This window comes from Xyrauchen texanus, chromosome 4 (genome assembly GCF_025860055.1).
Source record: "Xyrauchen texanus isolate HMW12.3.18 chromosome 4, RBS_HiC_50CHRs, whole genome shotgun sequence".
In the NCBI taxonomy this organism is placed as follows: domain Eukaryota; kingdom Metazoa; phylum Chordata; class Actinopteri; order Cypriniformes; family Catostomidae; genus Xyrauchen; species Xyrauchen texanus.
In genome coordinates this window covers 15,197,833-15,261,704 of record NC_068279.1, presented here as the reverse complement: position 1 = coordinate 15,261,704, position 63,872 = coordinate 15,197,833, and the positions used below count along the sequence as shown (strand labels likewise).

The window sequence follows — 63,872 nt, the reverse complement described above, 5'->3', positions numbered from 1 at the left end:
GGTTGGGAGATGTGCTTTCCTCAGCCTTCGAAGAAAGTAGAGACGCTGCTGGGCTTTCTTGGTGATAGAGCTGGTGTTGAGGGACCAGGTGAGGTTCTCCGCCAGGTGAACACCAAGGAATTTGGTGCTCTTGACGATCTCCACAGAGGAGCCGTCGATGTTCAGCGGAGTGTGTTCACCTTGTGCTCTCCTAAAGTCAACAACCATCTCTTTTGTTTTGTCGACATTCAGGGACAGGTTGTTGGCTCTACACCAGTTCGTCAGCCGCTGCACCTCCTCTCTGTATGCTGACTCGTCGTTCTTGCTGATGAGACCCACCACGGTCGTGTCATCGGCGAACTTGACGATGTGATTCGAGCTGTGCATTGCTGCACAGTCATGAGTCAGCAGAGTGAACAGCAGTGGACTGAGCACACAGCCCTGGGGGGCCCCAGTGCTCAGTGTGGTGGTGGTGGAGATGCTGTTCCCGATCCGGACTGACTGAGGTCTCCCAGTCAGGAAGTCCACTAGGGAGGGTAGAGTCACATGGGGTAACCTCCTCGTGGTCGCGATGTCTCCGCAGTGTCATGCACATTGAGCCATGTGTGGATTGAGTAACCGCACCAGCACTAGGACCTACTAAGTAGTGGGAATTGGGCATTCCAAATTGGGAGAAAAGGGGGAAAAAAAATCAAATAAAAATAGCTGCTCTATGTAAGATTTTTTCCCTTTCACTGATTCACAAAAGTAAGCCTATAAAAATTATTAGCATTTTGAGCTGTCGGATTGGAATTGGTGCAAATTGCTGGCTTATGTCGTATGTTGTTCATCCTTGCGTCATTAAATCATGTCCATTAACACAAAAGAAGTACTGGCAGTATGTTTTCTGGTAGGGTTGTTGAAGCTTATATTGGTTGTCGTGCTTTTATAAATCGAACATTACTCATGCACTGTAATAAATGTCCTTAATTTTAACGGTAAAAGACTGTAAAAATGCTACAGTAAAAAAAACATTAATTGGTTAACGTGTAGTTACTGTAAAATATTGTAATGTGTGCTGGCAATGACAGGCAGATAAAGATGATGATGTGAAGAACCCAAGTGCAGTTTATTTATAAACGTGAACAAGAACAAAACATAAACGTGACTAGACTAGACTAGACTAGACTTGACTTGACTTGATTTGATTTGATTTGACTTGGAACAACGTTACACCAACAATACCAGACAAAGGACCATGGCAAATATGAGGGTTTAAATGCATGGGCAAGGGTAACAAGACAACCAATGAACAGACAGAACAATAAACAAGATAACAAGACTAACATACCAATGAAAACAAGATGCATGAACATGGAGGGAAACAGGATATCACATGACCAGCAAACACATGCTTATAAAACAGGAAATCACATGACATGAAACACATGACTATAGAATGGGAACTAGACTTCCAAAGTAAAAGACATGATCAAAAACACATTGAATGTGACAAATATTTGTAAAATATTTGTAATATATTTAAAAAGACAATACATATTGTTTTATGGTAAAATGTTGTAAACCATTTAATTTTTTAGACAGTTATATGGGAAAATCATACTAACGGTAAAAATGTATATGATGTTCTATTATGTAGGGAGTTTTGTGTTATATTAATTGGGGGCAGTGGTGGCTCAGCGGTTACGGCTCTGGGTAACTGACCAGAAGGGACGGATTCAACCATATACAGTTAGTACAGTACACAGCGAAACGAGACAACATTCCTCCAGGACCATGGTGCTACATAAAAACAACATAGGACAAACACAGAACCACATGAGGCTACACAGACTAAATAACATTTCTACATAAAGCGCACGTAAAAACGTGTGCAAAAAGTAAAGACAGTACAATAAATTACTAAAAGGAACAGGACAAGGCACAGTGAGAGACAGTGCACTGATTACATTTGTAATCAAGTAGTGCAAAAGATGACACTTTCTAAAATGCTAAATGTAAACATAACATACTATGAAATAGTGTCCTATGGACATAGCAGTTATTGAGGTAGCTGCCAGGTATAAAGTGACAATGAATTAAAGTGCAACTTGGGACATGTGCAAAAGTTGGATGGTGTATAGGTGTGAGTGTGTGTGTCTGTGTCAGTCCAGTCCCTGAGTATTGAGGAGTCTGATGGCTTGGGGGAAGAAAACTGAATGCTTCGGTACCTCTTGCCAGACGGCAGGAGGGTGAAGAGTTTGTGTGAGGGGTGTGTGGGGTCATCCACAATGCTGGTTGCTTTACAGATGCAGTGTTTTATGTAAATGTCTTTGATGGAGGGAAGAGAGACCCCTATGATCTTCCCAGCTGTTCTCACTATCCTCTGCAGGGCTTTGCGGTCCGAAGCGGTGCAAGTCCCAAACCAACTGCGCGCAAGGTGGTGCCGTTCTCGCCCTTCACCGTGGTGAGGTGGATGCCGGCAAACCTGGGCAGGCGCCTGGTGAACTGAATTGCGTAGCCGAGTAGGACGGTGCGGGTCAGCCATCAAGACTTGTTGGAAAGCACGAGCACGCATCCAAGCTCCGGGTGAGGGTTACCAGGGGAACAATTCCGTGGAGGCCACACTGACGGGGTTTGAGCCCTGTGGTGGTGCTGAGTTGAGAGACATTGAAGCACTTACACTTACACTTACCTGAGTATGTTTGTGCCACAGCTTGGTGCGCAGGGGTGGGGAAACTGCCGCCGGGGTGCTGGACGTGGTTGGGGTGACAGCCGTACACACCGGCTATGTGACCCAGGGACAAAGGAAACTGTTCCTTGGGTACCACAGCTACTTTAATTAAATTAAATGTGAGAGGAACAAAGATTCTCCTACTGGCCCTCCACTGGGGAATGGTGTTGTATGTTCCACTTCTTCTTGGCGGCAGCCTGTGAGTCGGGTGGCGTCTGCTTCCTCAGGATGCGAATCTCCCCCAGCGCTTGCCATGCTGGCCTCATACCCGTGGGTAGAAGGACCGAGGCAGGGAGCCGCTGGGGTGGCATGCTTTCTTACGAAGGCGAGCTGTGACCGTAACATTGCAATGGTCATGTCCTCGCAATGGGGAAATGACGCATCAACGAAAGATGTCTCGCTGTGGGCAGCACCCAGGCACGACAGACAGTGATCATGGCCATCTGAAGGCGAGAGATATCGGACCACATCCAGGAGTAACACACAACCGGATGGGCATCTTTAAAAAGACTTGTCTTTAAAAAGACTTTCCGATGTGTGCCGCTCTTTTAGAATATACTATTTTGGGAGGGAGAATGCTCTTTTAGAATACACTATAAGTGATCTGCTGAAGCGCCCAGGGACGATCTCTGCAGTGCACCTGTGCAGAGAGGGGAGAAAGCCATTGTAATGCGGCGTAAGGATCCAGCAGAGGTGAATGGAACCGTGGGAATTCAGCTCGCTTATTTCTCAATCCGAATCTGAATAGAAAATCTGAATTAGCTGTATGCACACCCCCTCCTTTATACCCATATATCCGTGGGAGGGGCATGCAAGAGTAATTGTGGACTCCCACGAGTGACCCCTAGAGTCACTACATCGATACAATGTCGAGTGAGTGACAGATAGGGAACAGTCTGTCAAGACTTTGCAACAAAGTTTTCCATCCATCTGTGCAGTTGTCTTGCTGTTTTGTTTTTTTTAACTCTAAGATTTACCCTTTTAATCTTGGTATTCCACAGCATCATAAAGGAACAGACCAAGCCTCAACTTCCTACTGAAGGCCTGTCTTTGGACAATAAAATGGTCAAGACACTACCTAAATTTAAAGCAAAAGGGTCATCGGTCAGAAAGGCCCCTCTGCATGACCTCCTGAACTTACACACAGAGTTAAAGCAGACTTTTCCTTGAAAGGTTTCCAAAAGACCATCAGATTTTCACAACTCCGATACTAAGACATTTCATCTTAATCCAGAAACATCTCACACAATGTCACAGTACTTTGCTGAATTAATCCTGTAAAATATACAAGACCACATGGACCCACACACAATGCCTAGTCTTATTAGGTCATTCAGATTTTCTTTGAATTGTGGTAACATGCATAACTGACAAATTAATGATTATAGCCTGATGTACCTCTTTAAAATGTGTGTAATGTTTTATCCATCTGGTATAACCAAGGAATTAACCAGTATGATTTGTAACCAGGGATTTTCAACTACACGTATAATATCCATGAAATTTTTTTTCGAAGATCATGTCTCTTGTACCATTGTCAAGATATAAAAGTTCATGATTAAATATACACTATTTTTGAGCGGGAGATTTGTAAGAATCTGAAACAAAGGACCATAAATCAACTGTCAGAAAAGACAGCACAGTTGAGCATGTGACTCAGAAGTCACTTCTGATTGGTGCAGGACACCTTTGGGGATGCGGCCAATTTCAGTTCAAATATTTCCAAACAGGAAGAACACCCTCTCTTTCTTCTCTTCTCTCTTCCTCCCCTCGCTTCTGTCATCTCTCCTGCTCCACTGACAGCTCAGACTTCGATGTAGACTCAAAGCGATGTAGACTCAAAGAAGAATAAATAGTTCTTAAGGTATTGTCAACAGACTGCATAAAATCATTTTCACCGTACTGATCATTTATTTCACATTCTGTCACTCTTTTCACCAACCTGTCTCATGTATATATGTGTTAGATTAGATTTATGTTTAGAGTAGTAATAAAGTTTGTCTGTGTTCAAAGACGATGTGACTGTGGTATATTTTGATAAATAATCTCATCCCTATTTCTAAAAGATTTCGCTTCAAAGCTGTACCTAAATACGTGTGCTAATATTTTCAATAAGCCATGAGAATAATATCACTTGAATAAGTGAGTTAATCATAATTCACTTATTAAAGCTAATTCCTTACAGTAGATATTGTGAGCTGATACAACTAGACGTTGTATTATGATTTCAATGGTGGAGAATAATCTAGTTATTTGTCATTTATCTAATTTATAATGGTTGTCGAATGCGACTAATTCCATTATACATTTCATTACCTAATAATGTACAATAAGGACAGTTTAATTTAGTTCATAGCTTACATGTTTCGAGACACTAAATTCTCTTTTAAAAAATCTTTTTAAAAGATCCCAATATGGAGCACTCGACTCGTGGCTGGTCTGGCGGCGAATTCCTCCACTGAATTTGTGGCCAGAGGGCTAGGGAGGAAGAGCATTCAGGAAGCGAGAGCATGTGATGGGAGTGTACATCGCCTTGGCGATTTATGTACGCTACCGTGGCTGTATGGATCAAGACGTGCTTGCCCCGAACTAGCAGGACAAACCTCCGCAGGGCAAGGAATACAGCCAACAACTCGAGGTGAGGCCCCGTCCAGGAGCCAGTGGCTGCGTGCCCGTAACACATGGCGCCCCAACCCAGTTGAGAGGCGTCTGTGGACTACGACACGTTTGGACACCTACTGTAGGGGGACACCTGTCCACAGAAAACAGGTCTGTCCAAGGGTTGAAAGTCTGACGGCAGGAAGGGGTGATTAACATACGGTATGTGCCACAGTGCCATGCCCATCTCGAGATTCGAGTCTGAAGCCAGTGCTGGAGTGATTTCGTATGCATCAACCCAAGCGGCACAACCGCGGCTGAGGATGCCATATGCCCCAGGAGCCTCTGGAACTGTTTGAGAGGAACTGCTGTGCCTAGCTTGAAGCGAGCGAGTCATGCAAGCACTGTGTGGTGGTGGCGTAGTGGGCTAAAGCACATAACCGTTAATCAGAAGGTTGCTGGTTCGATCCCATGGCCACCACCATTGTGTCCTTGAGCAAGGCACTTAACGCCAGGTTGCTCCAGGGGGATTTTCCCTGTAATAAGTGAACTGTAAGTCGCTTTGTATAAAAGTGTCTTCCAAATGCATAAATTTAAATGTAAGCACTGACTGCGCATGCTCATTGTGAGGCGTGCTGACACTGAGACTGAGTCTAACTCCAAACTGAGAAAAGAGATGCTCTGAAACAGAGAGAGCTTACTTTTTTTCCAGTTGACCTGAAGCCCTAAACGGCTGAGGTGCGAGAGCACCTGGTACCTGTGGGCACATAGTAACTTTCGAGAGTGTGCTAGAATGATCCAGTTGTTCAGGTAATTCAGTATGCGGATGCAAGCGGGGCAAGGGCTGCCTCTGCGATCTTGGTGAAGACACGAGGGATCAGGAACAGGCCGAAGGGGAGGACCTTGTACTGATACGCCTGGCCGTCAAACGTGAACTGTAAGAAGGGTCGGTGTCGAGGCAGAATGGAGACGTGGATGTACTCGTCCTTCAGGTGTACAGCCACGAACCAATCTTGATGCCGAATGCGGGTTAGAATTCGCCTCTGCGTGAGCATTTTGAATGGGAATCTGTGTAAAGTCTGGTTGAGAACTTGCAAGTCCAAGATTGGCCACAATGCACCACCTTTTTTGGGTACGATGAAGAAAGGGCTGCAGAAACCTTTCTTCATCTCGGCTGGAGGGACAGGCTCTATCGCGTCCTTGAGTGGCAATTTCTGCTCGGTAGCGGCGCCCGGAGCCGAGGTACCAGTCGTTAAGCCGCGAGGGGTGGGGGAAGATGGAGGGTTCCAGTCCAGCCCAACACTCACAGCGGTCCGGGAAAGCATGTTGGCAATCTGCGCATCAGACTCTGACTGGGCTGGCTGGCCCAAGGACGGGAGTCCAGTTAGGTCTTCAGCGTCAACCTCCTGAACGCTCTCCGATGCAGTGGCGATGTCATCATCCAAACCTGGTTCCAGGGATCCGGCAAACTGGCCGTGAAGCAAGCTGCCATTGTCCCGAGTGCAGACGGAAGCAAACGAGCGTGCCGGGGGGGCGGGTGGTTTGTGGGGCTGTGCCCGGCGAAACCGAGCCCTCTGCCATCCCCAAATCGCCTCCATCGCCAGATGGGTCATCCTCAATCCCGTGGGAATCCGGTTTGAGAAACGAAATCCGCAATGTTGCCATGGTCATATCCTAGCAGTAAGAACATGAACCATCCACAAATGCTGCCTCAGTGTGATCGCTACCCAGGCACATCTAGATAGCTACCCAGGCACATCCAGGAACTACACAGCGGCGGAAGGGTATATTTAAAAAGAAGTTTCCTGAAAAGGACGTTAAATGCTCACTTGTGTATGTTGCTCTTTTGCCAGAAAAAAACTATTTTAGAGGAGAATAAACTCTTTTAGAGAAATCAACTCTTTTATGAGAGAAGAGCTGTGGAAGCACCCAGGGGCAGAGTCTGCACAGCGTGCAGAGTGGATTAAGCCATTGGAATGAGGCGTCAGATCCAACAGAAAGCTCTCTTGCAGAGGTGGGTGAAGCAGTCATGACACATAGCTCGCTGATCACACAACCGCTCGGCTCCGAAGAAAAATCTGTCTAACAGATGCTCGCCCACTCCCCTTTATACCCATATATCTGGGGGCGGGACATGCAAATTTTGTCTGCCAATTTGACATTGGCCTTATCTCAAGTTCAGAGGTACGCAAGGCTCTCAGAAGAGATCCCTTGTGTCACTACAATCGACACAACATCGAGTGAGTGACAGAAGGGGAACTTGTGATTTTTAAACTTATATTGCTCTTTTTTCTGCTCCTCATCTTTGTGCCGCTTCCTGCCTTGTGCACCTAATAATTTATTTTTCACTCATTTTGTCCACATATGATAAGGATCAGATTATAATATCTATTATGTAGTGCTAGTGCTCAATATAGGGGTAGAGGGGTGCACAGTTGTCATGAGTGCGCACTTCCAACAAAAAAAATAAAAAATCTTGAGCGCCGACTCTCTGTCATTTTGCGCCCTAGGCAATCGCCTATATCGCCTATGCCGTGGGCCGGCCCTGAGTGGAGTGGAGTGCCAAAACTAGATGTGTCTGATTAAAATAATTAATCATGTATAATTTTGGATTCTAGAAGTTTCATAAAGAGTCTGTTTAAAATTTGTAGTCATACATCTTTATGTATTTTATTTTTAGCATTTTAATTAAGTTGAATTACCTGGTTGAGAACCACTGTGCTTGATAGAATAAACTGCTTGGTAAACAACTTTCTAAGGCAAAGGAGTCAAGAAGCTCTGCGATCATAAAGGAAATAAATAATATTTTATGTTTGTCATCTCCCAATGAACAGGAGAGGGAGAAGTTGTATTTATTGAAGGAAGACCTTGATGATCTTTATGCAGAAAAGGCCAAAGGTGCATTCATCAGATCAAGGGCAAAATGGCTTGAATTTGGAGAAAAGAATTCTACATATTTTTTTAATTTAGAAAAAAGAAGAGGCGAGTTAAAAAGGATCTCAACCCTTAATATTAATGGTAATCTCACTTCTGATGAAGGCAAAATTTCAAAGTTTGTATCTGACTTTTATCAACGACTTTATACTTCTTCTTTTCATTCTGAATTTTCTAATACATTTTTCTTGAAGGTGGATCCTTTAATTTCATCTGTAAGTGAAGATAGTCATGCTGTTTGTGAGGGAGAGATAACTGTGGAAGAACTGGACATTCTAATTACAAAGACCCCATTTAATAAGAGTCCGGGCCCTGACGGGTTACCGTTTGAATTTTATCGATCATTTTGGAATTAAATAAAATATTAAATTTTAGATGTTTTTAAAGAATGTTTAGATCGGGGGGAATTATCTGCATCGATGAAGCAAGGTCTTATTACCTTAATTCCTAAACTAAATAAAGATAAACAATTTTTAGATAATTGGCGCCCTATAACGTTGCTTAATTCTGATTACAAAATATTAGCTGCAGTATATGCTAGGAGACTAAAACCCTGCTTAGAAGAAGTTATCCCACTCACACAATCTGGCTTCATGAAAGGTCGACACATTTCAAATAATATTCGTCTTGTCTTAGATCTTTTAGATTACTCTGAGTTAGTTAATGATGATGCACTTATTTTGTTCTTAGATTTCTACAAGGCATTTGATACAGTAGAGCATACCTTTATTTATGATGCTTTAGGATGATTTGGCTTTAGTCCAAAATTTATGAAAACTGTTCAGACCCTGTATAAAGACATCAATAGTAATGTATCCTTGTCTAATGGGACTTCATCACGGTTTGGCATTGAGAGAGGCATCAGGCAAGGCTGCCCTATTTCTCCTTTTTTGTTTCTGTTGGTTGCAGAGCTTCTTAACCTTTATATAGTGAATTGTTCGAATATCGAAGGCATCCAAATAGCAGAGCGTACTATCTTAACCAGTCAACTGGCAGATGATACATGTATTTTCCTGAAGGATAAAAGACAAGTCCCCATTATATTAGAGGCATTAAAACATTTTTCAAATGCCTCTGGCCTTTCTGTTAATCAGAGTAAATCAGAGATTATGACAATTCATCATTCTGCTGTCTCAGATATATGTGGAATTAAGATAAAAGAAAAGGTTAGGTATCTTGGCATTATAATCAATAAATGTCCACATGAAAGAGTTGAAAATAATTTTACTACGTGTTTACATCAAGCAAAAATGGTTTTTAATTGCTGGTCTCAGAGAAACCTGTCTATTCATGGACGTGTTCTGCTTTCCAAAGCTGAGGGAATTTCGAGGCTGGTATATCCTGCTCTCTCCTTGTATATTAACCCTAAAATGTGCACAGATATTGACAGGGCCATATTTAAGTTCATTTGGAAAAACAGGACAGAATATATAAAGCGAAAAACAATTATTAGAACTATTTCGGAGGGTGGGCTCAACGTTCTTGATTTCAGTACTCTTAACACCATTTTTAAAATCAACTGGATAAAACATTGGCCCATAATAATTCTATATGGTTTTATATCCCCAATTTGTTTTTTGAAAAGTGTGGTGGGTTAAACTTTTTATTATCATGTGACTTTAAATGTAGTAAACTTCCCATAAAATTATCTAATTTTCACAAGCAATCACTAGATGCATGGAAAATAGCCTTTAAACATAATTTCTCCCCTCACACATGTATAATATGGAATAACCAACATATATTATCTAAAAGAAAAAGTATATATAAAAAAGAATGGTTTGATAAGGGAATTATTTTTATTTCCGACTTATTAAATTGTAATGGTGAGATCTATAATTATCAACCATTTCTTGCTCTTTCAGGGATTGAATCTACATGTAGAGATTACCATATGGTTGTTAAAAACATTTCCATAAAATTGCTTCAGCTTGTGAAAGCGCATCTCAGTTACAACTCAGTGTTGCGGCAGACTCCTAAACTTGTTATTGGAGGTATTAATATTTTGGATATGAAGAGTAATAATTCTTACATCAGAAAATGTCTTAATCAAGATATCAGATGCTACCCTAAAGCAATTCTGAAATGGAAACTATTTTTTTCTTCTATACTCTCTTCTGAGATAATCTGGTCCGCAAGTAATACATTTTTACTGCCAAATAAGGTCAAGGAAACTCATTTCAAAATACTACACAGGTATTATCCCTGTAATGCATTTCTTAATAAGTTTAAAAAAGACTTCTCATCACAATGTTGTTTTTGTAATCTTGAATCTGAAACTCTCATTCATTTATTTTGTAATTGTAAATACTCTGAAGACTTTTGGAAGCAGGTATCTATGATGGTTTTTGATGCATTCTACAAAATAATCAGAATAGATGAGGCTATGATCTTCTTCTTGGATTGTAATACTGGCTCAGATATAATTGATAACACATTAAAGTTAATAATTCTTCTTGGGAAGTTTCATATACATAAAGCTAAAGTAATGTCTATAACACCCTCATTTAATTTCTTTTGTAAAGATCTTAAAATATTTTATGACTCATTGAAGTCAATCACTAGAAATAAGAAGTGCTTAAAAACATCTCATATTTTGAAAAAAATTGTCTGTAGAATTTAATGTTTTACTCTGTACAATGTAAGATCTGTTTTATGTTTCCCCCAATATCTGTTTGTCTTATGTTTGATGTTAAATGTCATTGTAAGCTTTTATGAAAGTTGAATAAAAAAATAAAAAAATGATAGAATAAACTGCATTGTCCATGCTGATTGCACTAAGTACTGTAAGAGGCGGTACACTCAAATGGTATGTTGCTCGCCATTAAATTGCCGAAGAAGAAGAAGAAGAAGAAGAAGTTACGACACTGTCGTAAAATACGTGACGCCAGGGCTTTTCCGCGGTGGCTCTTATATTTATTTATTTATAATGTTAGAAACTCGATTAAATCGCAGTTTTCTCCTTCATAAAGTTACATTCGTTTTATAGTAGATCAAAAAGTCGCAGTTTACTTTGTGCTTGCATATTAATAACAGAGGACGATAATGACGTAAACAGACAGGCTCGTTTTCGTTTTTAATCAAGATTTGTTCAACTTAGACAGTTCAAGTTAAATTAAAATAGATTTTAATACAAACTCAGTTTGGGAGAGTCAAGAGAGTTTAAAGCGGATACTGTAACTCGTGTTGTGTAGTGCGACCAGTGTTAAAGTTTCTCTGCAGCAGTGAGAGGTTATTTTATTGACCACACAGAGTCTGTGTTCCCTGTATCTATATACAAACTGCGATCTTCTATCGTTTCTTCGGTTCAGTGGAATGACGGACGTGGACGACGACGTGCCGCTCATTCTGACCTGGGACGATGTGACCAGCGGGCTACTGCAGGAGGATGAAAGTGCGTATAATGTGTGCTTATCACTTAGTGGTGACAGAGCTGGACTAAAAACTGTTAATCAGTTTATAGAATCAGACCATATATATGGTTTACCAGTGAAGATTATTTACTTTTGTCATTTTAACCAGTGCAGCTCTTTAAACATTAAGCAATCAGTACCTGTCTATAGCTGTCAAGTGTGACCAAGCTAGTACACAACAGAGCTACTCATAATGAGTTGTCACTGGCTTTTGTCTCATGGGTCTGACCTGTCAGATAGATACTATATGGCATCAGAGCAAATGTAGTTAGTTTAGTGTGTACAAAGTGTGTTTCTCGCTCTCACTGGGATGTTGATTACAAGGCTTTTCTGAGATACTATAGAGCCTGGTTTACATTAAGCCTGATATTTAATATTCATTCTTTTTGATTATGACCTGTCTGGGTAATAATCCGTCTGGGTCAGACAGTTTCTGTCTGGGACCTCCATCATGTAATGGGGGGGAGCCATGATCAGGAGTTACAAACACTGACTCTAGAGGGCGCTGCAGTCTTGAAAGCTTTTTGTAATGGTTGGCTCTAAAATTATATTTCCCTGGGAATCTATTTGTACATATTTTCTCCATAGGTGTCATTTATGGTGGAGACGTGTCCCAACCACTTTATGTTCAAATGGAAAAAAAGCTTGCAGCAGGGATGCAAACACAGGGAATTTTCTTTTTGTTAATGTATGTCATAATGAATTATGATATCAGCATGGAAGTTTTTAAGGGTTTACTGAGTCTTCGCTACAACATTAGTGGTGGTGGATCATGTTATAGGGTAGCAATATTCTCTCTTAACAGCACTCAATTCTACTTCTTTGTCACTCATCCACAGTCCACTCTCGGTTCCATTGATCTCACAAAATTAAATGCAACCAAATGCACCTATGTTCCATATATATATTTTCGACAATACGGCTGCAATTTTGTTTTAATCAAAAAAGCTTAAGACTAGACCAAGGCTATTTTCCTTTTTCTTTTTTTAATGTGCCAGACTTTTGACGTTATTAAATAAAATATCACAAATGTCACAAGTTAATTTAAACACTTGATTGAAAAAATTTATTGCAACCACAAAAAAAGAGCTTGTGTACTATGTACTTGACTGAAAAAGGCAATTTGATGTGCTAATGAAATACCATTTTGTGCCTTTTTTTCCAAATTGGAACATTGTTGACATGTCAGTTTTTAACTTTGAAATAAATAGTCTACTAAAACCTGATCCTACAATCAGTGCATCACAGATAATTCCTTCGTCAAAACATTAAAAGATCACAGCAATATTTGAGCAAAAGTAAAGTTGGTTTGTATGATATTGTATTTCAGTGGCAACTTGGCATGAAGGCCATATCACTTACACCAATCATGGTAAATATCATGCAATTACATGGCGCAATATTAAAAATGTCGTTTGAGTAGAGTAAAAGTACCTGTCCTAAAAACTACTCAAGTAAGAGTAAAAGAGTTGATCATTTACAAGTATGAGTAGTGAGTACTGAGTTGCGAAAGCTATGCCCCTTTATAATAAAAACTTGATGCTGCAATTTAAAAATATATCACACATACCGTAATTTACATTTTTCTATGGCTGTTTGCCAGAAATAATACAAAATATAGGTATTTTATAGGTGCTTGTGATTGAAACTTTTAAAATACATCACTTATCTATAAAACTTTAAAAACTACATTAATTTGATTTAAAAAAATAAATAAAAGGGCAACATTATTAAAGAAATAAAAAAATTTAAATGTTTTTTTTCAATGTCAATGTATGAAACAATTACATTCAAATCAATTTATGTGTAGGGTCTAAGTTTTCCTTAATGCCGACTAAGAGAGTTATTGTTGCGCATATAACATGTCCAAAACAATGTAAGGAATGCAATAACACAAAACACTAAAAAAAGCAGGGTCATTTGGCACATCGTCCCGCACAATAGATGCGGTACAGCTGTTGTTAGGTACAGGGGCCACATCAGCTTCAAAGGAATAATTCACACAAAAATGAAAATTCCCTCATCATTTAGTCACCCTTATGCCATCCCGGATGTGTATGACTTTCATCAGCTGAACACAAATGAAGATTTTTAGAAGAATATCTCAGCTCTTTTGGTCCATACAATGCAAGTGAATGGGTGCCAATTTTGAAGCTCCAAAAATCACATAAATCAGCATAAAAGTAGCCTAATCCATGTGACTCCAGTGGTTAAATCCATGTCTTCAGAAATGATATGATAGGTTGGGTGAGAAACAGATCAATATTTAAGTAAATTTTTACTATAAATTCTCCTCCCTGCTCAGTCAATCTCCACTTTAACTTTCACTTCTTTTGTTTTTGTTGATTTACATTCTTCATGCATATCGCCATCTACTGGGCAGGGAGAATAATTTCTATCAAAAATGGACTTAAATATTGATCTTTTGTTACCCACACCTATCATATCTTCTGAAGTCATGAATTTAACCACTGGAGTCATATGGATTACTTTTGTGCTGCCTTCATGTGCTTTTTGGAGCTTCAAAATTTTGGCATCCATTCACTTGTATTGTATGGACCTACAGAGCTGAAATCTTCTTCTGAAAATCTTAATTTGTGTTCTGAAGAAAGAAAGTCATAGGCATCTGGGATGATAATATAATTTTCATTTTTGAGTGAACTATTTATGTAAGTAGCACATGGGGGGGCAATATTGTCCTCCTTTTGAGATACAATAGTTGTGTTCTCCTTTCTAATGCATGATGCACAATTTTCAGTTTCTGACTGGTGGAATGTTCTGCATGAACTATTGCTCTACAAAGGTTGATACTTTTCTATAAGGAATTAGAAAAAACTTGATAAAGGCTAAGCATAATTATAAATTATTTTGCCATCTCTAATTTCATGGTAATTTGTTATACAAATTAATACAATCTCTACATCAGGGGTCGGTATTATAAAAAAAAAACTAACAATATTATTATGAAAAATTTCACTGTTTTATTCTATTACATTAATATTTTTAAAGCTACTCAAGTTATTCAGCCAAAAGTAGTGAGTGGTTTTCTCCTTGTTATTGTTGTTTGATTAATAGCCTTTTTACAACATAGCCTACTAGACCGTGCTCAATTCAGTTACATGTACATTTCAAGTCCAACATTTTGATGCATATATGCTTTTTGTCCTACTGTTTACGTTCACTTTAGTCCAAACTGACTGCGTTTACATTAATGCCTCATCAAGATGGGCATTGGCAGAATTATGAAATGTACTTGACCATTTAGGTAAATATTAGCAAACAAACGTTATAAGCAAAAAAATCTTTTATATTTTATCTAGCTCAACCAACCAGTGGTTGTCTATTGTGATCGATGTAATAAAGACCCCTGTTCTAGATGTAGAAAATAGGCTAAGTATAGAAAATTACTCAAAGGTTTATCATTGATATCGAGGACATCTCTATTCCTTTTTTTTTTTTTTTTTTTTTTAAGATAAACATCAAGATTGTTTTATTACCCAGCCCTATTGATAACATTGCCTTAATCTCTCACATCAACCCAATAATCCCAATAAATAAATTTACAGGCAACATTATAGACACGCAGAAGCTAGTAAGCAGAAATATGAAATTTACCTTGATATGTTTCTTTTAATTAGAGGCAGGATTTATGCCGATATCTGGCTTGAGCAAGTTAAACACACATGACACAGTCAAGCAATTGGCCTTTATTACTGCGAAAAGCTTTTTTAGGTGCGGCCGTGATGTTCAGGTGTTGAACTGTGTTTGAGGCATCCACCACATTCATAACATTTGGTGCTGATCTACAGCAACCATTCAAATTTTTTACGTGCGATTTGATTTGACGGGAGTCACGAGACTCTCTAGCCAATCATGTTGATGGATAAAAATACATTCAGGACAGGGAAGCGAACGCAGACGGTAGGAAAATAGTGCATTAAAAGTAAAGTTACAGCACTTAAAATGTACTCCAGTGAAAGTATACAATTTTAAAACTATAAAGTACTATTCCTGGGAAAAACAATATAATTACAGTAACTTGAGTATTTGTAATTCGTTACTTACACCCCTGGTGGTTAGTAATCACTGTGGAGATTCTGCACCCTAGCGCTAATGCATGAGATTGCATGTAGGTAAAAAATATAAACTACAGCAATACAAGGTGCCAGACAAAATTCCTCAGTTTCTGATTTGATCTTGTTGTTACTGCACCAGAAAGTAAGTTATACACCTTTGTCATTAGCTTATTTATTCTCACTACCCATAAAACTACAAAATTCAAGACACCAGAAACTTTCATATTAAAATATTATGCCTTTCCAACAGCCCAGTTTACTCAAGCTGCTGGGATATCCTGTTTTTACCGTCACTGTAAGAGTGAATTATATCCCTAACCCCAGTGGGCATGTGTTTAAGTGTTCATCACAGCAGCATACCTTCGTTTGTACCACAAACACACACCTACACAGAGGTAGGAGTTTGTAAAGAATCCCAGGGAGGACACCGGACAACAGGTTCCTTCAAGTGAGTACTTTTATTTAGATTTCACAGGGCGCCACAGCACACCAGCTTCACAGTGAACGTCAGCTTCAAAATAACTTTTAGTTTTTCACAAAGGTTCAGCTTCACAATATACATTTGTCTCTACAACACTTTACAGAACTTTCTGATCCAGACTCTCTCTTCCCTGGTCTGCTGGCTATGTGGCTCTTTTATGCCGCTCTCCCCGTGTTCACTGTAATCAAATGCAGGTGTTAGGCATAATTTAGCTCAGGTTCAAGCGCCCTTACCGCTCTCTCTCTCTCTGGATGGACACTTGACCACGCCCCCGCTGCCACAGAGTTAAAGTGTCAGCCTTATGACAGAAACCACACTGTTTGTGGCCCCCTCTTCACTCCCACTCTGCACATTCACACACCATGACCTTGTGTCAAAGCTGTTTGGTAGTGATGAGAGCTGCAAATCTGAAGCGTTTGAGGAGCTGAGTGGGAAACTTTGGAAATCTATTTTTTTTTTACATTTAGAACATTCCTTTAGTTAGCCATGGACATTCTTCAAGAAAAGTTTGTGGTGTGGTCGTGTGTCGGTCTGCGGGGGGGGGAGAGAGAGAGCGGTAAGGCTTGTCACCTGGTTTATAATCAACAATAACACCTGTGTCTTGTTATAGTGATGTGGAGAGAGAAATAAAAGGAACGCAGAGTACCCAGAGAGGGAGAGAGAGAAACCTGAAGGCTGACGTTGCTCCGTTTCCGACCTGGGCCGGTTGACCCCACCTTATACGAACAGGTGGTCCCGAGCGCCCCCAGGAGCGCCATATCGATACCGAACACCCGGTCGGCATTAGCAACGTCAGCCTTCAGGTTTCTCTCTCTCCCTCTCTGGGTACTCTGCGTTCCTTTTATGTCTCTTTCCGCATCACTATAACAAGACACAGGTGTTATTGTTTATTAAAAACCAGGTGACAAGCCTTACCTCTCTCTCTCTCTCTCTCCCGCAGACCGACACACGACCACGCCCCCACGCCACAAAGTTATAAGAGTCAATTTTCTCCTCCCATTTTTTTGGTTCCAGGACAGAAAAGCTTGTTGACTTGTTCTGTCCCTTATTTTTGGGAGAAGAAAAAGCTGATCTGAAAATTAGAAGCCTTCACTTCCTCATGGTGCATCAAACTGCTGCCTCAAAATGTTGAATAGTGAAGATTGTGAGAATTGCTTTGAAATTTTTATTACGAGTTTGCCATTTATTTCTATGTATTTGAAGAACGGTTTGATCTTTCTGAGTTACATGGAACTGGACCTGAATAGAAACCTGCTATCAATGCCATCTGTCTCTTTCTCTCTCGTTTCACCAGGCACTTATTGATCTGACACAGCAAGCCAAAACTGTTTTTGTCATGTGCATACTCAGTGAGAGCTGTTTACAGACAGCTGTGAGTATCTGAACTTTTTTTTATTTATTTTATATTTAGTAACGCACAATCAGCTTCTCTTTGCCAAATTAAAAGCTCTGAGCTGTAATTTAATTCCTGCAATATTAAATTGCATTTGGCAGTGGACTGACAATATATTGAAAGGGTTTCAGTAAATATTTTTTGCTTATAGAGAAGTGATGGCAAGTATGGATAAAAAAATTTTTTATTGAAACTTTTTACTTCGCTCTGTGTATGAATCATGTATTATGCTCTCAAAGTGTTGGATTTGTCCTTAAAAAGACACTACAGTAGCATTTTTGGGTAAAGAAAACTGAACTGCAATAAAATTGACATAAATGTATGTCAGATTGAAATTGACATAAATGTATAGAGAGGACATCACACAGGAAATAGGAGGTGACACATAAGAGGACTGAAACAGAAATGGAGGATGTCTGGAAAAGGGACTCAAATCAGGGGAAGTGACTCCAAGGATCTACAGTGCATTGTTGCTGCTTTTTGGACCAATGCTTAAAAAAACCCCACTGGAAATTAGATTCTACTGCTGGATTATACTGTAATCTGTGAACCATCAGTGCCGTTTCCTGCCCACACTTCCATATATATATATATTCCTAAAATATTTTTTTTCCTGACTTCAGTAAATCTTTTTGGAATAATAAGCTGTTTTTTATTTGACAGTGAAATGTCTGGAATGCTGAGCTCAGTGTTTTGGCAACCAATTTCCTTTCAACCTTTTATAATTAGAATTTTTGAATCAATATTTGAATCTTTTTTCTGTGAATGAAAGCTGCCGAAATTTAATTATGCACATTGATTTGCCAAGTTTTGTCTACTCTGCTAGCTGGTTGGTTGACATGTGTGTGCATGCACGCACCTTGCTAATTCTGCAGTTTCATGATAATGATTGGATGCCACATCCTTGATTGGAACTAAATGCTGCACTGTGTGCACTATTTCTCAGCCTTTTCTCACGTATTTTGTTTCTATCAAAATATTTATATTGTGCAAATATTACTTTTTATATATTTTTTTTTTATCATTTTAGTCGACAAACTTAGCATTTATTGAAATGCTGAGAGTGATGTGGACTTTTATTGGAGTGTTTGGCAGGAAGTGATTTAGGTTTTTGAAACATTATCATCATTAGAGTGTTTTGTAAGCATCACCACAGGATTCTGTTCTGCTTTTGGACCTTTGAGTGCAGAAGCTGCGGCTGGCACAATTGATCATTTACCCTTGCATTGCTTACAACTGCTTGACCAGTGACATGCTCTCTGTTTGACTACTGGTGCCCAGGGCCAATCGCAGGGGCTGCCATGGGAACCAGTAGTGCATATCTGTCCAAACATCCTCATTCTGCCAACTTGAAAAGCTAACTTAGAAAACATGCTTGGCAACTGACTGAAAACCTTACCTGCATGTATCAAAAAAGCTAACCACAGTAACTACAGATACACTGAAACTGAGAAAAACGTGTGGATTTTTTAGTTAATGTCATTTTCACACGCAGCATCGGAATACGTGTACTGTCAGAGTATGTACTGCATTTGATAAGAACGTACTTTGCGGCTGTTAAAATTTTTTTTTTTTTAGGGTTGCAGGACTTCATCCAGGAATCTTGGCTTTGTTTTGTGACCTGAATATATGACGTAGTAACAACAACAGTGAAAATAATCCACTGTGTTTTTGTTAAACAAGTGGCATTATGGGTAGTAAAGTGACTTCAAAATCTTGGCAGATATAGTAGGTCATTTAAGTATTTCTCGCCTACTCTTTTATGAATTTTTAGTATTTGAACACCCTACTCCATTGACATACTGCTTATTGCATACTATATAAAGGGGAGTGTGCATACACACAGCCACTGTTATCTCTTAATCTGTGCATGTATGAGCCAAACCAACTCAAGAATTGAAGTAATTCTGACAGAATGTGTAGTTACTGCATGTTGAAAAGTGGGGGAAAAAACCCATCTTGTTAAACAGAATATAGATTTTTATTGTATGTTGAAATCATGTAAATTATCTTTTTCTTTTACACACAGATGGAGTAGGAAATTATGATATTGTAAATAATGTCGCCATTCCAACCCCAGGAGCAGCAGATCCAAGGGGCCAGAATACTCTGCATCAGAGCTGGGAAATGAACTACCAAGAAGCAGCAATATACCTGCAGGTCATAATTTACACATTCACACCACACAGTGAGCCAGTAAAATAGATGCAGATTATATCAAGCACACACTCAGGGCTAAAAATTATATATTATATTTATTATATATTTGTTTGTGTGTTTGTCCTCAGGAGGGAGAGAATAATGACAAGTTTTTTACTCATCCGCGGAATGCTCAAGCGCTCAGAGCCTACCTGTTTGCTCATAATCATCTCTTCTATGTGATGGAGCTGCTGACTGCAGTGTTACTCATGATGCTATCCCTCTCTGAAGCTCCTGCTGTCCCGTTCCTTCGTCTGGACGTCTATGTATGAGTTTTTTGCTTTTATTCACATATATTTGTGTGTGCGCTCTTGTTTTTAAATTTGTTTGTATGCTTGTGTATGTGTATTTCTGTTCCTGTCAGGTCCATGCTACACTGGAGTTGTTGGCATTGGTGTTGGTGGCCTTTGAGTTGTGTATGAAGCTCCGATGGCTTGGGTTTCATACCTTTATACGACATAAGAGGACCGTGGTGAAGGTGTGTGTTTTGTTTATAATTGACAACATACTAGGGGTGTAATGGTATGACATTTTCACTTTATGATAACCGTCACAAAAAATACCATGGTATTACACTATTGTGGTATTGAGGTGCATTGATAATATTTTTGCAGTTTAATATTTGGTTATGAAATATGTCTGAAACACACAGATAAATATTTCAGTTTTAACCAATTCTTGAACTTTATTTTGGATGTCTTCAACTCTAATCCTTTAACTTTTGAAAATCAGGACACTCTCATCCGACATGGTAAACAAATAAAATAAAAAAATCACATGTAAAACAATAATAAAACAAAATTTGCAACATGTACACTAGGCCAAAAAGTTTAGAATAATATACAGATTTTGCTCTTATGGGAAGAAATTGCTACTTTTATTCACCAAAGTGGCATTCAACTGATCACAATGTATAGTCAGGACATTAATAACGTGAAAAATGTCTATTACAATAAAAAATAAAAAAACACGTCAGAACTTCTTAAGCTATTTCAAAGTGTTCCCATCAAAACAATCCTCCACGTGCAGCGATGACAGCTTTGCAGATCCTTGACATTCTAGCTGTCAGTTTGTCCAGATACTCGGGTGACATTTCATCCCACGCTTCCTATAACACATGCCATAGATGTTGCTGTCTTGTTAGGCTCTTCTCAAGCACCTTACAGTCTAGCTGATCCCAGAAAAGCTCAATGGGGTTAAGATACATAACACTCTTTTCCAATTATCTGTTGTCCAATGTCTGTTTCTTTGCCCACTCTAACCTTTTTCTTTTTCTTTTTCTGTTTCAAAAGTGGCTTTTTCTTTGCAATTCTTCCCATAAGAGTTTTCTCTTTATTGTTGTACTTGAAACTGGTGTTGAGTGGGTAGAATTAAATTAAGCTGTCAGCTAAGGATATGTGACCTCAAATGTGAGGTGTCTATTTCTCAAACTAGAGACTCTGATGTACGTAACCTCTTGTTTAGTTGTACATCTGAGCCTTCCACATCTCTTTCTTTCCTTGTTAGAGCCAGTTGGCCTTTAACTTTGAAGACTGTAGTGTACACCTTTGTATGAAATCTTCAGTTTTTTGGCAATTTCAAGCAATGTATAGCCTTCATTCTTCAAAACAATGATTGACTGAGGAGTGTCTAGAGAAAGCTGTTTTTTTTTTTTTTTACCTAATATTGACCTTAAGACATGCCAGTCTATTGGATGCAGTGGCACCTCAAAAACAAAGGCAATGGTAAGCTTCATTTAACAAACCAAATAGCTTTAAACTGTGTTTGATATAATGGCAAGTTAATTTCTTGTACCAAAATTAGCAATTTAGCATGATTACTCAAGGATATGTTGTTGCAGTGATGACTGCTGGAAATGGGGCATGTCTATATTTGATCAAAATGACTTTTTTCCAAATAGTGATGGTGCTGTTTTTTTTACATCAGTAATGTCCTGACTAAATTTTGTGATCAGCTGAATGCCACTTTGGTGAATGAAAGTACTAATTTCCTTCCGAAACAGCAAAATCTGTACATTATTCCAAACTATTGGCTGCCAGTTTATGAACAAATATATATATTAGTAGTAGTATCAAACACATTGTTGGCCTACTGTTGCGCTGAACAAACAGTTGGCACTTGGTAATGATGGACAAGTGCTTAAATCAATTTTCGGCATTTGTGAATGTTACAGAAATCATAAGCATAACTTTAGCCTACCTAGTCATTACAAATAATGTAAAACTACATCGAATCTGGTGTTTTTATAAAACAGGGTCTATAATTTGTTATACTGTATACTGTACTTCCACTTACATCCATGCTCCACAAATTCCATGGGATGGTGCTCACGGAGATGGTACAAGTTTCCTGCTTGAGTCTATACTTTTTGCAACAAACATTACAGACTGAGTAATCATCAACATTGATGGTGCCTCGTGGGTCTTTAACATACCAAAGCAATTCCTTTCAGCAGACTTCAACCAATTTTTCGGTGGAAATAAAGGTTCAGGTTCAAACATGTCTCTGTATGATGCGCTTGTGCTGCACTGCTGTCTTCTGATGTGCTCATGATTATATTGTCCGATTTTATTGCTGATTTGAAATATGTTCTTTGATCGTTATCTTGACCAACTGTATTTGAGATTTTGGTCTTTCTCCATTCAAGTAGATAGGAGCTGCACTGGCATGACTGAAATTAGCCTCCTGAGAGTGTTCCAAAGATGGCTGACAGTGGACTGTCTTGCTAGAAAGACTTTGGTGACAGTCGAATGTAACATGAGGAAGGCGCAATTTAAATATTTATTTTAACTCACCAAGTTTATATGATGCTGTGTAAATGTCTTTTAACTGATTTAGATTTTAATTGTCTTCATATTTATGCAATACTGTTAATCCTAAAATTTCAACGGTATGATAACCATCCGTTTTAAAACCGAGTTGTATTGTGAAACCTTGAAACCGTTACATCCCTACACCATACAAAGTCTTTTGTTTGATTTATCACCATACAAAGTCTCATTGCAAGATGTAATTAAGTCAGTGTGTGCTCTCGAGTACACTGTCTACATGTTGCACAAATTAGTTTCTGTAAATGTGCATTTATTTGGTGGTTTAGAGTTTAGTTTGTGTTAAAGTTTTAGTTCACCCAAAAATGAAAATTCTCTCATTTACTCTCATGCCATCCCAGATGTTTGACTTTCTTTCATCTGCAGAACACAAATGTAAATTTTTAGAAGAATATCTTGGCTCTGTAGGTCCATACAATGTTTGTGAATGGGTGCCAACATTTTGAAGCTCCAAAATATACAGAAGGGCAACATAAAAATACTCCAGACGACTCTGGTGGTTTAATTCCATATCTCCAGAAGCAATATGATAGGTGTGGTTGAGAAACAGATCATTATTTAAGTCATCATATTTTCTCATCATAAATCATGAGACAATGTAAATTTTTTGGTGAACCATCTCTTAACTTGTGTCATAAACATCAGTAAGTGCATAAGTGTATGTTTCCATTTGATTTACATTGATATTCATTGAAAGTCAAAGAAATTCAGCTCAATAATCCTTGTATCCTCTGATTTTGTGTGCGTTCCAGACCTGTGTCCTGTTTATTCAGTTCATAGAGGCGATTGTGGTCTTAGTTCGGCAGACATCCCACCTGCGAATAACGAGAGCACTGCGGCCGATCTTTCTGGTTGACTGCCGTTACTGTGGAGCTGTGCGAAGGCATGCAACCATCTGATATACTTAATTCTGTTTATGCAGAGCTCTTGTACACAAATTCAGCTTTGCAAAGTGTCAGGCCTAAATATGCTCCAAAGGCCATTTTAAAAAACAATGTTTTTTGTATTATTGCATATATATATATATATATATATATATATATATATATATATATATATAATCTTAATGTGTAATAATTCTACAAAATCTAGATAGAGCAGTCAGTTTTGGATTCTAAAATGTGATTAGCTTGTTGATGTTGGTGGAAGAATTATATGCTGTTACAGGGCAGACAATTGTGTATTGTGATTATTATTGATACAGGTAATTGTTTATTTATTAATGTTTTTAAAATGTATTTTTTATCATATTGCTGTTGCTGTGATTTGATTTAAGCAATAAGCCACTTGAAGCCATTGTGCCTAAAACCAACTTACTTAACCACAGTAAAATATCTGTAAAAATCACTGTCTTGAATGGGATGTTAAAAGAATAGTTCACCCAAATATTTTAATTCTCTCATTTTCTCACCCACATGACATCCCAGATGTGTATGACTTTCTGTCTTCTACTGAAGACAAATTAAGAATTTTTAGAAGAATATCTCAGCTCTGTTGGTCCTCACAATGTGAATGGAGGTCCAAAAAGCACACATAGGCAGCATTAAAGTAATCCATATGACTCCAGTGGTTATATCCATATCTTCTGAAGTGATTTGATAGGATGGGTGAGAAACAGATATATTCTTAAGTCCTACTGGTTGCAGTGGTTCAAAGGTGGAGATTTGCGGTAAAAAGGGAAATTGATCTGTTTCTAGACCTCACCTACATTTCACTTCATATGATATGGATTAAACCACTGCCTTAATGTGTTTTTTGGACATTCTGAGTTCTGGTCATCATTCACTTACATTGCAAGGATCAAAAGCTGAAATATTCTTAAAAAAAATCTTTGTTTTTGTTCTTCAGAAGACAAAGTTATACTCATCTGGGATGGCATGAGGGTGAGTAAATGATGAGAGAATTTTAATTTCTGGGTGAACTATATCTTTAATTCAATTGAACAGGCTCGCAGCTTTCAATGTGCCTCATCCAATCAGATTTTAGGACCAGAACTATCCTTTTTATAATATAGAATAATCTGAAACTCTGTCTGTTTCTGTCCTCCCTCAGAAACCTGAGGCAGATATTTCAGTCCCTTCCACCCTTCATTGATATTCTCCTGCTCCTGCTTTTCTTCATGGTTATCTTTGCCATTCTAGGATTCTGTCTGTTCTCAGCCAACACAGCCGACACTGTTAGTACATAACACACACTCTTATGTGTTCCACGTTATCCTCTCTCACAATCATGCACACAAACTCATAGATGCTTCTCTTCCTTTCTAGTATTTTAAAACACTGGAGGACAGCATTGTCAGTCTATTCGTCCTTCTGACCACCGCAAAGTGAGTAAGCATTCTGGTGCACACATCCTGGGGAAAACAACTTGACTGTCAATCTCAATGGGGTTGTGCGATTCTTCCTTTTTTCATTTCAATAGTTTTCCAGACGTGATGATGCCAGCATATTCAAAGAATCGTTGGTCATGCATTTTCTTCATTGTCTATCTGTCCATCGAGCTCTACTTCATCATGAATCTGGTCTGTAATCAACATCAGATCTACTACTTTTAACAAGATTTAGATGCACTGTGACTTTTATAATTAGCTGCCTCTTTCAGCATTAGTGGTCAGACAAACATCCTTAAAGATGCGCCCTTCCACAATGTCTTAACAACATGATAAAGTGATGTGATAAACAAACACACTCAAACTGTAAATGCTCTTATACAATAAACGGAAAAATACCATCAAACATTAGCCCTATCTGTTGACTAAACACAGTCACTTCATGGGCTTAACAGTGTGTTGCATCAGCAACTACAGCTTGTACATTTGAAGCAGTACTTGTTAACTTTGTTGTACATTCCTGTAGATTTATTTATTTTTTTTCATTTCACAGCTCCTGGCAGTTGTTTTTGACACTTTTAATGGAGTTGAGAAGATGAAGTTTAAATCTCTGCTTCTACACAAGCGATCTGCCATTGAGCATGCATTCCAGCTGCTGGTTAGTCGACAGGTGAGCTTTGAGAGATTTAAACATCTCGCACACATTCCTGCACATAAATGCAGAAATGTTGGTAGTGTATATGGATGAATGTGATTTAAATATGTATGTTTCTGCTTGTATGTTTGTGTTTTTTTTTTTTTTAGAGGCCAGATGTAGTGTCTCTGAAACAGTTTGATGGACTGATGCGATTCTATCGTCCACAAATGTCTACACGGGATCGTTTCCTTACTTTTAAATCCCTTAACCAGTCAGGCGCAACCATGTTGAGGTGCATACACACAATTGCATGCGTGTACACACTTTCTATTATTTTAACAGATGTTCTGAAGTTATTTTTTTGTGCTTCTGTTTCAGCCTTCAGGATTTTTATAAGTTTTATGAAGTCATTGGGCTGAAATGGCAGGTCCGATTTCAGAAATATTTATACATATTTATATATACATATATATATTTACCCTCCAGAGCATGAACATTTGGTCTATATGTGTGTCACAGGCTAAACGGAGTGAAGAGCACTGGTTTGATGATCTTCCTCATAGTGCATTCCTCATATTCAAAGGTCCTTGTTATGTTAATGTGTGTATATATACATATATGTGTATGTATGTGTGTGTGTGTGTGTATATATGTTTTTTTTATTTAACTGTTCAAAATTAACAGATATTTTCATATGTATGGTCTACTTGTCAATTTCAGCTGGCATCAATTGCTTTCTATCATAATATTTCCTTTTTATGATTATGTAATTTATTTCTATTTTTTTACAGGAATCAATTTACTTGTAAACTCCAAAGCTTTCCAATATGCAATGTGTAAGTTAGAATCTTAACTACCTTGTGGTATTAACCCTTTAGATATAAATCCTTTAAATGCGATACCTAATCAATAAAAAATACCCCTGGAAATTCATGCATTAGCTTTGAGGTTAAAACTAATTATTATTATTTGCATTAACACTATATTCATTCCAATAATGTTTACTAACATATATTTATTGAATAATCTATTGCAGATCTGGTAGTAGCAACTAATGGCATCTGGATCCTAGTTGAGACAAACAAATTACATGGTATGATCTGCTTGAGTGTTGGAATTGTGAAATAACAATTCAGAAAAACTGTTTATCAAAGGAAATTTTTGTGTATGTGAACCCTATTGAATTTGGCTCTCAGGGAGCTCTTCTCTCCTCACAGAAGGGGTCTCTTGGACTCGTGTTGTCCCCTTGAGTTACATTATTTTCCTCACAAGTAGGTGTAAACTGTTTAAAAAAACTAGTGGTGAATGTAATGTCTAAACGAAAATATTTATTAAAGTTCAAAATATTAAAAATGTCTCTTTTTTTTTTTTTTCTGCTGATGTCTTTCTGGGGTCTAGTTTACGGAGTTGAGGTCTTATTGAAGATGTCAGGCCTTGGTCCTATGACATACTTCAGCTCAGGATGGAACCTGTAGGTACACATAGTAACAAGTACAAACACAGACATAGACTCACTAATTCACACTGCCTTACCTCTGGTTATGTTTCGGTTTCCAGCTTTGATTTCTCAGTAACTGTCTTTGCCTTTCTGGGATTGATTGTTCTGGCCTTTGAAATGGAGCCATTCTACTTCATTGTGGTGTTGAGACCACTTCAGCTTCTCCGGTGAGTGTGTGTATGGCTGCTGTTTCATTTGGAAAGTTGTAGTTGTTCATTTCAATAATTTCTTGTTGTTCAGAAATTCTGTTATATAATATGGGTGTTTCTTCAACTTGTGGGAGTTTCATGTACTGGCAGTTTAATTTTATAAAAACAGATTTAAACACTTTTTCTTGTTCTTATATGACAGTCTCTTTAAAACTGACATGGATACTTTGTACCAGGCCTTCATTTATTTTTGGTTCTTTTCAAAGGCCTGTGTAATTTATGTAGACCGATAAATTGGTTTTACTGATTTAACAGTTCCAATAGTTGCATTTTTGAATGATCAGATATTGGCAAAAATCTATGCCAATAATTGCAAATATTGTAATTTCTTTATATTTTTTTTTCCCCCTCTGTGGCCGGAGCTAAAGAATCCTACAGTTAGTACAGCTTAGTTCTACAGTATTACAATGGACACTAGAGGTGAATTAAAAAACAATCACTGATAACTGGGTTTTGCTGTTTATATATATTTTATTAAAGACAAAATTTATCCATATTTTTATCCTCACTTCATGCATATTTAGTTTTTTTGATAATAGATATTCAAGTGTTCTAAATCGAAGCAAGGGCATGCAAAGAAAACTGTGACTAATGTAAATGTGCCCTGTCACCCTTGAACATTTCTGGCTAATGTTCAAACTCATTCAAAACAACAGCGGGATACGCTTCATTCAAAGTGGCTTCAACAAGATTGATGTTAATACGATTATCAAAATAGGGCATTTTTAAAATTTGGACAATGTTCGTTGGCTGGGTGTTCCCTGGAAAGATCAAAATAACAGAAATTAAAGTGTTTAGATTACCGAAAGAACAACCCCATATGGACACGTGAACCGCAACAATGAATATCCAGACAGCTGGATAAGTGCAATAATAACAACTGCAGCACACATCTTATCTCTGGTAAGTGAACAACATTTTTGCCAAATAATAGTAAGTTTGATTTGTCTTATTTGCCAACCAACAGTAGAGCTTAGCTGGCTAGTTAAGTCAGAGTATTTCTTTATAGGCTCTAAAAGTGACTGTAGATTGCCCCTATTATAAGAAACAAAGCTGCGCAATTCATTTACATTTAGTAATGTAGCAGTCGCTTTTATCCAAATGAGGAACATAAGCAATTTGCCACACAAAAGTCAACATTATCTGCTGTATCGCACTGCCACAATCTTGGAATAGCTGGAGTAGTTTAAAAACTAGCACATAAGGAAAGTTTTTTTTATATATAAATAATAAAAAAAAACAATCCTTGTCTGCAAGTCACACACGTACAGTATTAACGGCTTCATTGATAATAACAGGAGCAATACAATGTTCCCAACCTTTCTGCTGAGAAAATAATTATGTGCATCTAAACTACGATAAACTTTCGTTGTGTCAGTATCAACAACATGTCACTTCAGGCAAACGTTTGATGTTCTTTGAGAAAATGTGTTTACACAGTTTTATTTAAAGGATACAGTAATGACACCTAATTGTTTATTTTTATTGCATTTTTTTGTTAGAATCTAGAAGTACATACTAGTCTTTTATTTTGCCAGTTCTGGATTATGAAAATGCAGTGGAAAAGCAAGCTCAGAAAAGTAAAGCGAATAGAGTCGAGTCGAACCGTAAAGTGCAGTGGAAAAGTGCCATTGTGGCGTAAATGTGCACCAAGTCACAATTTACACACTACTAAATATTTGAGCATTGCACAATTAAACTTTGGTAGGACGTAAACCTACGCATAAACTAAATATTTACGGAAGCCTTCGACCAGGAGTAACTGATTGAATAAAAAAGCAGACTCATTTAATGTCATCAATGAGCTTATGTTTTTGTGCATCAATCCTTTTGACATATATGATGATGTTGGCATTTACACTCATTTATATATATATATATATTATACACTAAATATGAATGATATTAAAATGAATAAATGCCTATTTTTCCAGCCTGTTGTATTAGTATTTATTTATTTAGAAACAGTTTCTATATATTGTTATTTACACAGGGCAAATATACAATTTATCAAATGTAGCTTATATTAAGTATCGCATTTTAATGGGGATATAATTTAACAGTTACGGGTTACAAGGTTTGAACATCAACAGTAACGAGATAAAAAATTAAATGCATGGCCTTTTAATACTTCTGTGTACAAATTTGAAGGCTGTTTATTGGATAAATACAGGTAAACATCATATTATGCGACTACGCATCACTTTACGGAGCGCTTATGACCTTCTAATTAAGTCTTGCCTTAAGAACAGTTGGTGCAACCAAATTAAGCACAGACTTGTTTACAAACTAACTAGTAGTTACTAAACCCTTAGTGTGAACTTTACATCTTAACTTACGCGAGAATTTACGCACAGCTGGTGCAACTCTACCCTGATTCCTTTGGCATTATTTACATCTTTGAAATGGCCTGTTTGTATAATGTATATATTTAAAAAATACTTGATGTAGTGAAAATATAGGCTATAAAAGTCTTAGTTTAAAAGCTACAACACTGCTGACAAAACACTAATTGGCTAAAGTGCTAATTATAGAAATATTTATTATTATTTAGTTTGACATTTACCTTTTAGACAGGAAGTATGGATGGTCAAATAAATTACTTTGGTGTTGTTCTCCAACATGTCAACTATACCAGGAAACAAACTGTTGATAGTAAGTAGATATAAGAACTTACGCACAGCTGGTGCAACTCGACCCTGGAGAGTGTGCATGTTTGATTTACACCCCGGCTGTGTCTCGTTTCGAAGGCTGCATACTAAGTAGGACACGTCCTTTGAAGGCTGCAGTATACAGAGTGTCCTCCTTTAAACAAACCTCGTTTAAATGAGATGGCCTTCGTAGGACAAAAGGAAACAGAACGTAACATGGTTGCTATGACAGCACGCCACTCTTTAACAAGCGTGAGCACTTTGAGTGAGAATGGAACAAAGTGAGAAAACAATACATTTGAGGAGAGTTATAATGATGTAAAGAGAAAAGAAAATAGATTTTACAGGTGTACTTTTTGTATAATACTTTATTTTAATTATATATTCATATAATTATACATATTATATACTCTCCACCCATCTACTGAGGTACTTCAACTTGGGAATTAACATTCCTTGCGTTTTAACATCATATTTAGGGGCAAGTTGGTGTAATTGTTTTTGTAATTTCCGTTGAAGCAAAGAATTGTGGGTTGTGAGTGCCCACGAAGGAAACACTTTATGCATCCTCCAAATTTTTGTGAAAGAAGGTTGCATTCGAAGTGTCCTCCTCGCTTTTCTGAAACGAGACATCCTCTGATGTATGCGCCGACAAATGCAACCTCCGGAGGACGCAGCTTTCCAAATGAGACACAGCCCTCGAGTGAGCATATTAAAGGGAGTGAAGCTGAAAGTGTACATGATCGCTCAAACAGTCTCTATCGCTCAACACAACATCTGATCGTCATGTTATTTCATGTATACTCAGATTTGTATATGCTTGTTTATTTGTTGTTTAATTTGTTTTTATATCCGTTTGCAGTCTATTTATCCTCTCCATGCTCACAGTGCTGTAAGAATTAATACAGTAATGGCTCTAGAAAATGGGCAATTTAATATTCATACATGTGTAATTATTACACATTTTTTAAAACAAACCTGCAGTTTCATCTGAATAAAAGCATGTCTGAAAAAAAGAAAAATTCTTGGCAATTTAATCTGTTTTGAATACTATTCAGATGCTAGTAAAACTTTGTATTATGGCACTTTTCGTACCACTGTCTCCTTAAGATGATTCGCTTATGTTTTCCTCTTTTGTAAATCGCTTTGGATAAAAGCGTCTGCCAAATTAATAAATGTAAATCCAAAGTTTCAGCATATGGAGTCATGATTCCCAAGATGGACTTTTATTTATCAGTGTCCAAAAAAACTCTCCATACTATAATTCATGTGTTTTATTGAACATTAAAACAGAATAACTAAAAACTAAAAAATATATATTTTTAAATATAAAAACTGTCACCTCACTTTGCCACTCTTATTCCATCACTCCAAAAATGTGTTTTGAGCACTCTCTTTTGCACTGTCTATGGGCGATTTAAAATCAGAAGTGATCATCCCTATGCCATGCTCACTACCAAGGACAGAGCTCTTGATGTGGGCTTGCTATTACGGTTTGAGTAAAACCATCACTAAAAACATCACTTGTGACAGGGCCCTTTGTGAAAAAGTTACTTTTTCTTACTCTTACTGTGGCGAGCGGGGCAGGGCCGAGTGATGACTGTGCAGAGCGAGGCCGGACTGGACACCTGGGGCGAATTATCTCACCCATTTGTTGGTGATTGCGGTGTTGGCATGCAAGGGATAAACCCACAACCAGAGCTGCATTCAAGACACAAAGAGAGACTCAACGAAGCTCTGTGTGTGTGTGTGTGTGTGTGTGTGAGCGTGAGCGTGTATTTATCACTTTGTGGGGACCAAATGTCCCCATAAGGATAGTAAAACCCGACATTTTTGACCTTGTGGGGACATTTTGTCGGTCCCCATGAGGAAAACAGCTTATAAATCATACTAAATTATGTTTTTTGAAAATGTAAAAATGCAGAAAGTTTTCTGTTAGGGGTAGGGTTAGGTTTAGGAGATAGAATATAAAGTTTGTACAGTATAAAAACCATTATGTCTATGGAAAGTCCCCATAAAACATGGAAACACTACATGAGTGTGTGTGTGTGTGTGTGTGTGTGTGTGTGTGTGTGGTTGAGAGCTGCTGCTGAAAAGCACAGCGACTGCATGGTCCATGAGCTGAAAAGCCACTAGGGTGTGTGATGCTGAAAAGCAATGTGTGAATGGGAAGTAGGGCTGTCAACGAATATTCTAAATTCGAATATATATTCGAATAGTTTTAAAAAACAGAAATTCGAAGGTGAAAATTAATATTCGAATGTGGAAAAAAAAACGCGCCCGCGGTAGCAGATGTGCGGCTGTCTGCTTTGCGAGTGGGCGTGCTGCCTGAGGGGTCTTTGTTGTCACATTTCTCGGAATTGTGTGCCTCATTTTATTTAACGTTAAACAGAAACATGACTAAAATGTAAGGCTACTGTACTGACTGAATAGATGTTGCATGAATAAGGTAGGTTAGATACAGCAGTTTCATGCACTGCAGGCTTCCACTGGTTTCATTATTTACCGTTTCATGTCAAGGAAAAGTTCCATGTTTACCACAGCACAGCTCGCTCGGAGCGTTCAATGTCGGTTCTATATACTGTAAAACTTCAATTAATGTTAATAATTTGTTTTAATCACTGAATGAAGCCTGCTATATTTGGGACAAGAGTCGCGACCTTATATTGCTTGCACAAAACTCTTGATCAGCACTCAACATTTGTTTATTGTTGTTGTTCTTTTAAACCGTTATGCGCAGAGAGCGTGAGGGCGAGAGAGAGAGAAAGAGTGCCTGCGCGTGCGAGCGAGAGTGAGGTCTTGGCCATTAGTTGATTTACTTGTTTTTGTGTAGGTAATACGTTGTCAAATATGTTTAAACTTAAATAAACTACCTATACAAATAGTTATGTCTCTTTGTATTAATTTGTCCTGTTATTGACGTAATGCGCGTCACTGACCAAATGCGCAACCAGATATTCGAATAGTTCGAATATATGTGTTTTTTTTAGAGGGAATATTCGAATGTCATTTTTGAGCAATTTTGACAGCCCTAATGGGAAGACACTGAAAAGTGTGAAAATAAATGTCTTCTGTTTGGATGTGCACCTAGTTCACGCTTCCGTTCCAGTCGAATTGTGGAACACTTCCACGTTCAGGAAAAAGATGGATCGCAATCACTATTAGCTCTAGCCTCGGTAGCTGTCAGGACACTGTTTGAGGAATTGTATTAGATTTACAAATCGTATGATGTTGAGCGAGGACTTGGTTGATTCAGGATCGCCCTGCTCTAAGTTGCGATATATAATTTTCTTTACCCTGTGTATTTTTCATGGAGTAATAAAACTAAATGTGATGGAAATGGTGTTTTTCCTTTTTTTTTTTTTTTTTTTTCTTTTAAGATACATGTGGATTTCACACACTAATACTCACTGTAGTTTGGTCTCTGAATGAAACAAATTGACTTGTTATATTCTACTAATCAAGACCTTTCCAAAGATATAAAACACATGGCTGTTATCTCTTTTTTATTTTTTTTTTTTTTTTTTTAAGTGGAGCAGTTCTAATTTATCAGCAAATTTAAAAACTGTATTTTAGAATTGGCCAGATCCACTGTATTAATTGTAAAGATAAGATTCTAAGCTTTAAAACAACACAAAGTATTTTGTGCAGATCAAGCAAATGGTTGTTGAGTAATAACATAATTTGTGGACTTGGTAATTATCACTTTTTATTTGGAGTAATTTTCAGTAAAGTTTTTTTTTCATCTATGTCATTCCACCACAGAATTTTATAAAATACAATACAGAATTTGAGATGTGGTGGAAATGACACTGTTGTTTCATAATTTTCATGAGACACACGTATATTACACATTTTAATGACATTTTTATTAGACAAATTAAAGAAACTAGTGAGAGTATGATTTTTTTTATACATCACATTAGTATACCACAGGGCTAAAAGTGGGGTTAGTTGAAGAAATACCCATATATAAAATCAGCAATGTAAAATGTTTTTAACAAGTCTTTTGGTCTTAACATTGAACCGTATTTAGTATTTATAAGATATTTTCTTTTTTATAGATTTTGCTAATTCATTTCTTCTTATGAAGGTTGTTTAAAATTAAGCAGCGTTATCGGAATGTTCTGGACACAATGTTTGAGCTCTTCCCACGTATGGCCAGGTACAGAAAGAAGAATTCATATCAGCTCATTACTCATATACACTTAGCCTTTCTCTGACTCAGCCATTCTCCATTTCTTTCTGTAGTCTAGGTCTAACTCTCATTATCTTCTATTATTCATTTGCCATTGTTGGAATGGAGTTTTTCGCTGATGCTGTTTATCCAAACTGCTGCAAGTAAGTGTATTTGACTAACATATAAACATATGTCCTAGTATTTTATAAAATATTGTATGTGTCCTGCTTTCTTTAACTTCCTGAGACCCAAGCGTGACTGCTGTGTGTATGTTCTCATTTGGGGACAGTAAGACCAAGATGTGACATTTTTAAATATACCAAGCTATAGAAAGTCCGATTTTTTTTTATTTTTATTAAATTGTTTATGTATCCTGGAGTGTTTGGTCCATATATGCATGTTTGAGACGTTAAAAACTTTACAACTGATTTCCTAAAGCTGCTTTGGAACGATGTGTATTGGAAAAAGCACAAATTAAAAAATTATACAAATAAAATGATTTTCTTGATTTTACTTTTTTTTTTTCTACTTTGGCTACAAAAATCTCAAAGTTCTCTCTTTGCACTGTCAAACAAACAAGTGATACCCAGTGCTGAAGCATCTTGCAAATCAGAAATTATCAAAAATAATTCAAATTCAAAGTAATGGCCAGCATCATCCAAGCCAACCATGTAAACAGAAATTCTGAATAAATGTTCTGATTACCATTGTCCCATGTCTGCCAAACAATTTGAGTGGTCCAAACATAACAAAACTGTTTGTCTGCACTGGTCTCAGAACAGTTTAAAATGCACCTTATTTACATCCAAACTCCATATTAGGCCTCTGAAAGCAACAATCTTTTTTCTCAGTATGATAATGCACAGTGAATATAACATTTCTAATGGAAAAACTAGCGCTGTTGTCTACTTTAGTTGTCATTGTGGTTAACGGCGTGGCGTTTCACGATAAATCACTTGATTGTTTAAAATGGCATATCGGATGAAAATACAGACTAATCTATTGACTAAAACAGGTTTCAATGTTAAAATGTATTAGGTTTCTTGCCAGATGTAGTTTTGTTGGTATTTCTCCCAAAGACAAACTCTGCTGTTATCTGTATAATATTGTTTTGTCACGCGTCAAAAGTATAACCCTTTACTGACAGCCCAGAGAGTCCTGAACTGAGATTAGTTGGTTTAATTTAAGTTAAATTAAATTATGGACAGTGTATAACAAAGACAAAACACAATGTCAATCTATTTGTATAGTGCTTTTCACAACACACATCGTTTCAAAGCAGCTTTACAGGACATCATGTATTTAAAAAAAAAAATAACTGTAATATCTATAATGTCTTGCGGTGATCATTGTGTATGTAGTTTGATTAAACATAATTGTAAAATGTGTATAGAAATTGAATAATAATTGTATTTAGAACCCCAGTGAGCAAGCTGAATGCGATTGTGGCAAGGAACACTAAACTCCATAAGATGTTTGTTAATGGAGAAAAATAACCTTGGGGTCCAGTTCCCCTCTGGTTAAACAACATGAATATAATGCCAATATTAGTTATTTGTGTGCAATGCAAGTCATCGTTTTAAATTAAAAGTTAAAAAATTTCTAAAAAGTTCTAAAATAAAATATTTTGTTTTTTTAACTTTGAAATTAATGACTTTTTCTTTTAAGTCCATCCTGGATTAACTGCAGAAATTCACATAGATGCATTGTCCTTTGTTAGTAGGCTGAAGAAGGCTTTTGTTGGCAATCAAATGATAGCCAATGTATTCCATTTCAAGAGTGTAGTCCATCAATACACAAAGGTGATGAGATAAATGATGGGGTGCACAGTTCAACCTCGAAGTCATTTTGGTGAGTTTCGGTGGGGTCAATCCTAAGTCAAGGTTCAGGCAGTGGCATATTAAGCATCCAATGTCTTACTGTTGGGGTTGGGATCAGTTTATCCTCTGAAGTCAAAAAACTGTCTAGCACCATCTGTAGTTTGTCATCTCTCAGTGACATGTAGCAGTGGAGTCCAACACAAGCAGAAATGGAGCTGAATCTCGAGGTTGATAGATGGAAACAAATATAATAATATCAGGGTATCCCATTCAATTTTACGCAGAGTTATGGATGGATGTTTCTGGTTCCGGCAGACCTAACTAAAGCAGCCTAATTGTGAGTTGATGGATAAATTAGGTGTATGTCTGGCTAAATACATGAGTCTTTAGTCTAGACTTAAACTGAGTGAGTGTGTCTGCATTCCGAACACTGTTAGGAGACTGTTCCATAGTTTAGGAAGGAAATAGGAAAAGGATCTACCTCCTTTTGTGGATTTTGATATTCTTAGAATTATTAACAAGCCAGAATTTTGTGACAGAATATAGCGTGTCAGAAGGTCACTTAAGTACTGTGGAGCTAGACCATTCAAAGCTTTGTATGTAGTTAACAGAATTTTAAAGTTAATATGAAATTTAACAGGTAGCCAATGTAACGACGATATAATTGGGCTAATATGATCATATTTCTTGGTTATAGTCAGCACTCTGGCAGCTGCATTTTGAACCAATTGAAGATTATTTATTGAACTTGCTGGACATCCATCCTATAATGCTTTAAGATATTCTAGTCTTGAGGTCATAAACGCATGAATTCGTTTTTCAGCATCAGCAACAGAGAGCATGAGTCTTAATTTAGCAATATTTCTCAGGTGGAATAATGTTGTTCTACAAACATTGGAAATTAGATTTTCAAAATACAGATTGTTATCAAATATAACACCAAAGTTCTTTGCAGAAGTAGATGACATATCAGTACATCCATCGAGAGTCAAATTATATTTTAGCAGCTTATTTTTAGAGCTTTTTGGTCCAATCATTTGTACCTCTGTTTCTTCTGAACTAAGTAGAAGGACATTTCTGGCCATCCAGATTTTGATTTCATTGATACACTGCTAATTTGGAGAATTGTGATCGTTGGGTTTAGAAGAAAAATAAATGTGGGTATTGTTGGCATAACAGTGGAAACCTATTCCATGATTCCTGATTATATCTCCCAGGGGAAGCATGTATAAGAAGGAAAACAGAGGTCCTAAAACTGATCGCTGTGGCACTGATAAGTGCAGTCTCTGCACTGTGACGGGGCCTAAATCCTGACTGAAATTGTTCATGTATTCCATTTCTCTGTATAAATGTACACTATGGAGGCCCAAACCTGCATAAATAATATATAAATAAATGTAATAATAAAAAAATAAATAAAGGAATAAATGTCTTGATAAAACAAATATAATTAGTTTTTAATTAAATATATTCCTGAATTTATTATTGTATGACTTTATTCCTTTATTATTTTCTATATTTATTTTTAACTTTATTTTTATTCTTTTATCTTTTAATTATTTATTCATTTATTTTGCATACTTTTTTATTTATGTGTTAATTTATTTTGTATATTTATTTATTCCCACATATATTTATTTCCATATTAATATATTCCCATATATATTTATTTATTTATACATGTATTTATTTTAACTTTTCTGTGTGCAACATGGAAATGAGGGAGGCGGTCCTTGCGTAGCTCCAGTGCATCATTGGTTAAGAGCTCAATAGTACTTATTGGAAGCAGATGAACGTCCCAACTTAGCACCCTCTGACTCGCACAGATTTTGAATATGCAGGGAACGTTTTGCAGAGTTTAACAATCCAGGATGTGCTTCGACATTCATACCGGCATACAGCTCTCCTAAAACATCAATAAGCACCTGTACTCTAAATGAAACATACTCAATTGATGCGTTGTTATCGACTTCATTTGAAAGTTGCGCAACTCTCTAGATATATGTGAAGTGTCAGCTATATATTTTTTTTATTTTATATTTTTAAGTGCAGAACTTATATATACATACCTACATAAATGATCAGGGAAATGAAGCATGGTTGTATCTTTTACAATGGACAATCATAACAACAGAAATCAATAGTATGGATTTGCGGACATCAAAATATGAAGTTATATACACAGAAAAAAAAAAGAAAAGCATAAGTTAAAATCATATAATTTATGAAACTTGCTCATTTTGTGGATTTGTTGAAGAAACAGCTCCCCATTTATTTTGTGATTTTAGTATAACCAATAAATCTTGGATTGACTTAAGCTCTTATGTTTTTAGCCCCACAAATAGCTATAGTTTACACAATATGGCTATGACCTAACGTCACATCAAAACAAATCAAGAGTAATCGAGCACACGCTTCAATCTACAATAAGCCAATGGTAAGCAGGACCCGCCCACATCATTATCATACAAGAGACAGAAATGTAAGAATAAATACAAAAATAAATAAATGTGGGAATATTTAAATATAGAAATAAATACATGTGGGAATCAATAAATATAAAAATAAATGAATGCATAAATAAATAATAATAAAAACAAAACAAATGAAAGAATAAAAAAAGATTTAAAGAATAAAAAGAAAAAGAAAATACTAAATAAAGGAAAAAAGTCATACAAAAATAAATTCAGGAATAACTTTAATTAAATGTAATTATATTTGTTTTATCAAGACATTTATTCCTTTATTTATTTTCTTATTATTACATTTATTTATGTATGTATTTATTATTTTTGCATGTTTTGTCCTCCATAGAACACAGGTGAGAGGACACTACTTTTTCTAGTATTTTACATTTTTGACATAAATGGTAGATTTGAAATCTGTCTGTAATTAGCCAATTCTCTGAAGAATTGCTGTGGCTTCTTAAGTGGTTTAAAGAGGTTCTGAGATTACTGGGAATACCTCTTCAAAGTTGGTATTGGCTCTAACATACATGTTGTGGCTTTTGATTTTTTGATAAGTTTTGTTAGCTCTTCATAACCTATGACAGCGAAGGATTGAAGTTGCTCTTGAGCAAAATTTCGAGAGACTGTTTTCTGAGGTGCTTGTGACCGTTGCCACGCAGAGACACTAGATAACCTAAACAGGCTGGACCCATTAAATGTGTTTTATACTGATTAAGCATGGCATTTAGTTGTGTTTGCATGTGTGTAATGGAATGTTCTCTGTCTTTCAAAGCACTAGCAATGTTGCTGACTCGTATCGTCAGATTAATGTAACCTTTGGCAATGGGACAAAGCTGGAGGAGGGATATTACTATCTCAATAACTTTAATAACATCCTGAGCAGCTTTGGTATGTGCATGCAGACACACAGAACCATTCTAATATAGATACACACTCTTCTCTCGAGTATTCTTGAGTATATAGGTTTGTGTTTTTTGTAACTGAGGAGATTTTTTCTTTATCTCTACCATCTTTCAGTCACGCTGTTTGAGCTAACAGTGGTGAACAACTGGTACATCACTATGGTGAGTCTTAAACACACACACACACACACACACACACACACACACACACACACACACACACACACACACACACACACACACACACACACACACAGCTAGCTCAAAAAAGACTGTTGGACATTTGGGTATGCCCTCATTTGGAAAAATTATTAATAAAACCAATTTTTTTTATTATAATAACTGCAATACATTTTCTTTTAGAGTTAGGTTTAGTCTTAAATATTTTTAATTAATTTAATATAAAAATAACAAACGTCTACATTGTCATCATTTAGTTTCACCCAATAATCGTGTGGTGCCCCCTGCTGCTTACTAGATTGAAATGTCAGTAACGGTGACTGTGGCTGTTCAGAATAACATACAACTATTCTGTTAATCTTCCTGTGGTATCTATGGCATTATATGGTTGCATTTCAGTCAGCATACTGAAGTTTGTCTGCCCATGATTATATGTAATGTGCATACCATGTTTAGAAGTGTTGCTTTAAATGTGAAGTAATTTTAAAGTCTCTAAATATTAGTGTTGTGTATGTTTGAAGCAGAAATCCTATGTACTGTATCGCTACAGCACTGAGCTTATCAATTAATGAGCATCAGTCTGGCATCAGTGCTGAGTTATTAATGCCTTTGATCCCTGTTTTTTACAGGAGGGTGTGACATCACAAACTACTCACTGGAGTCGCCTCTATTTCATGACCTTTTACATCGTCACTATGGTGAGGGTACATATATATGGGTTGTTGACTAATGTGCATATGATTTTTCCTACATATAGACTTTAGATTCAAATCTATATATTTTTATAAGGGGAAGTTTATATTTGTGGTGCTGTAACTGGTTACCATTTCACAATGGTCCAAGTTTATCACTATTTTAATACATTTTTTGCTTTTATAAGTACAACTATGTCATGTAGTTGCTCAACCAATATGAAACACAAACACATGTTAATTGCCCATCTGAGTGTTATAAATCTGATTGAGTGATCTTGTTTTTTTACAGCCCTGTTTTGTTTTGGGTGTTTTAAATGTCCCTGTGATTTGTTTTATACAGGTTGTCATGACGATAATTGTGGCTTTCATACTGGATGCATTTGTCTTCAGGATGAACTACAGTCGGAAGAACAGAGAACCTTTGGGTGACCCAGAAGGTTCTGAACATATAGCTTTCAATAAATACCATGCTAAATGAAATTATGTATAGATGTGGCGCAGAGAAGAGTATGTGATTGTGGCTCATTTAATTATTTGTGTGTGTTTTAGGTGAAAAGGGGATTGTGTTTGAGACAGAGGTGTCTCAGACTGAAGCTCTACACACTCTGGACTTGTATAAACACACATTTTGCATCAGCAATCTGAGCTCACTTCAGGACATGTGTGTGGCGCTGGAGCGGAGTGAGGTAACACACATACAGTACACACATTTATACACAGTATGTGATTGTGTTCAGAGCAATTTTGTTTGTGATTTTTGCTAAATGAATGGATTTGTGCAAGATACATTTTGACTTTGCCCACAGCAATCATCATTAGTGTTTCTGGGTCGAAGGTCACGTACCAAGAGTGACCTCAGCATGAAGATGTATGAGGAGGAGATTCAGGTACTTGCTTCACACATGGAAAGGGAGATACTCTGTTAAAAATGAAGTGTAAAGTTTTTTTTAAGTTAAAATACTTTCTTCTATGTCAGCATAATTTGCAGAGATAACAAAGTCAACAATTTGTTGGTTGATTTCCCCAAAACATGAACACAGAGACTCTATCCACTATCTGTGGCACAATCCAAACATTGGTGTGTTTGTTTGAACAGTGGTGCGAGTTGGGGGTTTGACTATATTTGGCCAGCTGATGAAAGACGGCAAGATGAGTGTTTGGCAAATCTGTTTAAACAATCCACTTTTCAGTTAGAGTAAATTAACATTTTTATGCCATGTCATAATGATAAACAGGTTATTTGAACGTTTGACCATTCATAAATCTGTTTATTTTAAGCAGATCATTCATAATCTGTTCACCGATTAGATCCAAAAATTAAATTTCATTGTGTACGTTTAAAATATCACACCGTTGTTTATTGAAGGATATGCCCAAGCAGAAACTTTGCAAGTTTAGCAAAAATAAATTTAATTAACTTAAAATGTTCTGCTTTACAAAGACAATATTGTCTTAAAACTATCTTCACTTCCAAATGGGCAAATGTGTGTTTGTTTAAACTTTATTTATTTATCTATTTTTGTTAAAAGGAATGGTACGAGGAATCTTCCAGAACAAACCTTCAACCTGATGAGACATTCCACAGAGATCTGGACAGTCGTGAAGCTAGTGCAACAGACAGTATTAACTAAGTAACTTGCACATACTCTTAACAGAGCAATATAATTAACTAATTCACACTCTCGTACATCTGAGGGTCCTTGGGACCCTCTTCCATTAATGGAAAGCACATGTGCTCGCCATGACAAAACTGGCGTTCACCATGACATATCAATTAACCTTCCTTTCACATGGAGACCTATAGAACTTCTTCACTTTAAGCCTTAGTTCCCAATTTTCTTACGGTTCTGTGGCCTATCAGGGAATCTTGAAGACCAATCATTTGGCATGCACTACGTCCAGGAACCTTTTTCTTCCACGAAATGCACCTCATGACATTTGCCTTGTGTTGGATGACCTTGAATGATTCAGACTCTCTCATGGATTTGACAAATGGAGAGCAGTGATTGAATGTTTTTGTGGCTGATGAATCAGAACTGAATGTGAGGATTTTAAGACTAAAATGAATGTGTCTTTCTCTGGACTCTGAGGTATTGCTTAACCAACAGATATAAGATAATAATATTACGTTAATGATGGTTTTAAACTAAAGCTGCTTTTTGCTAGAACCTTTGGACCTATTGAGAGTTTTTTTTTTGTCATATTATATATACGTGAATATATATATTGTATATACCTACATGCATACAGTCTGGGATCTTGGACATATGGTGTAAGCTTGGAATGTTTGGATCTCTCAGTTCATTCAAAATTTGTCACCCAAATAAATTTTAAGTCACTATTGTTTTAGAACCAAATTGTAAAGCTGAGACTCATTTTACAGATCCCTTATGATGTAATTCTCACCCCCAAGCAGTCTTCAGTATCCAGTTCAGATAAAATGTAGTCAAAATCACACAGTTGTATTCCACCCTTATCCTACCATCCTAGAAAGTCTGTGAATGCAAATCTACATTTTTCTTTATGTAAATGAAACTGTAGATGGTGAGGATGATGATGATGACAAATTTAATGGACATCTTTGTCCCTATGATGGTTTTACACACAGAGCTTCAAAATAGTTTATTTACATTAAGATAAACATTTCTGTTTCACAAGCTTCTCACCCGTTAGCGGCATTGTATGAGTGATTTTTAAAATAGAGGGTGAGGGAAGAAATATGAAACCTCATTAATTATTGTTTACTGTTGTCTAGACTAGAGGATCTGATCTGGAGAGCCTGCTGTGATAATCTTGAATGTAAGGGAACATGATGCGTACTTGATCTGACAAAAGTAACACAAATCACACCAGCTTCTCTCACATTGTTGGGTTTACCTGTGTCTCAGTTCTCTGTGCTTGTTCTTTTGTACATGTACAACAATTCTACAGATCTAGTAAATTATTCAATTTAATGAAACCTCTTTGGATTTTATTTATTAATAGGACAGTTTTTGATATATGATTTATGCCACAGCTCCTCTTTGTCTGAGACACTGGCTGTATCCGAAGGTGCCCTTGATGCCCTTCAAACCGGTGACTTTACTGTAGGGTTACAATGGTATGAGATTTTCACGGTATGATAACAGTCTCAGAAAATATTACAGTATCATGTTATACGGTATTACACAATTAGTATTATTAGTGAAAACGGAAGGGTTATTTATTTATTTATTTTGAGCAAACACTTTATTATAATTGAAACTTGAAACCATTTATTTTATTGAAGTATGTGTAAAAAAAGTCTCCCTTTTGAAAATAAAATAAATAGAAAAAATAAGAAAGCTAACAGAATTCTAATAAACAGAATTATAAACATGATAAAAAATAGCATGTAACTATAACATGTTATATAACTAAAACTTGTTAGTTTACATGTTAGCATAGCATGTTAAATTAACTACTAAATGAAAAATAACATCAGCTGTGTGAGCTTTTAAGGTAATGTCCTATGATTATTAACAGTTAACATATACTGTAGGTGCACGACAGTGAGGCCAAACTGCTCCTGTCTGTACCTTTAACTCAGAGCTTCTCAACTGGTTTTGCTTCAGGACAGATTTTACATTGGAAATCAAGTGTCGACCTGCCATAGATTAAACATAACCTGTATTTAATGTATCCTGGGTTGCATTTCCTTTTATGTTTCATGTTTTAGTTTCAGTCTTCCCTCCCGTGGATGTTTCATTTGTTCCAGTGTTGTTTGTTTTCACTTTGATTAATAATAAATCCGCATTTAGATCCTCACTCCCTGTCTGCCCTCATCTGCTTGTCATAACAGAACGAACGACCCATAATGGATCTAGCGGTTCTTCAAGCCAACTGTCGTCTACTCAGCATGATGCAGGAAAACCGTCTGGTGGAGGACCACGTCCACGATTTCCTCAAACTAGCGAGTGCCATGGACTTCCCAGACTCCTCCCTGGTGGTTTTCTTCTTCCAACCTAAACAGTTCGCTCAAGGAGCGGTTGCCACCGGCGACACGCGGCTGGACGCTCCGTGAATTTATTGAGGAGACGCTGCTGGCCTGCGGCTCGCCGTTCACTGTGGCCGTCGTCGAGGAGGACCCTGCCTCTCCTCCCACAGTGGTGACCCCCCATTCGTCCATGGCTCATCCCTCCACGCCTGCCTTGGTCAAAGAGCCAGCACTGCCAGCTTTGTCCGGCCGGAGGAGGAGGAGAAGAAAGGCTTCCGCTCCCCAGCCAACCCCTGCCACGGTCACCGAGCCTGAGCCCATGCCAGCCACGGTCAGTGAGCCTGAGCCCACGCCAGCCATGGTCAGCGAGCCTGAGCCCACGCCTGCCTCGGTCAGCGATCCAGAGTTGTCAGCCTCGCCCGCCCGGAGGAGGAGAAGAGGGAAGGCTTCTGCTCCCCAGCCTCCGCCTTCCACGGCTCCGTCCCCAGAACCTCCCGTGGCTCTGTGTCCAGCAAACCAGAGCTCAAGCATACCACGGTCAACAAATCAGCGCCAGTAGCCCTGACCGTCAGTGAGCCCGTGCCTGCAGCCCCGACCGTCAGCGAGCCAGCGCCTGCAGCCCCGACCGTCAGCGAGCCAGCGCCTGTAGCCCCGACCGTCCCAGAGCCAGCGCCTCTCGAGCCTCCCAGGGCTCCGCCTCCCAGTGCTTCGCCTCTCAAGCCTCCCAGTGCTCCACCTCTCGAGCCGTCCAGGGCTCCGCCTCTTGAGCCTCCCAGGGCTCCGCCTCCCAGTGCTCCGCCACCAGAAACATCCTTGGCTCCACCTACCTCAGCTCCGCCCTCGGAGTTCCCCATGGCTGTGGTCCTGAGGCCAACTCCCAGGCCTCCAGACCCTGTCCCTGTCCTGTGGCCAGCTCCCAGGCCTCCTGAACCTGTCCATGTCCTGTGGCCGCCTCCCAGGCCTCCTGAACCTGTCCTTGTACTGTGGCCGTCTCCCAGGCCTCCTGACCCTGTCCTTGCCCTGTGGCCAGCTCCCAGGCCTCCTGAACCTGTCCTTGCCCCGTGGCCAACTCCCAGGCCACCTGACCCAGTCCCCGCCTTGTGCTCCCCGTGGACTGCCTGTCTGACCCTTGTGCCCCCGTGGACTGCCTGCCTGCCCTCTGTGCCTCCTTGGACTGCCTGTCTGCCCCTTGTGCCCCCTTTGGACTGTCTGGTTGCCCTTGTGCCCCCTTGGACTGTCTGGTTTCCCCATGTGCGCTCCTTGGTCTGCCTGCCCCCCAATTCCTTGGACGATTTTGTTTTGTTTTTTGTGTATTTTTTGTTCTGTTTCAGGAGCGTCTGGAATCCGCTCCTCGGGGGGGGGGGGTTATGTTACGATCCCTGGTTGTGTGCCTCGTGTTTTCCATGTCGTCGTCACCATGATTCCCGACCTTCATCACTGTGTCATTGTTCTCACCTGATTGTCGTTTGTTATCATCATGTCTCTGTGTATTTAAACCCCGCTGTTCCTCCATTCTCTGGTCGTTCGTTGTTCTGACTGTTTTGATGTTCTGCTCATGTTATGAAGTTGCTGTCTTGCCTGCCTTGCCGTGTTCATCCTGCCGTGTTCATCCAGTCCGTGTTCCTTCAATGTTTTCATGTTTTAGTTTCAGTCTTCCCCCCGTGGATGTTTCATTTGTTCCAGTGTTGTTTGTTTTCACTTTGATTAATAATAAATCCGCATTTAGATCCTCACTCCCCGTCTGCCCTCGTCTGCTTGTCATAACACATACACTCAGTAAGCCCTAGACAGCATAAGGCAGTAAGTCTAGAAGAAATTGATGAAATAACAGAAAATAATATAAATATATATCTAAATATAAAGTCTTCTCAAGAACTCTTGATAGTGTCATCCTCCTATAAAGAAAATTAAAGAAAAAATTACTTGCTTTTATCATCCGATCGTGGCTGCATTTCTCTTCTAGTGCTTTTAGATCTTAGTGCTGCCTTCAACACGATAGATCATGATATTCTCTTGAATAGGGTAGAGAATTATGTTGGCATTTGTGGACTTGCATTAGCATGGTTTAGGTCCTATTTAGCAGACTGCTACCACATTGTCTGTGTAATCGAGTAATTGTCAAATCGAACAAAAGTATGGAGTGCCACAGGGATCAGTTTTAGGGCCTTTGCTTTTCTCCTTATATATGCTTCCCCTGGGAGATATGATCAGGAATCATGGAATAAGTTTTCATTGTTATGCCAATGATACCCTACTTTATATTTCTTCAAAACCTGACAAAATTTAACAGTTTTCCAAATTAGCAGAGTGCATCAATGAAATCAAAGCTTGGATGGCCAGAAATGTCCTTCTACTCATTCCGACAAAACAGAGGTATTAGTTATTGGACCAAAAACCTGTAAAATTAAGCTGCTAAAATATAATTTGACTCTCAATGGTTGTACTGTTACATCATCTTCCACAGCGAAGATCTTCTAAAATGTAATTTTAAAATCTAATTTCCAATGTTTGTAGAACAGCATTCTTCCACCTATGAAATGTTATATAAGGCATAATAAGTTATGAATTATATTATAAGTATAATAAGAGTGCTAACTAGAACCAAGAAATATGATCATATTTGCCCCATTTTATCGTTGTTACATTAGCTAAAGTTAAATTTCGTACTCATTTTAAAATTCTGTTAACTTCATACAAAGCTTTGAATGGTCTAGCTCCACAGTACTTAAGTGACCTACCACACTATATTTCATCACATTCATTATGATCACAAATCTCTGGCCTGATTTTGATATTCCTAGATTATCACCACAAAAGGATCCACAAAAGGAGGTAGATCCTTTTCCTATCCACGAAAGGAGGTAGATCCTTTTCCTATTTGCTTTATAACTATGGAATAGTCTCCCTAACGCTGTTCGGGACGCAGACACACTCACTGAGTTTAAGTCTATTCAGCCAGGCATACACCTAATTTATTCTTCACCACACAATTAGGCTGCTTTAGTTAGGTCTGCCGGAACCTGAAACACTGATCATGATCTATAACTCTGCAAAAAAATGGAATGGCATCTACGCTAAAATTGTTCTATTTGTTTCCATGTCTAAACCTTGGGGACTCCTATCCCGAGGTCACCAGAACCGGCCGGATCCAGCCACATTCCTGCTTGGTATCGGACTCCTCTGCTACGTGTCTCTGATTGATTACGACAAAATGCATCCGGTGCCAGTCAGACATCACTTCAGTCTAGTACGATGGACCTCAGAGGATGAACTGATGCCAACTCCAACCATAAGACATGGGATACTTAATATGCCATTACCTGAACCTTGGATTTAGGATAAACCTCACCAAAATATCCGGCCGGTTGAACTGCGAATCACCTCACTGATCTCGGCCTGCATAACCTTGGTCTAATGATGGACTACACTCTTAAAATGGAATACATAGACTATCGATAAATTGCCAACAAAAGCCTTCATCAGCCAACTAACAAAGGGCAATGCATCTATATGAATTTCTGTAGTTAATCCAGGATGAAATTCAAAGTCATTAATATTACAGTTTGTACTAAATCTTTTTTTGAAACACTGGCCCTTAACACTTACCTAGTTTACTCATTTTAAAACATGACTTGCACTGCACATAAATAATAATATTATCATTATATTCATGCTGTTAGCCAGAGGGGAAATGGCCCCCACAGTGATCCTGGTTTCATCCAAGTTTATATATTACCTTATGGAGTTTTGTGTTCCTTGGCACAGTCGCCTTCGGCTTGCTTACTGGGTTTCTAAATACAATTATTATTTAATTACATCTAAATTTGTATACACACTTTCTGTTAATGTATGATTTTCTGTAAAGCCGCTTTGGAACGATGTGTGTTATGAAAGCCACTATACAAATAAATAAGGTCGGTTTAGAAGTCAAAACTGAAGAAAAACCTGTTAATTTCAAATCTCATGCAAACATGTTTTTAGAATGAGCTGATTTTGTATAGTTATCAGTGTATTGTTGTACTTGTAAACAAACTCATTGTTTTCTGTGCCCAAAGTTTTGTTGTTTCACAGGGACTGGGAATGGCGTAGGAGAAACCGCATGTTCTGTTCCTTGAATTCATTTTGGAAGTAAATTGGCTGGACTAATTTGTAAAAACAGGCATGCACGTGTCTGTTATTTTATCAGTAATTATCCACAATTTCTGTACTTGAGCACTCCTCATTTGAGACATCATTATCTGCCTCGTTATGAGATTATGACACAGCTGCCCATGACCTCTGAGGGGTCTCTCTCAACTAAAGAGAGTGAATGGGAATCTGACATCTCAATTTCCTGTCTTAAGAAGCTTACATGGTTTCACACTATGGGTAAAAGTGTCTCCTTCAACCCGTATAAGACATTTAGAAGAAAATTGATGCTGCTCTTTTTTTCTGATTAACAATGTTTTATTGTTTCAAATATTGAACATAGAAAAAAAAAAACAAATATGCACAGACAAAACAATTAACCCCCACTATCACCCCAGCCAATTCCCCTACCCCACCCTGGCCCCCAACAACATCCCAGTGGTCATACATTATTATAGACCCACACACAAAATAATAATAATAATAATCACACATCCAGCAATGTCAGATCCACCCCATTTCTCCACAAACAAATTCAATTTCCCTAGTCTTCTAAATGACCCTTCTTCAAAGGCCGCTACCCTCCCCATCTTCGAGCACCACTGAAATGAGGGCGCTCCAGCCGACCTCCAACCCCTCAAAACTATCTGTCTGGCAATCATCACAATGGTTTGGATCCAACTCTTTATGTGTGTATTCTCAACATCGATGACTTCCCCATTGCCCAAAATACTGAGTACAATACAAGAGTCTGGGGTAAAATGAAACCCGAGTGCCCAATACATCACACACAAAACTCTGAACCTTCAACCAAAACTCCTGGATCTTAACACCCTCACAAAATACATGGGTTGTGTGTCAATCTTCTGATTGGCATCACCAGCAGGTGGGTGTGTCTTTAAGACCAAGCCTATACAATCTACATTATTTAGTCATTTTTATAATTTATTGTTTAACAAGAAAAGTGCAGAAATTATTACAGAAATATGACATTGAATATACAACTTTTTATATTGTATAATTTTTACAATGGTGGAGAAAAAATGCAACAAAAATAATGCTAGTTACTAGAAAAAATGAACAATTTGAAATTTGCTTTGTCCGTCTTGGCAATACGCAGCGCAATGTGATATTAAGCTTCAGTGGCCTTTACCTTTGATTTGACAAATTCTTTGACAACTTTTGTTTCTGACCTTGAAAAGGCTTGAAGTTTTCTTTGGAAAAACTCAGGAGGTTTCACGCTACCTCAGCATGCTTGGTGTCAAGGTGTCTGCAGATTTTAGCAGGATACATTCTGTCATTACCTAAAATCTCCTGGCAAACAACACAAAAGGTTTTGGTGCATCAACTGATCCTGTCCATGTAAATCCTAAACTTAAATACTGCTCATCTTGTAGTCGTCTTTTGGGTTTAACCCCTGAAACTTAAGTATTTGAATTTGGTGGTCTCGGAAACCGCTCCACTGTAATTACAGACTTATACGTCATGTATATGTCATTTATTGGCAGGCTTGATCAATTCTTGATAAAAAAAATGTTTTTGCCTATTATTTTCAGAACTGTTTAAATAATTTTTTAAATATAATATAATAGTTGAACTCAATATATATATATATATGTACTGCTGCTACTGGGTGTCGATAAAGTAATTTAATCCATACAATAAAAGTATTGCTTAACCCATATATTTCCAAAATCTTAAAAAGATGGCCGCAACCAGAGTCTGATCATTCGCCACTGACCACATAATATTGATGAAGCAACTAATGTTACCAGAAGAGCTGCAGCGCCAAAAAAACCCCACCTGATCTGGATTTATAAGAGATGTCATAACTTTACTTAATCAGTTAGCCAGAATTTTTGACAATATTTTTTACGTCTAGCTGGATCAGGGAAATTGAACGGTAACTCATACATTCGCTTGGATCATTGTCCTTTTTAAGAATCAGACTGATCCGGGCTTGTGTCGTGTTTGACAGAAGCTCTCCATTCTTTAATGATTTTGTATAAACATCTAACAAATGTGGAGCCAGTTCTGTAGCATAATATCTAAAAAATTCAGCAGTAAAGCCATCTGGCCCTGGCGCCTTGCCTGTATTCAAAGCCTTAATTACCTCGCCAACCTCCTCCAAGGTTATCTCAGAATCAAGATAATTTTGTTGCTCATTCGTCAATTTAGGGAGTTCTAATGGTTCCACAAAGTTTCTAATGTCTTCATCATGAAGACATTAAACCATAGAGATCAAGATAGAAATCTTTAAAAGCATTATTATTATCAATGGCTGAGGTAAATATTTCACCACCAGCAGATTTCACTGAGGGAATGGTAGAAAAAGACTCTCTCTGCTTTATATATCTAGCCAAAAGCTTCCCTGCTTTGTTCTGAATAGCCAAAACTCTGCCTTCCACAACAAAATAGTATTATGTCTGTATTTCAATTGGGTCAATTCTCTGAGGCCATCAGACAAAATTCAGCCCTTCAGCTCTGCCTTGGCTCTTTTAATATTCCCTTCCAACTCCACGAGTTCCTGTGCTTTGTATTTTTTGATGAACGAGGCATACTGTATGATCCGACCCTTAAGAACCACCTTAAGTGCCTCCCAAGCCACGCCCACAGAAGATACTGAGGTCCAGTTGGTCTCCATATAGACATTGATTGCAGCCTTTAGCATTTGTTAGCATTCAGGATTTTACAAAAGGGATACATTAAAGTGGCAACTATATAACATTCTTTTTCAAAGTAATAACCTTCTTTCTTTTTATGGGGTGCCCCAACACATTCACATTCCACGTGGAGAGACAATCCACTCATATTAACATTTGACATTTGACATATTAGAAAAATAGACTGTGTGACCAAAACAAAATTATGAAGACCATGTTCCAACATTACAGCAAAAAAAACAAACAATGAACTTCCCCCAGAACAAAAAAAAAAGACAGAAAAAATACAAATGATATGCATTAAACCTGCGCACGACAGCGCCAACCGGCGTCCATCCCTTTAAACTCAAACAGTCCATGTATGCCTACGAGAGCCCCTCAACAAATTTGCTGTCAGATTGCTCAAGTCTCTCAAGTTTCTATACAAATTTTGTGAGACAGGATTACACAACAGAAACTAATCTGTAAAACAACTCAAAACAGCCATTATGAGGCATAAGCATCAAGAGCATGTGCAGAGAGTGTATATTCATCCACATAACTGTCCCGAAGGTGTGTTCCTCCACAAAACAAACTCCAGCATTCCCCGCAATTAACAAAAAAACAGGCAGTTATGAGAAGGAAGAGAACAGTCTTGCCCAATCCCCCCCCCCCTCTTACTCTTTACTCCCTCATATACTTCACATGCGGAGAATGTGCTCCACTTCCAAAATGCACAAGTCTGCTTGGGGCAAAGCAAGGATGAGGAAGCTTGCTTTGATCAATCGTAAGCATGAAATGCGTGCAAGGGATTTAATAATTCAGAGGAACAGAAGACTTCACTAACTTTGCACCGGAAACTGAAAGGTATGGTGAAATGACAGAGTTTTAGTGCAGTGCAGTGCTGTGGGGAAGTTTTTCAAAGATTTGAACAATGCCCTTTGCAAGATGATTTTATTCACAAATTAACCGCTTCTCAAGATACAGAATGTAAAATCAGATGCATATCTGGAGAATATATGAGATGCATCAGCCATGTGTTAGGTATTAGATATAAATTCACAATAATTTCTTTAAAAAAATTTACTAACAGGTTAGAAACAATATAAAACATGTAGATGAGGGCAATGTGTCTAGCATGAATTGCACAGGGTTAACAATTCATTATCTTGCATGTTTAATATTCTGTACTGGGACTCCAGAAGTCACTGTATTTTGTTTTCTTGCCTTCCATGTAATCGTGGATTGACAATAATCTTTCTTTGTCTTGATCTTCATAAACAGAAATTACTAGCCTGGAGTTGTCTTGACAGGCACAGCATTCTGATCAAGAACATGTGCTACATTTGAAAATATGACAGGGTTTATTTTCACCAGCTGTGAACATAGTTTAGGGCTCAGTTTGTAATGTTAATCTTTATAAATGGATTTTTATGACAGAACAGAGCAGATATAAATGATGAGAAACTCGATATATTCTACTGTAAGTTTAGGGAGAGAAACATTCCTAATGACATTTCATATATTTAAACTGTACTTGTTTAACAGATTTTAAATATATAGAATAATTTATTTAGATTTTAGATTTAAATCTACCCACTGTAAATAACAAGCATTAAACAGGCTAAAACAACCAATATTACCTTTTACTAAAAACTTTAAACTACCAACTAGTTCACCAGAGAATTTGATCTAATTTTCGTTGTGATATTACGAAGTGTGATTTTGATAGTTTTTTTTAGGTGTCCGTGAGTTTTGTTGTGCAATATTGCACACAGTGCCTTAGCTTAATGGAAAAATTATTAACAGAAATGTTGGCACCTGATTTTAGTTATAGTGACTATATGGGGGAGTGGCATTATAACCCCCTCTCCTACAGCCTCAACATCTGCAGCCGATTTTCCAGTCAATAAAAAATCTTCATGTGCCCCAAGCCTATGTTAACAATAACCAGATGTACTGTGGAGTGCAGCCTACTGAGATCTATAAAACGCATCTGCATTGGGGCCAAACTGACCAAAGCTATGTTTATATGTTTACACACTCACACATGCTTAGTGGCATGCTCCATTTCTCTCTCTCTCTCTCTCTCTCTCTCTCTCTCTCTCTCTCTCTCTCTCTCACACACACACACTCTCACACACACACACACCCACCCACCCATAATCACAGATTCTCTTTCTCACATCTAAGGGATTCTACAACATCAGCAGTTAGTATGCGGTGAGATTTTGTTCTGTACTCTACAGCTCTAATAACCTAATAGAGAATATGTCTGTAGACCAACATGGGACTATCTCTTTAAATAGGGTTGAAATGAGATAGTGTTTTTTGTCTCAGAGGACAAGAACATTACAAACATAAGGGATACCATAGTCACACTCTTTTGAAAACGTTTTCATGTGTCTCAGCTCATTTTAGGGCTAAGCATTCAGGAGTTTCACAATCTTGTATATTCCTATTTTAGGGTGCAGGATATCAAGAATTTTAAATGAAGGTTTAAGGTAAATATAACATGAGAAATTATTTTACATTTTATCAAAAGGCTACATTAACATATTTCATCACCAGCCTGAGAATGTATCATTAATTCTTTTTGTGTTTTTTCCATTTTAGAACTTCAAAACGTTCCTGTAAGTTCTGCATAATCAGCACCGACACCATGGAAACAGACTCCGCCCATAACCTGACCACACCCAATGTGTCATTTTTGCATCATAACATCACAAACTCACAGTGTGACTACATGTTGCCCTCGACCACCCAGTACCAGAAGAAAGTGATACCCACCTTCTTCAGCCTCATCTTCTTGCTGGGTTTCTTTGGTAACATGCTTGTAGTGTGTGTTTTGTATCACAGTTCAGGACGAAGGACCGTCGCTAACACGTATCTGGTGAATCTAGCGATGTCAGACTTGCTCTTCCTGAGCTCTTTGCCTTTCTGGGCTGTGTACTACTCTTTGGATTATAACTGGATTTTTGGGAAGGTTATGTGTAAACTGTGTGGGGGTCTGCTGACAATAAATGTCTACGCTAGTATATTTTTCATCACTTGTATGAGCGTGGATCGATATCACACTTTCATCTACCCGCTACACTCCCGGAGCAGTAGAAGTGTGAGTCAGGCCAGGTGTGTTAGCTGCGTCATTTGGGTCACGGCAGCTCTGACCACACTGCCCACAGTTGTTTTCCGTGACATACACACTTTCCCTATAAACAATGTGACAGCTTGTGTCATATATTACCCCAGTGAGCTCTGGCACACCGGGTTCACTCTTGCGAAGAACACCCTTGGATTCTTCCTGCCGTTGGTTGTCATATCAACCTGCTACAGCCGAATCGCTGTACACTTGATGGCCACTTCCAACTACCTGGAGCAAGACTCTGCCCGGTTGGTCCACATCTTGCGAATGGTGGTCGCCGTGGTATTGGCATTTTTCTTTTGCTGGTTCCCTTTTCATGTGCTGGCATTCCTGGGAGCACTGGGAGAGCTGGGGGTGGAGTGGGATTGTTGGGTGCTCCAAACAATCAATAAACTACTGCCATTCTTCCTCTGCCTCGGCTTTTCCAACTCTGCCATCAACCCTTTCCTGTACTGTTTTGTGGGAAACCACTTCCGAGAAAGGCTATGGCAAATTTATAGAGAGATTCCATAAAAAGAGACACAGAAAAGAGATTCTATTAGTACAAGACTGTCTTCCTTCTCCCGGAAACTTAGTGACCTCAAAGAGACTATGCCTATGGAGATTCTGGAGCAGCAAAGAGCCTCCTAGTGGATAGGAGTTTAAAGTATACTGTAATTACAAACAGAAATGTACATTTTCAATAAAAGTCATTGCCCTAAATGTTGTTCTATAATCATTGTTTCATTGGTGCAGCATGATCAGAGCAGATGGATCTCATTTAGTTTCAGTTGTTGTTATGATTATGGTAGATTCGCTGTACCTCTAAATGTTACATTTGAGTCTTGTTAATGGGATAGTTCACCCCAAAATGAAAATGCTGTAATTATATACTAGTCCTCATGTTGTTCCAAACTTCCCACAACATATGATGTTCTGTTTTCCTTGGAGCACAACATGAGATGTTAGGCAGAATGACAGTCTCAGTCACCATTTAATTTAATTGTATGGAAGATGGAGACTGTCATTCTGGTTAACATCTCCTTTTGTTTTCCACGGAGGACTGAAAGTCATACAGATTTGAAACAACATAAGGGGTAAATTATGATAACTTTCATTATTGGGTGAACTATCCCTTTAAGTTATGCTGTTTTGTTTTATTTCAGATTGTCATTCAGCAGTATGATGACAATCGACATCATTTTGTTACACAATAATAGGCAAAATTTGCAGACACATTTAGATACATATCATTCTTGGGTTGATCACACTCTCTCCAGGGTGTGGAACTGTTGATTTTCTTGCAGAAATCGTGGAAAATCATAATGTTTGAGTACAGCTGTACTGTTGTAATGTCAGTGTAACTGATGACATTAGTGTTGCTAATATGATCAGAATGTCATGTACCTGTATGTAAAATTATTTATATTGCTGATGTCTGCCCAAAAGACCCTAATGCTGTCTTTAAGCTATATATAGGAAGTTACAGCAATGTAACAAAAAATCATTATAAATGGCATTATAATTATAATGGAACCTATGTGATGTCAGTCTGTTTTATTCTGTGATTTGTCTAATGTGACAAGTGAAAGACACTTTTGGCAATGTGTGATCTGTGCTGTGATCATGCTTTTTATTTGCAAGAAATTATTGCATATTTCTACAGAGTAGTGTTTCCTAACCCTGATTATGGATTAGGGAGATGTCAAAAATGTGCACTGTTGGGGGGCCCTCCAAGAATTGGGAAACACAGCTCTTGAGAAACTAAAATGCTGTTGATTACTGTTATATACTGTATATAACACTCTTGAGACATATTCTAGGAATATGATGAGACTGAGGGCCATATCGTCTGGTTATGTTTGACAGAGTACCTCAGAATTAAATTAATTACAGTGCATTTAACAATGAAGAGTGTCTCAGCCATATTCACAATATGGCATGCTCTTGAGTGCCTTATTGGTTTTAAAAAATGGTTACTACAAAAATAGTAAGGACCCAAATGTTTATTAAAATGTATTTTTTTTTAAGTAAACATATTCAACACCTTCCTTACGTTAGAATATATAGTGCTTGATGGTATACTGTATACAAGAACATCATTCAGTAGTGTTTAGACACTGACCAGCCACAACATTAAAACCACTGATAGGTGAAGTGAACAACATTTATTATCTTGTTACAATGGCACCTGTCAAGGAGTGGGATATATTGCACAGCATGTGAACAGTAAGTTCTTGAATTTCATTTGTTGAAAGCAGGAAAAATGGTATGTGTAAGGATCTGAGCGACTTTGACAAGGGCCAAATTGTGATGGCCAGACGACTGGGTCCAAAATGGCAGGTCTTGTGGGGTGTTCCTGGTATGCATTGGTTAGTACCTACCAAAAGTGGTCCAAGGAAGAACAACCAGTGAACCGGCGAGAGGGTCATGAGCGCCCAAGGCTCATTGATGTGCATGGGGAGTGAAGGCTAGCCCGTCTGGTCTGATCCCACAGAAGAGCTACTGTAGCACAAATTGCTGAAAAACATAATGCTGGCCATGATAGAAAGATGTCGGAACACACAGTGCATCACAGCTTGCTGCGTATGGGGCTGCGTAACCGCAGACCGGTCAGAGTGCCCATGCTGACCCCTGTCCACTGCCGAAAGTGCCCATGTGAGCTTCAGAACTGGACCATGGAGCAATGTAAGAAGGTGGTCTGGTCTGATGAATCAAATTTTTTTTACATCATGTGGACGGCCGGGTGCATGTGTGTCATTTACCTGGGGAAGAGATGGTAGCAGGATGCACTATGGGAGGAAGGCAGTCCGGCGGAGGCAGTGTGATACTCTGAGCAATGTTCTGCTGGGAAACCTTGGGTCCTGACACTCATGTGGATGTTACTTTGACATGTACCACTTAACTAAAGATTGTTGCAGACCACGTACTTCCCTTCATGGCAACGGTATTCGATATTAGGCAGGTGGTTTTAATGTTGTGGCTGGTACCCCAAATCACACAATCTTAATTTCTATTGTCACATATTGTCAGTAAAGTAAGGCATTGCAACTAATTTGGGATAAAAAGCTAAATGGCAACTAAAGTGCTAAATACAGCATATGCGTTGTGGATCAATTGAATCATTTTTATCACAATGGTGATGAAAGTCCACAGTTTCAGTCCAAAATGCTCTGATTAACTGATCCAATAACTGTGAGACATTGACAATGTGTACCGAGGTGTTTTATCTTTTACTCTCTACTTAAATTTCCTTACTCTTACTGTCATCTCCTCTGTTCTGTCTCTACTGGTGACCTGACACAGTTGTAAAGTCTGACTCTCTTTTTACAGTCCCTCTGTAGTAAGGACACATTTCTTGTCTCCAGATCTTTAGTAAACACTCTCTCTGCACTCCTGGCCTCTTCACTCTATCACCTGTCTGTTTGAATAGATCCAAACACAGCCTCTCTCTTTAAAACACCTGATCTCTATGGCAACTGCACAGATTGCTGGAGGCAGGTGACAGAATAGTGAAATCCCATAGCAATTTAACCTGAACTCTCTAAGCAGGTTCTTGGCCAAGATCATCTGTGAGTGCAAGAAGAGAAAGAAAGACACTGAAACAGTTAAAATGAAAAAAGGTTTCACATTAATCTGTGTAGGTCATTAAAATGAATAATGAAATAATAACCGATCAGTTTTGTGCTCAGAATCTCTCAGTCCCCATGTTTGACAATGGATAAATATACTAAAAGAGCCCTCCACTAATGTTGCCAAATATTAGTTATAATATCTACCATTGCAATCTCTAAATATCTGTATACTGGAGTCTGGAATATCTGAGGTCTGTGATCTGGCTATACATTCCATCAAATGTGTTGCCCCTTTTCAGTATCAAAGAAAGAAAGCCAAGGAATTTTATTCACTTTTGATTACTTTTCTGGCAAATTACCACACCTTTTATTTGAACCCTGGCTCAAGAGAAGCATGACTTTCAAGCAATATAGAGCCATCTTATGTTGTAAGCATCTTATGTTGTAAGCAATATTTTCCTCCTGGAATAATTAACCAGCAGATGTTCTTGTCTACAGGAATCTGGAGGAACCTGCTTGTGTAACACGTATCAGGAGATATGTATTAATTCTAATTTTAGGCCATTAGGTTTGACTAGGGAGGTGTAGAAACAACACAGAATGAGTTGCCAAATAATTCTGTATTGAAAATGAATTCTGTTCTTTGTAACAAATTGTTTAACACTAGTAAAGGAAAATATAAAGAAGAAAATAAATTAAATGACAAAGAACAGAGTTCATTTTCAACACAGAATTATTTGGCGACTCATTCAGTGTTGTACTCCCTAATATCAACTCACAATATACCTTAATGTAAATAAATTCACCTGGGGCCGGTTGCACCAGCTATATGCAAGTTACAACTGTTGTGGCAAAACAATAATTAAACAAATGGCATCACAAGATAAGAGACATCAGGATCCAAATTATATTTTAAGACAGTTTATTCTTTTAAAAGAGGTTTGTTCACAAAAATATCACGACAGCTACCTCGCAATAGGAACAAAAACCTAACTCACACAGAAAACACATGGCCTATTTATACCCCCTGTCCTCAAAGTCCCTTCTTCCGTAATTTTCCACTCTCTTAGAAGAGCCATTTGTATTAGAAATACAAATGGCTCTTCTAAGCCCCCTGGGTTTTACTGTCCTTACATCTGTGAGGTCATCAAAAGGCTATATAAACGCTATCTTTTCCTGAAGACAGTGGGCCCTTTGTTGAGTTTCACTGAGTTTCACACAACAAAAGGCTAAATATTATTTATGGCTAAATAATCCCTCTGTCTTTCCCGTACTCATATTAAGGAGTTCAAAGGCTTTTTCCTGACCATCTGTTTTACTGTGTGTGTGTGTGTCTCTGTTCCTGCCAGGTGAAAAAGAAAATACTGAATTGAAAGAAAATCCACATAATGTCTTAAGAAATAAATAAGAAATAAATAATTTTCCACAACACAACTTTTAGGCTATTTGTGGCTTATATGGGCACTAAGTCACAATTTACGCACTACAAAATATTTGAGCATTGCACCATTAACCTTAGGTAGGCCATAATCCTACGTATAAACAAGATATTTATGGAAGACTCCAACCAGAAGTAACGATGAAAAAAAAAACTCAGACTCAGATTTAATGACATCAATGTGCTCATGTTTTTGTGTGACAGGCATCAATAATTTCGACATACAGTATGATGTTGTTACACTCATTTACATTTACGAGAGAGAAAACAATTGCCTCTTCAGCATAAAACCGTTCTAACGGTGCAGTTTTCAGGGTGTGTCGCCCGGTGTTAAGTTTCAACACATTCAAAATATATGTAGGCTATTAAAATATTTTTCCAGCCTGTTGAATTAGTATTTATTTATCACCCCTTATATATTTTAGATACAGTTCCTATATATTGTTATTTAGCCTACACAGGGCAAATATTTTAGGCACAGTGTCATATTTTAATGGGGATATAATTTATTACAGCTGACATTTACATAAGCAAACAAGGTTTGAACATTAACTGTAACAAGATAAAACTGAAATTCTCTTTCTGTTCGCATTTTAACACTACTGTCCACAAATTTGAAGGCTGTTTCTTGGATCAATACAAGTAAGCGTCATATTATGCGACCGCGCATCACGTTACAGAGAGCTGACGACCTACTAGTTAAGTCTTGCCATAAGAACAGCCTGGTTACTTCTGTAACCTCCATTCCCTGATGGAGGGAATGAGAAGTTGTGTCGATGTAGTGACACTAGGGGTCCCTCTTGAGAGCCCGAGACACCTCTGATCTTTGATAAAAGGCCATTGGGAATTGGCGAGTGGTATTTGTATGCCCCTCTCCTGGACATACAGGTATAAAATGAGGGAACATGCATACCTCATTTTATACCTGTATAAAATGAGGTATGCATGTTCCCTCATTTTATACCTGTATAAAATGAGGGAACATGCATACCTCTCATTAGGTTTTGTGCTGAGGAGCAGAGAATAAGGTCGCGGACATTTCAGGGGTAGTTCAGCATTTTGGCAGGAGGGATACAACGTCTCGTTCCCTCCATCATGGAATGGAGGTTACGGAAGTAGCCAGGACGTTCCCTATCTGTCAATCACTCGACGTTGTATCCCCTATAAAAATGCCACAACTAGCTGAACTGTGCTATGTGGATTGGGAGTGCGAGACGGGCAGACAACTGTTTGCCGCATATCCAGCGCACCGGGCCTGCACGTAACCTCCCGTGGTTACGTGCAGCCCTTTGTGGACAAGTCGACTACCCAAAGGATAGGGACAGGCTAGACCAGTCATGCCTCTTCTCTCTTTTTTCTTTTTCTCCCCAGAAAAAGAGTGAAATCGTCAACTGACCGGGACATCAGTGTCTACGTTGGGTGGTGTCAATCCCAAGGGGAAGACACAGCAGAGACCACACCCTGCCCAGAGATGGGGGTTCAAGTGGAGATACGTCACATGGTCTTGCCGAGTCTAGTCGGAATATGTCATGTGGAGAAGTCCCATGGTAGGTCCTACCCAATGGGCAGGAGGCTCTACGAGTATGGTTACTGGGGCAGAGGGGCTTCTGCCCATGGAAGACACAGTTTACCATCAGGGATGCATTTTTCAGTGGAATATATGTCGCAAGGGGTTACCTACGTGGAACCAGCTCATACGGAGCACCTGTCCCAGTACAGGGCTTGTTAGCACAAGTACTGAGCCGGCAGCGAGTTTCTCCGCAAACTCGCCTGCCAGAGGGCTAGGAGGTCTGGTCATGGGTGCCAGATGGTGCCCCGTCCCTGAGAGAGAAGGTGCTTCCTCAAGGGAATTTTCCAGGGAGGGGCTGAAGCGAGGAGCGTGAGGTCCGAGAACCACGTCTGGGTGAGACAGTAGGGTGCTACTAGGATGACCTGCTCCCCATCGTCCCAGACCTTGAACAGTCAGGAGGATTCTGGGGAGGCGAACAGGTCTACCTGTGCCTGCCAGTATCGACTCCAGATCAGCTGGAGTCTCCACTCTCCCTTGCGGGTGACCTGCCGTGACAGCGCATCCGCTGTGGTGTTGAGGTCGCCTGGGATGTGAGTGGCTCGCAGCGACTTGAGGTGCTGCTGACTCCAAAGGAGGAGACGGCAGGCGAGTTGTTACATGTGAGGGGAGCATAAACTGCCTTGGCGGTTGATATATGCCACCGAGACCGTGTTGTCTGTTCGAACCAACACGTGGGTAGTGTGGGGGAGCCGAAAGATCGGGACAGTAAAGGCAGTAAAGGTGCCTTCCAAAATCTTGTCAGCCCCTCATGCTTATCCGGGAAGAAAGGAACTGGGGCAGGGTGCGGCTGTGAGTGTCTTGGCAACGTTGCCATGGTCATGTCATCGCAATGCCGCTCTTTTAGAATATACTCTTTTAGAAAGAATACACTCTAAATGATTTGTCGAAGTACCCTGGGGTGATCTCTGCAGTGTACCCATGCAGAGAGGGAAGAAAGAAGCTGTAATGCGCCGTAAGGATCCAGCAGAGGTGAATGGAAGCTGTGGGAATTCATTATTTCTCAATGAATTAGCGACCACTCGGCTGCAACGAGAAAATCTGAATGAGCGGTATGCACGCCCCCTCCTTTATACCCGTTTGTCCGGGGGAGTGGCATGCAGACACCACTTGCCAATTCCCATTGGCCTTTTATAAAATCAGAAGGTGTCTCTGGCTCCCAAGTGTGACCCCTAGTCGACACAATGTCGAGTGAGTGACAGGTAGGGAAGTGGTATTTTCTTGTTTTATTAATGCATATTAAGTATAAATTTTTTGTTCAATTTAATGAAATAACACTATTTGTTTAATGCCACCCTAATTAAATATATGTATAACTACCAGGTGATTTTATTACATTCTTCCTTCAAAACTTCTGATTACAGAATTCAAAACATCATCCAATTGTTATATAAGTAAGAATATCGTCTTCTTTAAATAGCTTCAATGTAGTTAGTTAATTTGTGTTAGTAACTTGTAGTGTAGGAAACTACTTTTTTAAAGACTAGCTCAACTGTAGTTAAACTACTTTAAAGGAATAATTCACCCAAAAATGAAATTTTGCTGATGATTTACTCACCCTCAGGCCATCCAAGTTTCTTTCGTCATCAAAACAGAATTTAAGACTTTTAGGATTTCATTTCAGGCTTCCTCCTCTAAACAATGCAATTTAATGTACTCCATTTTTTGATGGTCCAAAATGCATACTTAGGGTGCATCAAAATAATCCACACGACTCCAGTCGACAAATAAAGCAAACGATTGATTATTTTGAGAAACAAAACAATACATGTATACTTTTTAACAAATGTTCGCTTCCGTACATCTCTGTGACATGCACTCTTGAGAGGGATGACTTATGCTCATTGGTAAGGTCACGTGTCACGTGCAGGAGGCGGCAGGAAGCATGTCATTGTTTACAATAGAAACTTGCACAGACCAAGCGCCGTTCACAAACTAAAACAGTCCAAAACAATTTCAAAACAATATATAAAAAAAATTAAAAATTATTTCCAAACAATAATAATAAAAAACTATGTAAACAATGACGTGCTTCCTGACTCGTCCTTCACATGATGTTTGACCTTACCAATGAGCATAAGTCATCCCTCTCATGAGCAGAGATATATGGAAGCAAACATTTGTAGTTAAAAAATATATAAGTATTGTTTTGTTTCTCAAAATAAATTAAGGGATTTATTTGTCGAGTCGTGTGGATTTTTTTGATGCACCCTAAATATGCATTTTGGACTGTCAAAAAATGGAAAAAAGGCCTGAAATGAAATCCTAAAAATCTTAAATTCTGTTTTGATGAAGAAAGATACTCTTGGATGGCCTATTACCTAGAGTGAGTAAATTATCAACAAATGTTCTCCTTTTCTCCCTAACTCCTTTAAGTTAATCGAAATGGGATAGGTTAGAACCCTTTATGTGTGGTAGGGTTCTTGTGAGCTACAGTTTCAAAGCTTCCCCAACACTGCCCCAAAAAGATGTCACATAGTTCCCCACATCCCTGAGGGGGGGAAGCGACTTAACTATCATGGGAGCAGGCTGCACCAGCCGCTGCCTTTTCTCTCTGTTTTCTCTCCACAGAGTATTAGATCCGGCTGGGGCCATCTAATGCTATTATACACATCGAGGAAGGTGTACTTTTCCATTCCTATTCCCATTCCAACCACATCCTACCCAAAAGGGGAGGTCAACATGTGGCAATACGACACTTGGGCTCACCAGACGCAAATGGAAGGGGCGCTGTGGTAGGTCCTGCCTTGAAGGGGAGGAGCTCTACAAACACGGTGGCCAGGGGCAGAGAGGGCTCTACCCAAGGGAGACCATACCACGTAAAATACATCACAGGGGGTTACCTGAGTAATAGGAACCTCTGGAGCACCTATCCCAGTACAGGCATATTAGTACCCCTAGTGGATCTAGCTGCGAACTCTACAGGGCTAGGGAGGAAGGATATCCAGGGTCCGCTACTTTTTTTGCTCTCTTCTCATAGTCTCCTCATCAAGCCGTGAGCTCTCAGGGGAGGGTGAAGGTTTCCAGTACAACCCCATACTCGCGTCAGCCTTAGACTGGGTGGGCAGACCTGAAGGTGGCAGCCCATCGAGTCCTCAGCATCCGACATCACCAGTGCCCTCATCGATGCAGTGATTGAAGACTCATCCTGCTCGCAGGCCCCAAAAGAGACATCAAACTGGCCATGAGGTAGCCTAACAAAGATGAATCTGCCCAATTCCAGCCTTGCTGAAGCACCCCTAGATCATCACCAGTCCTCCACC

General features: G+C 38.4%; 2 protein-coding genes across 4 annotated transcripts; both read left to right on the top strand.

The window, feature by feature from the left end:
• Nucleotides 1-11,104: 11,104 nt before the first annotated feature.
• LOC127637603 (two pore channel protein 1-like) lies at nucleotides 11,105-43,374 on the top strand. 3 transcript variants are annotated; one of them, XM_052118767.1, is made up of 27 exons: nucleotides 17,148-17,338; nucleotides 17,489-17,566; nucleotides 19,617-19,747; nucleotides 19,876-20,052; nucleotides 20,151-20,264; nucleotides 23,367-23,497; nucleotides 24,667-24,790; nucleotides 24,882-24,940; nucleotides 25,036-25,135; nucleotides 25,497-25,613; nucleotides 25,748-25,872; nucleotides 25,959-26,007; nucleotides 26,100-26,163; nucleotides 26,372-26,416; nucleotides 26,617-26,673; nucleotides 26,777-26,851; nucleotides 26,979-27,051; nucleotides 27,138-27,245; nucleotides 34,032-34,103; nucleotides 34,190-34,279; nucleotides 39,179-39,294; nucleotides 39,424-39,470; nucleotides 40,118-40,186; nucleotides 40,524-40,620; nucleotides 40,733-40,869; nucleotides 40,990-41,070; nucleotides 41,713-43,373. In XM_052118767.1, the coding sequence occupies exons 3-27, from the start codon at nucleotides 19,715-19,717 to the stop codon at nucleotides 41,812-41,814; spliced, it is 2,262 nt and encodes a 753-aa protein (XP_051974727.1). In that variant the 5' UTR covers nucleotides 17,148-17,338; nucleotides 17,489-17,566; nucleotides 19,617-19,714; the 3' UTR covers nucleotides 41,815-43,373. The 3 variants fall into 3 exon arrangements, with proteins under 3 accessions (XP_051974717.1, XP_051974708.1, XP_051974727.1); XM_052118757.1 differs by lacking the exons at nucleotides 17,148-17,338; nucleotides 17,489-17,566 and adding an exon at nucleotides 11,105-11,618 and having other exon boundaries at nucleotides 26,798-26,851; nucleotides 41,713-43,374; XM_052118748.1 differs by lacking the exons at nucleotides 17,148-17,338; nucleotides 17,489-17,566 and adding an exon at nucleotides 11,105-11,618 and having other exon boundaries at nucleotides 41,713-43,374.
• Nucleotides 43,375-49,241: 5,867 nt separating this feature from the next.
• Nucleotides 49,242-55,594, top strand: LOC127637620 (type-2 angiotensin II receptor-like). Its single transcript, XM_052118776.1, has 2 exons — nucleotides 49,242-53,412; nucleotides 53,525-55,594. The coding sequence occupies exon 2, from the start codon at nucleotides 53,571-53,573 to the stop codon at nucleotides 54,561-54,563; it is 993 nt and encodes a 330-aa protein (XP_051974736.1). The 5' UTR covers nucleotides 49,242-53,412; nucleotides 53,525-53,570; the 3' UTR covers nucleotides 54,564-55,594.
• The last annotated feature ends 8,278 nt before the right edge of the window (nucleotides 55,595-63,872 follow it).

Bases quoted from the DNA above. Each gene is read 5' to 3' on its own strand.
- LOC127637603 (XM_052118748.1), top strand. From the start codon at position 11,540: ATGACGGACGTGGACGACGACGTGCCGCTCATTCTGACCTGGGACGAT. The intron at 25,614-25,747 runs GTGAGCTTTGAG...TTTTTTTTTTAG, and splicing joins AGCTGCTGGTTAGTCGACAG to AGGCCAGATGTAGTGTCTCT. The intron at 26,008-26,099 runs GTCCGATTTCAG...TGTGTGTCACAG, and splicing joins TCATTGGGCTGAAATGGCAG to GCTAAACGGAGTGAAGAGCA.
- LOC127637620 (XM_052118776.1), top strand. From the start codon at position 53,571: ATGGAAACAGACTCCGCCCATAACCTGACCACACCCAATGTGTCATTT.